The 54,484-nt window shown below is 33.9% G+C and overlaps 4 protein-coding genes across 4 annotated transcripts; all 4 read left to right on the top strand.

The window, feature by feature from the left end:
- Window positions 1–17,230: 17,230 nt before the first annotated feature.
- Window positions 17,231–18,095, top strand: LOC148768445 (uncharacterized). The gene is made up of 2 exons (XM_088821209.1): window positions 17,231–17,315; window positions 17,479–18,095. The coding sequence occupies exons 1-2, from the start codon at window positions 17,231–17,233 to the stop codon at window positions 18,093–18,095; spliced, it is 702 nt and encodes a 233-aa protein (XP_088677335.1).
- A 3,539-nt stretch (window positions 18,096–21,634) lies between these two features.
- On the top strand, window positions 21,635–23,619 carry LOC105973249 (U-box domain-containing protein 27). Its single transcript, XM_012998270.2, has one exon. It carries the CDS (start codon window positions 22,035–22,037, stop codon window positions 23,313–23,315), a length of 1,281 nt encoding a protein of 426 aa, XP_012853724.2. The 5' UTR covers window positions 21,635–22,034; the 3' UTR covers window positions 23,316–23,619.
- Window positions 23,620–33,788: 10,169 nt separating this feature from the next.
- LOC105973228 (DEAD-box ATP-dependent RNA helicase 51-like) lies at window positions 33,789–38,888 on the top strand. The gene is made up of 12 exons (XM_012998247.2): window positions 33,789–34,502; window positions 35,057–35,242; window positions 35,586–35,771; window positions 36,050–36,133; window positions 36,408–36,449; window positions 36,676–36,747; window positions 36,827–37,126; window positions 37,240–37,278; window positions 37,378–37,482; window positions 37,626–37,694; window positions 37,833–37,958; window positions 38,556–38,888. The coding sequence occupies exons 1-12, from the start codon at window positions 33,942–33,944 to the stop codon at window positions 38,682–38,684; spliced, it is 1,899 nt and encodes a 632-aa protein (XP_012853701.2). The 5' UTR covers window positions 33,789–33,941; the 3' UTR covers window positions 38,685–38,888.
- Window positions 38,889–42,229: 3,341 nt separating this feature from the next.
- On the top strand, window positions 42,230–43,372 carry LOC105973196 (F-box/kelch-repeat protein At3g23880). Its single transcript, XM_012998216.2, has one exon. It carries the CDS (start codon window positions 42,230–42,232, stop codon window positions 43,370–43,372), a length of 1,143 nt encoding a protein of 380 aa, XP_012853670.2.
- Window positions 43,373–54,484: the final 11,112 nt, after the last annotated feature.

Genomic DNA, 54,484 nt, shown 5'->3' with positions numbered 1-54,484 from the left:
GCTGCTACTTCTGGAAAGAAGAGTTCTTTCCAAAAGAAGAGAAAACAAAAAGAGTTCTTTTCCCTAACAGCAAGTTCGAAGTGGGTGAAGGTAGTGGGGGCCCCAAAGCAAAGGTTAGCAAACAAGTTGATGATGCTTGCCATCACTGTGGAAAGAAAGGACATTGGCGCCGCAACTGCAAGGCTTACCTAAAGCAGAAAGGTTCTGAAAAGGGTACGTATTTCATTGACGTAAATTTGTCTGTCAACTCTTCTTCTTGGGTATTGGATACGGGCTGTGGCTCACATTTGTGCAATGATTTGCAGCTAATGACAAGAAGTCGAAGACTTAGAGCGGGTGAGACCTACCTAAGGATGGGGAATGGAGCAAGAGTTGCTGCTGAAGCCATTGGCACTATTTACTTAAATGTTTTGGATTCTAGTTTTCCTATTGTTTTGAACGATTGTTTATTTGTTCCGTCGCTCATTAGAAACCTTATTTCTATTCCTGTATTAGATATTGAAGGTTTTACTTTTGTTTTTGGAAATTCGATTTGCATTATACAAAAGAATGAGAATTTAATTTGCAAAGGACGGCTATTAAACAACTTATATGAACTAAATCCAAGTGAAATACCTATTAACGTTATATCAGCAAAACGTAAGGAGATAGATCAAAACCCCCCACAACTTTGGCACGCTAGATTAGGTCATGTCTCTTTAAGAAGGATGAACGATTTTGTTAGTGAAGGATTGTTCTCTTTGGAGGACGTGAAATCACTACAAACTTGTGAATCTTGCCTTAAAGGGAAAATGACCAAGTCACCCTACAAAGGGGTAATGGAACGAGCCGAAGGTCTTTTGGATTTGATCCATACAGACGTATGTGGTCCACTAAGTGTTAGTGCGAAGGGTGGATATAACTACTTCGCTACCTTTACCGACGATTATTCTAGGTATGGGTATGTGTACTTGATGAAGTACAAGTCTGAAACATTTGAAAAGTTCAAAGATTTTAGACATGAAGTAGAAAAGCAACTCGGACGAAGTATTAAGAAGCTGTGATCCGATCGTGGTGGAGAATACTTGAGCATCGAGTTCATTGACTATCTAAATGAAAATGGGATACAGTCCCGATGGACTCCACCGGGAACTCCTCAACTTAATGGAGTATCCGAACGTCGGAATCGAACTCTATTAGATATGGTTCGATCAATGATGGGGTTCACAAACTTACCGGCATACTTATGGGGTCATGCACTCCGTACTGCCGCGTATTTGCTGAATAGAGTTAACACCAAGGCAGTTAAATCCACACCTTATGAACTTTGGCATTCCCGGAAACCCAATTACAAACATATTAGGATATGGGGTTGTCCCGCTTATGTGAAGCGATTAGTGGGAGATAAGTTGGATAGTAAATCCGACTTGTGCTATTTTGTGGGGTATCCCGAAGACTCAATGGGATACGAGTTTTATTATGTCAAAGAAGCAAAGACGTTTGTTTCAAGAAATGCCACCTTTTTGGAAAGGGAATTTCTATCCGATAGAAAGGGCAGCATGATAGAACTTGAAGTAGTTCAAGAACCACAAAGTGAAGTTCAAACGCAAGAACAAGTGATCGAACCAATACAACAAACCACTAATATACCTCCTGAACCTACGGTACGTAGATCCGAAAGAGTTCGGAAAATGCCGGATAGGTTATTCCTCCTCGAAAATGATGAAGATCATGTTGATCTTGGACGAGATCCAAGAACATACAATGAGGCCGTATCGGATGCGGACATGGGACATTGGCTAACTGCCATGAAATCCGAAATGGACTCCATGTACTCCAACAAGGTGTGGACCTTGGTAGATCCACCTAAGGGAATCGTTCCTATAGGCTGCAAGTGGATCTATAAGAAGAAAATTGGAGTGGATGGAAAGGTATCGACCTATAAAGCTAGATTGGTAGCGAAAGGTTACACTCAAAGGCAAGGCGTTGACTATGAGGAAACTTTATTCGCCAGTCGCGATGCTGAAGTCCATTAGGATTTTGCTAGCCATAGCTGCGTGGTACGACTACGAGATATGGCAAATGGATGTGAAGACCGCCTTCCTTAATGGAGACATTGAGGAAGAAATTTACATGGCGCAGCCGGAAGGCTTCATATCTTCTGGAAGTGAGCAAAAGGTTTGCAAGCTCCAGCGATCCATTTATGGATTGAAGCAAGCATCCCGTAGTTGGAACATTAGATTCGACTCAACTATCAAAGAGTTTGATTTTGAGAAGAATCCGGAGGAACCTTGTGTATACAAGAAGGTTAGTGGGAGGGCAGTGATATTTTTAGTGCTTTACGTTGATGACATTCTACTCATTGGGAATGACGTAGGAATGTTGCAACAAACGAAAGCATGGTTGTCCACACGTTTCTCAATGAAGGATTTGGGAGAAGCATCTTATGTATTAGGAATACGCATCTATAGAGATAGAGCAAGAAAGATGCTTGGCTTATCCCAAAGCCTGTACATAGACACCGTTATGAAACGGTTTAGCATGGAAGAATCCAAGAAGGGATTCTTGCCAATGTCCCATGGGGTTCGTCTCTCGAAATCTATGTGTCCCCAAACACCTAGTGAAATCGAGGAGATGAAAAGGACGCCCTATGCTTCTGCCATAGGAAGCATAATGTATGGCATGCTATGTACGAGACCCGATATTGCGTATGCTGTGAGTGTCACAAGCAGATATCAGTCTAACCCCGGCCCGGCTCACTGGAAAGCCGTGAAAGATATCCTCAAGTACTTGCGAAGGACTAAGGATATATTTTTGGTCTATGGGGGTGCCGAGTTGAAATTAGAGGGTTTCACTGACTCTAGTTTTCAATCGGACGTGGACGACTCAAAGTCGAATTCTGGATTTATATTCACGCTTAATGGTGGTGCCGTGTGTTGGAAGAGTTCCAAGCAAAGCACGACGGCCGATTCCACTACCAAAGCGGAATACATTGCAGCGTCCGAAGCTGCAAAGGAAGGGACTTGGATAAGGAAGTTCATCCAAGAGTTGGGTGTCATTCCTGATGCTAGTGATCCAGTACCGTTGTACTGTGATAACACCGGAGCCGTGGCACAAGCTAAGGAGCCGCGATCTCATCAGAAGTAAAAGCATATTCTGAGGAAGTATCACGTGATCCGAGAGATCATTGATAGAGGTGAAGTTAAGGTAGAACGAGTCACCTCGGAAGAGAACGTTGCAGACCCCTTCACGAAGCCTTTACCAAGATCGGTCCATGAGAAACATCGAGAGTCGATGGGATTGCGGTTTATGGGTAGTTGGCTTTAGGTCAAGTGGGAGATTGTTAGAGTAGGTGACCAACAAGCCAACTTGTGGCTGTGGTCTTTCGTATTTATTATTGTAATAAACGAACCTTTATTCGTATTAATGATAAAACACCTTGGCATTCTATATCTTTGTCCCTTTGTCACAAGCATAGATATAGTCCTTACAGTTATTACAAGTACTAGTAATTGATCGTTAGGATCGTGAGATATTTACTTAAGTATTATAACTGTTAAAAGTGTTCCTAGTCGAAGGGTTACGCCACTAATGAGGATATCGGCCTTTCCCATTAAGACTAGCACTTAGTGTATGTGTACTGCATCTCATCAGTAAACGGTATTGTGATATCGGCATGCATAAGTGGGTGCTCGTAAGTTGACGAGTTCACTGAACTCCCTCACCCTAGAAATCTCTAAGTGGTTCCCAATAATCGAGTAGAGATATCTATGGTATAGTTGTACACCATTAGTCCTTATGACCTAGACATCACCGTGACTTCACTAGAGGACCAGCTGTATCGTGACCTGTCCCTGAGTTCCACCGAGGACCATCCCAAGGGCCAGTGTTCGTGCAGTCCGAAATCTAGTGGGAGGTCTGTGCATTGTAGTCGGGGATTCGATCGCTAGAATAGTCTTGGATGTCCTGTGTGTTCTGAAAGTTTGTAATCATTCTAAGTCTCTGGCCAGAGCTGACTAAGTGATGATTAGAGAATTCGATTCTTTAAGTCATGCACGTAAGGATTACAACACTTAGAACGATCGCACCGTTATTGAACATATAAAGAGGTCTCGATGAACCAATGCCTCTAGTTCGATCGGGACATATGAATCGAAGGGACCGTACTGTACGTTAACTATATCTGAAGGTTCTTGCAGGCACTTCATTTGTATCTAGGGAATCATGACGCGTAGTTGCTAGACGCCAATCTTGATTCGTTGGGTGATTAAGGTGAAACGAGCTTCATCTTAATCGTAACTCGAAGGGGACGAGTTTTGACCACAAAGGGTTGTGGGCCCACGGCTAGCTTACACCTGAACCATCGAGGGTCACACTGCTCGTGCACATGAGATCTTTGAATAAACGGTCAGAGATAAAATAGTTTATCTTTGCATAATTGGAAGTCAATATGATTGAGTCCAACATTCGTAATTTGGAATTATGAATGAGAATAAGAAAAGGAAAGGAATAAGCGAACGTGTTAGTGAACTTTCTAAATCGGGAAGTTTCCAAATTTAGAAAGTCCACTGAACTAGGGTTTCCACTTTTGGAAAGTTGGAAAATAAGAGATGGCACTCGTAATGACGAGAAAATTATAATGACTCGGAAATTGTAATCGTTACAATTTTTCGATCATTGAATTGAGAGATACGAGCGATTAAAGAAACTAACGAGCTTAAGCTGTTGGGCCCAGTCCAACTTAAGCCCGCTAGGGTTTCATGCAAGGGACTATAAATACATGATTTATAACCCTAGCACAAACAACAAAAAACCCTAACCCTAAGCGGCCGATCTCTCTCTCTCTCGCCCCTCTCCCGCGCGGCCACCTCCGCCGTTGGCGTCGCTCCGTCGCCGGAAAACGGCCGTTCGTCGGCCGTTCTTGTTCGGTATCCTTTCTCCTTCATTATTCTTTCCGTTTTATTCTAACTATTTCGTGTCTAGTGCCACGATTTAGTAGATCGAAGTATACGAGGTGAAATCCGAGAGGAGGAAGACCGTAGATCGAAGAATCAAGGAGCAACGCACGAGCCGAAGCTGCACGCTGCCCCACGCGCCGCCCCGGAAGACCGCGCGTGCTCTACACGCGCCGCCGTGAGCTGCCACACCGCCGCTGCTGCTGCTCCATTGCTGCCCCGATTCTACGGATTGGTTTCCGTAGTAATCACGACGTATCGTTCGCTCCTACCTCACGCGTCAAGAGGTAAATACTCGAAACCCTAGTTTCGTTTTAGGGTTTAAATTTAAACTATGATTTCATGCTTATGTTTGTATGATTTTATGTGATTATGTGTAATCGATTAAATCGTTGCAAGCATGTTATTTAGTTTAAATGCGAGCATGTTAATTGATTTAAATTCGGTTAAATTTATTAGCATGTATGTTGTTTTTAATTTCGCTGGAAGCGCAAAGGTACGCAATTAATTGATTTAATTTATCGGGCATGTACTTGTGTGTTTTAAAGTCGTTTAAATCACGTAAAATTTTTGTTTTCCGCTGCGTATGCGTGCCCGAAACCCAACAAGCATTTCTCATCTTTTGCCTAATTTTGTTATCCAAAAAATTAGAGGTATTCATATACCCAAGTATATCGAAAAAGACTCCTTATGCTGGGCTTGGGATCCAAAAGGATACTTTTCATTCAAAAGTGCTTTCAACTGGCTTTACTCTAATCATTTGGGTTTGCTTGAACCAGCCCTCCCTTGGATGGCAATATGGAAATTAAAAGTTGGTCCTCGGCTTAAGTTCTTTATCTGGCAACTGTCTCATAATAGCATTCCTACAAAAGACTTTTTATTTAAACGTAAATGTGTGTCGTCTAATACCTGCCCTATGTGTAATTTGCAACCCGAAACATGCACACATGTATTTCATAAGTGTACTGCATTGTATAGTATTATAAAAAGGATTCCCTCACCTCAATCTAACTTGGAGGTGAACTTCTGTAGTTTTCTACACAGTCTCCGTAAGAATCCTTTGTTTCAAGCTCAAATTGCTAATGTGTATTGGCTCATATGGAAAGCCCGTAATAATTTTGTGTTTAAACAAAAAGATATTCAACCCTTACATCTGTGGACTCTAGCCAAACAGATGATATCCACACCATCCCGCAATATTTCGGTCCCTATACAAACCCCCCTTTCTTGGAAACCCCCTCCAAGGGAGTGGTTTAAACTTAATATTGATGGAGCATCCAAACATAATCCCGGTTCTGCCGGAATCGGGGGTATTATCAGAGATAGTAATGGCATATTTATTAATGTTTTTTCTAAGAATATAGGCATTGTCTCTAATAATAAAGCTGAATGTTGGGCGCTAGTGGAAGGCATTAACCTCGCCAGAATGCTGGATATTAAAAAACTCCGTGTCCAAACTGATTCCATGTTTTTAATCTCGACTCTTAGCAGGAAGGACCAGCTGCACAGGGATCTCCACTCACTTCTGCAGGAGTTGCGGAGGAGATTGACTGAATTTGACGCTGTCGAAGTGGAGTTCGGGTACAGAGAGACAAATGGTGCAGCTGACTTTTTGGCAAAACTTGGAACGACTATGAACAACGACGCTACGCTTACTTTTGAAATATGCCCGACCTTTTTGACTAATATTTTGTATAACGACTGTAATAGCATGTACCAACGGGCCTGTAAAACTACTCTCTGTACTGAAACTCTTGTTTTGAAATCTTAATATAATAGTTATCCTTCTGTTCAAAAAAAAAAACTAATGGGATTTACTCGAAAAATCAAAAAAGTGTATGGTACTACATAACCTCTATTTATGTAAAATAATTAAAGGTGTCACTCAAATTATTTCATAGGTTTTAATCTATGTAGGACGGAAACTTCAGTTTCTTAATGTTTCCGCATTATGGAAATGTTTCGTATCGGAAACTTGAAGACACCTGTCGGACACCTTATGGGCCATTTTACAATTTTTTGAAAGTTAAAAACATGTTTGAATAGCATTTTTTTAAATATTTTTGTTGTTTCCCAAATTATTTTCATGATTTAGTGATCAACTGCAAATTGATAGTTGATAGTAAAATCTATTTTGAATATGTTTGTATGAAAATATAGAAAAAGAATTTATATATAAACAAAAACTTATATATATTTATATAGCACATTATAAATATACCCCTATACTTTTAATATTTACACATTTCCCCAAGTTCCTATATCCCCATTTTCGGGACATGCCGTTTCGCCGTGTTCGTTTTTCTGTTTCCATGTATCGCCGTTTCCGTGTCCGTGCTACATAGATTTTAGTTTTATTATTATAAACTAGTGTTTCTCCACATGCATAGTATTTCGAAAGTGGAAAAATAATTATTTAAATATATGACAATAACAATTACAATAAGAAACTATATTACTCTATGCTAATAAAATTTATTAGTGATATTTAAAATACAGTAATAATGTCAACAGTTACACCTATCTAATAATACAAACTTTGCGACTCCACAAAATATTATATAAACTTAATTCTCATAAAGTGAATTTGATAGTTAAAAAACTGAAATTATTAATAAAACAAAAATTTAGAGGAAAAAAAAAGAGAGAAAGAAACGTTTAGATATAATTAGAGATGTGTGATTGAAAAATAAGAGATTGATGTTTAGGGATTCTACACGATTTGGTTTGAATTTAGAACTTTTTATAATTAAAAAATCAGTAAAGAAAAAAAATAATCTAAAAATATATGTAATTATAAAAATGCCATTAGGATTGCTTAGGGTTGTTCTAGCATTCCATATTATATATATATATATATATATATATATATATATATATATATATATATATATATATATATATATATATATATATATATATATATATATATATATATATATATATGGTAAATTACAAACACCCCCCTGAGGTATGATCAAATTACAAAAACCCCCCTCTTGTTTGGATAATTCCATCTACCCCCTCAACTATGATTTTTTTCTTAGACCTCCACCTTTATGGTGCCAAATTCAACATAGTCATCTAGATTCCGTGAAATGTGCTCTAGTTTGTACTCGTTTTGCGTAAAAAATATAGTTTCCGATGCACCACAAACTGATATATACAAGCTAAAAATCACATATTATGATCATCTTGCTTCATAATGTAGAGTTTGAATGGGATAAAACGGGTACAAAAGTGATAATATTACATATAATCTCGAAAATTCCACTAAATTTGGGGAGTTGAGGGGGGTGGTTGTAATTATCCAAACAAGAGGGGTGTTTTTGTAATTTGACTATACCTCAGGGGGGTGTTTGTAATTTACCCTATATATATATATATATATATATATATATATATATATATATATATATATATATATATATATATATATATATATATATATATATATTTGCCTTAGAATTTTATTTCGACCTTGAATTTTGAAATTTTAATAAAAATCCTTAAAGTGTTCTCATTTTTCTAATGGATTCCATAATTCGTTTATTCTATAAGATTAATTCATAGAAATTAATTTTTATCACGCTTCCTTTTTGCGTCAGTTGGCATCTAGAGCAATGTTTTTTTCCTAGTTCAATGTGTTCTAGCGTAAGAATGGGCAACAACTGCGTTGACGATGACCACGAGGTTGGTGACATTTTGCAGCGATCGAACTCCCTCCAAACGAGGCTTGCAGGCTACAAAAGAACTTCGAGTAGAGATTCGAGATGAATTGCGGCAACTTCGATTAATGCCAGAGGGACTTGCCCTCAACAGGAACTATAGAAGGGGCAAACCTAATATGATGTTTGTTGGAGGTGTAGCTCGAGATGCACATGTTATGAATTATAATTGTGTACCTCTTCGAGGTCAAAGCAATAGTGTTGACGAGGAAATAATAGAACTACATTTGAAAAGGTAAAATTAGTATAAGCATGATTAAGAAGGAAACTAACGAATTTGAAGTCCTAAACGACGTCGGATTGCCGAATTTTGATTTGCATCTCAAGCTATGCTTAGAGAGTGTTGACGTTGCACCGTTTCTCTTGAGATGAACTTTGTTTCGAACTCAAATACTAATATTATTCGAAATCCCCCTATTTTCCTCCGATATATTCCCATTAATAATCATTCTTCTAACTAAATAGCCATTTTGAAATTCTAATCTGGTGTAAGATGTACCGTACCGCACATGAATGATAAAAATAAAGAAATCCAATATGAAGAAGTTATATTCTAAATTTTTTTCTAAAAAGTAAAAAAGTATAGATATGAACTTGAAGTTTCTAATACAGTTAAACCTCTATAAATTAATACAGTTGGGACCATCAAAATTCTATTAATTTAACGAAATATTAACTTTCGATAAATTAATAGTTATCATTAATTAATAGTTTATTAATTTTTGAAATAATTTTTTTTATTATTTTCAATAAATACATTTATTTTTTTATTTTTTTACGTATATATTATTCATTGTACCATTAGTTCAATGTAGTATAAAACCCGTTTCTCGAACGAAACCTTAAATCAACAATGGTATTGAACAATTTTCTGTTGAGTTGTGAAAAAAACTATACCAAAAGTTCTAACTATGTTAAGAAAATGACAAATTAACGGTGATATGAACTACAACAAAAAACAAAGGACAATTAAATTATATTTTTTTAACCCTTCATAGATCGATAGAATACGTACTGTACTATGTAATTTAAGAATTATTTTTATGCATTTTTAATTTATATATTATATGGGGCTTTTTAAAATTTTCAAATGTGTATTATCTTATAAATTTAGCGAATTATTAATTTAGCACACCGTCACTAAGTTAGGACTACGAAAAAATATTATCTAAGTAAAATTATTAATTTATCGAGTATCAATTGATCGAGTAAGTTAAAAAAATTGAATTTGAAAATGACAAGAAAGGGGACTAATTTGAAGTATTGCGGTGCAGCATAATGAATTGAATGTTTTTTGTCAAAGAAAGCCATAATAACAGTGAATAATGACGAATAATTGGAAATCCACTAGTGGTTGCACACTCCAAAATTATTCCAAATGATGTCAATGGGCCGACCAGTTGAACCAAAGTGGGCCCACTTATAAAGGTGGGCCCCATTCCCCCCCACACGTTCTTTTCCTCATTATACGCAAATTACACCCACCCGTTTCTACAGGCGTGTGTACATCCACCTAAAATCATAGCCGCTCCCCCCTAATGTGGGCCCCACTATTGTTTGACTCTTAACCTCCACATTTCATAATAATAAACAATGCCCTACTTCACCAAAAGGATTTATCTCCTCAAAATAGTAAGCCACAAGAATATTTTGAAGGCAGCCGCTCAAATAAAATATTATTTTTGTCTGAGTTCAATACTATCTAACATAACAAAAATTAAAAAAACAAAATTATAAATAGGCAATGATATTATTAACCTTAATAAAAATCAATATCACACACAAAAATTGTTTGGCATTGATTTATTTAAGGGTATTAATGCCATTACCTATTTATTTTCTATTGTTTATGTAGGTGGTATTTAAGTGAGAAATAAATTGTATTTGTTTTAGTCGTCCCCTATTTTGAATTGGGTATTTGGGTTCTTATATTAATCGAAACTCGCCATTTTGGTAATAAGTTGTGTGTAGATTTTATTATAATCCATGAGTCTAAGACACATTTATATCCTTAAGTTATTGGATCGAGTTTTGACATTTTACGAGTTGAACCTATTTTCAAAATTTTTAGAGTTGAACCTATTTTCAAGGAAGAAGGGAACGTAATCGGGTGGCACATGAAACTATTTATTTACCAAAATAAAGACTCTTGTATGATCTTCATGTACCGATTCAAGATCTTATCTCTTCTGAGTTGTTCTAATTGAATGAAAGTTTTACTCATCAGAAAAATGAAAGGGAGATTTAAGGAAGGTTTGTCACTCGTTTGGCTTGGGAAATTATCCATTGCAACTGTATAATTGGATTTTGTTTGATATTTGATAAACTCAATAATTTCCCGAGTCGACTAGAATATATATTATGTTATCATAGCTTATCTTCTCTTTTAAGAAGGTTTTTTGTTGGACATGGTCCAACAAAACAATTGAGTTTTCATTATATTATTTAATTTTATATTAGTTAATCCTATCTTGACAACAAACGAGACCTAAGCATATTGATTTGGGTTGCCTAGATCCATGCTCGTGTGAGCTTATTGACCCGAACCTTTATTTGAAGGAATAATTTGGGCCTTTGCTTTGTGCACCTTATTTACTGGGCCTTAAGCCCATAAGCTCTCAGTATAAAATGGTTCTTCAATTAATATAGGGTAAATTACAAACACCCACAGGATCGAATTACAAAAACACCCCTCTTGTTTGGATAATTACATCCACCCCCTCAACTCCTCAAATTTAGTGGAATCTTCGAGATTATATGGAATATTATCACTTTTGTACCCCTTTTATCCCATTCAAACTCTACATTATGAAGCAAGATGATCATAATATGTGATTTTTAGCTTGTATGTATCAGTTTGTGGTGCATCGGAAACTGTATTTTTTACACAAAACGAGTACAAACTAGAGCACATTTCACGGAATCTAGATGACTATGTAGAATTTGGCACCATAAAGGTGGAGGTCTAAGAAAAAATCATAGTTGAGGGGGTAGATGTAATTATCCAAACAAGAGGGGGGTTTTTGTAATTTAACCATACCTCAGGGGGGTGTTTGTAATTTACCCATTAATCTATATTATATATAAAACTAAGATACACAATAAAATTTATCCACTTGAGGAGATTGAGTCCACATTTTATTATTAATTTCAAAATAACCCCACTTACCATAATCACCATATTATTATGTAATTGATTTCACATAATTAATTTTTAAATTTTATCTCTCTTACATGTCAAAATAGTGTCTTTTTATTGGTTATTTAGTTTCCTTTTTTAATCCATTTTTTTCATAATAAATACGTTAATTCTATTTTTTGGTTAATTAAATTTTATACACAATATTATATTAATTGCAAAAAAAACCCAATTATCATAATCATCTATCTTATTAATTAATTAATTTGACATTATTGATTTTAAAATTTTATCTCTCCTACATGCCAAAATAATGTCTTTTTATTGGTTCATGAGTTTTTTTTTATAAACAATATTTTGATTTAAAAAACGTAGGACTTAATTGCAATTTTTATAATTTCATAATTGAGTAAATTTCATGCACAATATTATATTAATTGCAAAAATAACCCACTTACAAGAATCACCCATATTATTAATGAAATAATTCCACATTTTTTGTTTCAAATTTTATCTCACCTACATGTCAAAATAGTGTATTTTTATTGGTTAATGAGTTTCTTTTTTTATAAACAATAAATATATCTATGTAATATATAAACGGAAACCCTCATAGCTTAAGAAATCGACATGTGGCATATCTATGTGGCATCCACCTCATATCTAATGTGGCATTTTTTGTTCCATTATAATCACAATATTAATATACACACATTACTTATTTATCTAATGCAATTATCGATAATAAATGCATATTAATTAAAACTTACCAACTTTATATAAGATATTATTATTTTGTCTATTAATTTGATTTATATCTTTTCCATATTTCATAATATCTTATACAAGAATGTCAATTAATATCAATTACAATATATATAATTTCTATAATTATAGAAACGATATTAATTTATTTCTAGATATATATCATTAGTTATATATATATATATATATATATATATATATATATATATATGTGTGTGTGTGATTTAGCAAAATTGAAGCATATCATTAATTATATTGGTTTCGCGTTTTCCTTATTTAAACATGTACTTTAATTTATTTTAAAATTCAAATTCAAAAATTCAATATTGAAAATCTTTGTTTTAATGTTAATTAATTATTTTCGTTTTTACATATTATTTACGTTTTTATCGCATAAATACAACTATAAAATCTCATACCACAAAATTCATCACCACAAAAAAAAATCCAGTTAGAGAGAGAGAGAGAGAGAGAGAGAGAGAGAGAGAGAGAGAGAGAGAGAGAGAGGGAGGGAGGGGGAGGGGAGGGAATATTGTTTTATTCTTGGTTTCTCTTTTTAGTTTTTCTGTTTTTTTCTTCTGATAATTATATTGAAATTCATATTTCGGTGTACATTTTTTTTTCTCGAAAAAATAGATCATTATGATTTATTTGTTTCGATGCACATGATAATTATTTGCTCCAAATTAACTTTGCATTATATTATTTGTTATTTTTACATAAGTATATATCTCTAACATTTTTTTAATGATCTGTAGATATGGAAGTTGTTAAGTCATGTATTTTACGGGACTGATATCGGATATGGAAAAGTTCTATGAATTTGCAAAAAGTGCGACTACATCTTGAAAGTTCAAAAATCAAAGGTTATATTCATATTCTGTTTTGCTATATTTTCTATAACTAATGTGTAATTAATAATATGTTGTTAATTGATCAATTTCCGTGTAGCACATATCCAAGCAATTTGGAGATGTTGCTGGATACATTGGCAAAAAAAAAAAACAAAAATTTCTTTGAGATTTATTCCTGGAAAAATCACGCAATTTTTGTTTATCCCAACAAAAACGTCATTGAAGTGCATTGTGCAAGTCAGCAAGAAGATTTACTCCTTAAATATTTTGTTTTTGTTTCATTGAAATTTTTGTTAGAATTTTCTTTTGATGAAATTTGTTTAATGTTGGGAGTTTAATAGCGTTAGGACATTCAAATTTATAATTTATTTTATGTTTTAATCTTGCTCTTGATTATTATAATTAAATTGATAATTTGTATCTATTGTTTTATGAAATATGTCGTGCTCAAATTTAAAGCTGAAGAAAATTATATATATATATATATATATATATATATATATATATATATATATATATATATATATATATATATATATATATATATATATATATATATATATATATATATATATATATATATATATATATATATATACGTACATTAAAAAATAGTAGTATATTTCTACGTTACAAAATTTTGTAAAATGAGATTCTTTTAAAATCAATATATACTATTTTTTACGAATTTATTTTTGACTCACACACACACTAAATTAAAAAAAAAACTTTATACATATTTATTGCTAAAAATTGTATTATAAAATTTAGGAAATATATTAGACAACATTCATAGAAACGAGATTGATTTAAAATCATTACATAATAAATTCTTTTCCGGTAGGTAAATATTATATTTTTCAATGCCATATTGCCATTTTTTTTGTTTTTCTTTATAATAATTTGAATTTTTGCTGTTATAATATAGATATTGACAAGATATAGTAATTAGTAATTTCCAATATTTTCGCTATTTTATAACTGTTTTTATATCGAATGTTTGCTATTATACAATAATGTGACTTATTTTTTATATAATACAATAATTATAATATTCACTATTTGCCATTGAATGTATAAAATGTGTATCACCATTTATAATAATGATGCAAACTAGAATAATGACATACTTCTTGGTCATGAGGTATTTCATGAAAGCTAATAAATTGGTATTAATGCAAATTATCGTTATACTAATATGTTACATAATTCATAGAAATTTTGTTAGCAATTGTCATAAAAAACAAAGATTTTGTTTACATTATTATGATAATATTTATATTTATTTTGAATCACAAATAAAAATATGCTTAGTAAAATATAAGTAGCTTTTTTAATCCTTATTTTTTTATCCATTTTTTTAATCCTTATAAAAGTTTGTCAAATTTTAATAGTATTTCGAACGTATACATTCTAATAGCATCACCGGTTTACATATATCTTACTTTGTTAAACAATGGAAATGAATTAAACAAATAAATGTAAGTAGCTTTTGTTTTAAATGATTTGTTATGGATTAAAATATTGGGTTTTTTGTTTCAATATAGTTGAATAAATTTTTATATTTGCAGTCATATATAACAATTTTTTTAATTGTATATGTTTTTGTAGATATGATCAAGACGGACAGTTTATATATTGGCAATCAAATGTTTACTACCCAGAAATATGTGTACTTTCGGCTATGTTTACAATTCCTTTTCAATTTTTTGTGTACCAATTCTATACCATGTGTCTTCTTTTTAATTTTTTTTCTTTCTCATATTTTAGTTTGTGTACAATCAGCGATACATGCGAAGCAATTTATTTATTATTTTCTTCGATATGAAAAAACCCCATTATTTATTTGTGGCAAATTTATCTATATGCCAAATTCCTTTGTTTTGAATATTTTTCGTTTCGTATTTCATGGTGTTGATTTGGTTAATCTAACAATAATTATTCAAAATATTGTTGTTGGTTTGATAATGATATTGGTATTGGTATTGGTACTGGGATGCAAAATAATACATAAATTATCATTTTCTTCAACCTCCAACCTAATTTCGAGCGCAAAAAGTGCGGGAAAAAAAACACCTGATTATTGGAAAAAAAATATATTTTCTTACAAAATAAACTAAAATAAAATTTTATCACTAAATTATTCGATTGATGGATTTTTTTATTGTAACTGGTGGAAATATGAAGTAAAAATATTTGGAAAAACAATATGATTTTCAGATAACTTGATAACGAAATAGATGAAGGATTCTTTTTTTCGTAAAATATTTTATTGGGATAAAAAATAAATTTTAAATAAGTTGATGAGATGTATTTTTATTTATGCACTTTATAGTTTCAAAATGATTGATGAATAAAAAAAATTATTTGACATTTGTCATCCTAAAAACTACCACTAAAAATATTAAATTACATTTATTAGCTTTAAACATTCATTTGGGATGCATTATGCATGATTTATTATGTTTCGAGGGTGCAAAGTGCCAAAATGGCATATTTCAAGGGTGCAAAGTGGGATTAAGCCGCATATTAGCATTAGCATATTAGAATTAGAATTAGAATTAGAATTAGCATTATCATATAAGTATTAATATTAGTATTAGTATTAGTGTTAGCATTAGGATTAACATTAGCATTAGGTACATTAGGATTTTACTATTAGTATGAATATTAGTATTATGATTAGCATTATGACTAGAATTAGTAGAATTAGTATTAATATTAGCATTATAATTAGAATTAGGATTCGGATTAGGATTAGCATTAACATTAGCATAATATAATTAGTATTAATACTAATTATATGTTGACTGCTCATCAGTACTTCATGAAGGAGAATCAGCACCCAGGAGAACGGAATGCACACGAAGTGACCAATGGTGTGTATACTATACGAATACTTACCAATATAGTTTGGTATATTGACTTATTGTTATTGTGCATTGTCAAATAATGTTTTATATATTATTATCCCACTTTAGACCAGATTGCTAACATAAAGGGGAAAAAAATCATGGACGAGTCCATAAAATCTCAAGAAGCTTCATTTTATGGAATGAGTGGTGTTCGTATGCCATCGGGTCGCGTTCTTACAGACATAACACGCAATACAGATGGCGGTGCTGAGATTTGTGATGAGATAAAGATGTAGTACGACTGCATATATCTTTCGGCATGTGAGGCAATGTGGAGGTTTGCGAACTTGGGTTAAAAGAGGATTCTCGAACTTGGGCGCCAAGGAAAAAATGATTTTCTATTGGTAGGCTTGCGAATGTTCCCCCTGGAAAGGGGAAAGACTACTTAATATTAATGAATGTTACCTTAGATTGCTACTTAACATTCAGAGGGGATATACGTGCTACGAGGACATCTGAAAAGTTTTTGACACCGTCTACCCTACGTTCAGGGATGCATGTTATGTGTTGGGTCTATTAGATAACGGCAAAGAATACATATATTCATTAATAGAAGTGAATACTTGGGCACTGTAGTTATGCTTCTTTCCAATAGCTTAAGTCGGCCCGAACATGTTTGACAAAGTTGTTGGTTGGATTTGGCTGAGGGTATTGCTTACAAACAACAAAGTCTTCATACTAATCCAGGTATGGCAATTTGTATAACACATTATTCAATTAGATTTTAAATATTACTCATCCTTTTAATATTGTCGTTTTGAACTAAATGCACATAATTTATCCATTTTTTTTTGAAAATTTACATATATCGGATGAAAGCTTGAAGAACTATACTCTCACCGAAATAGAAAAAATATTGCAAAGCAATGGTAAAAGCTTGCGAAATTACGCGCCCATGGCAGTTCATATCGAATTCTCAGCGGATGACACAGTAAACATATTGGTGTTAGATGAACTGGATTACGACCGCTTTGAAATGGGTAGGGAACTTCAACGGTGTCTTGCTTGAATTACAGACGTGCAAACAAAGATTTATGATGTAGTCATGGATGTTGTATCCAGTGACCGTGGTGTAATGTTCTTTCTATATGGCCATGGTGAAACAGGAAAGACGTTTCTATGGGTAAAATCTTTCGGCTACAGTTCGTTCCAAGGGAGAGATTGTAATTAACGTTGCATCGAGTGGTATAGCATCGTTATTGCTCCTCGGTGGAAGAACAACTCATTCTCGATTCGAACTACCCATAATTGTACACGAGAGTTCCACCTGTAGCATATCGCAACAAAGTCCACATGCGGAGTTGTTCATAAGGGCAAAGCTTATTATATGGGACGAGGCTCCTATGATGCATAGATACTGTTTTGAAGCACTTGACAAGACAATGAAGTCAATATTACAGGTTGACAACCTCTTTGGTGGAAAGGTGGTTGTTTTTAGAGGAGATTTTAGGCAGATTTTACCAGTTGTGCTCAAAGCATCAATGCAGGACATAGTACATGCTACGATAAAATCCTCTTCGCTGTGGAATTTCTGTCGTGTCATGAAGTTGACTAAGAACATGAGATTGCAGTCATGCTCTTCTCCATCTAACGTGGATGAGGTAAAAGAATTTGGAGACTGGATACTGAAGGTTGGTAGTGAGGATGTTGGGGAACAAAATCATGGTGAAGCGTCGATAGTGATTCCCGATGACATGTTGATTGGTGATTCAGAAGATCCATTCAGAGACCTACTGGAATTCGTTTACCCGGATTGTTGAGTAACATATATGGTCCAGATTATTTTCAAGGGAGAGCAATTCTTGCACCAACTAATGAATGCGTCGAGTTTTTGAACGATCACTTAATGTCTCTCCTTCCAGGAGAGGAGAATGTGTACCTGAGCTCAGATAGTATGTTGAGGGACGAGCAAACAATGGAGGATAATGCAGAAATTTATTCGACTGAATTCCTCAACACAATAAGATGCTCCGAACTTCGTTCTCATGCGTTGAAGTTCAAGATTGGTGCACCCGTTATGCTAATAAGAAACATCGATCAAGCTAAAGGATTGTGTAACGGGACCAAACTTCAAATTATTAGAACTAGCATTCACGTTCTGAGTTGCAAAACTCTTTCCGGAAAAAATATCGGTGACAGGTGGTCATTCCTCGGATGACTTTAATACCATCTACCGGACTGCCAATTAAATTTCAGATAAGACAATTTCCGTTGATTGTTTCTTTTGCAATGACGATCAATAAAAGCCAAGGTCAAACTCTTTCGCATGTTGGTTTGTATCTTCCTAAGCATGTCTTCAGCCATGATCAACTATATGTTGCACTGTCCAGAGTTACGAGCAGAGGTGGCATTAAGATATTCATCAAGTTGGATTCGAGTGAACTCACCAATGTTACTAGAAATGTCGTGTACAAGGAAGTATTTCATCGAATTTGAAGGTAGAGAATATTTTCATATTTACCAATTATTATCGAATTTGAAGGTAGAGAATATTTTCATATTTACCAATTATTCATGTAACATGTCTTTTTTTTAACAACTTATTTTTTGGCAGGTGTTTCTTCTCTATATAATTTCCCCCGTGCAATGTTATTTTCAATCATGTCCCTAGGATGCTCAGCGCAAATTTTATTATCTTTAAGATTTATTTTTGACGATATACTAATATTTTAATATTATTCTTATGATGTAACTATGAAGAACATGATGCTTCAATATTGTTGGTCTCTTTTTGTATTTAAATTCAATGAGCGTAATAATTTATATATGCGTAAATTTATTTTTCAGACATGTATTTCCAGTTGAAAATATGCCACCCCGTGCATCGCACGGGTGAATACTAGTATAATATAATTGATTGGAAATTGGATTAATATGAATTTAAATATTAATTTTCCAATCTATTTATTATAGGGCATATTACAAATAAGCCCATCAGTGGGAACTTATTCATAAAGAGATCCAGACAATATTCTCCTTTACCAATAAGTCCACACATGGTCCAGATTTATGTAAAGGACTAAAATAACCCCTCTTACTTTAATATGCTCCAATTTCATCCTTAACTTACTTTAACTTCAATTTGACCCCAACTTTCACAAATTATTCAATTTTGACCCAAAACTTTTTTTTTTTCACAAATTTTTTTTTTTTCAAAAACTTTTTTTCCCGCCGGATTCCGGCGTTGACCGGCGGTCAACGCCGGTCTCCGGCGTTGACTTTTTAATTTTTTTTTTTTTTTTTTTTTTTTCCTTCCGGATTTTTTTTCCGGATTCCGGCGTTGACCGGCGGTCAACGCCGGTCTCCGGCGTTGACTTTTAATTTTTTTTTTTTTTTTTTTTTTTTTTTCTTCCGGATTTTTTTTCCGGATTCCGGCGGTCAACGCCGGTCTCCGGCGTTGACTTTTTAATTTTTTTTTTTTTTTTTTTTTTTTTTTTTTCTGTTACTTTTTTTTCCGTTTAAACAGCAATATTGCTGTGAATGACAGTAATATTAACTATATTACTGTTAAACACAGTAAAATTAACTAAACTATAGTTTAACACATTGATATTGCTATATTAATCTCTAGCACATTAATATTAACACAACAAAATTCATTATTATTGTATAATAAAGTAATATTACTATGTTGTCCGTTCAACAAATGTAAACAAAATAAAAAAAACCAAAAGAATTAATATTACTGTGAGTGACAGTAATATTACTATAGCAACAGTAATATTACAATAGTAGACAGTAATATTATTACGTTACTTCGTGAATAACTCGAACAAAACAAACACCCCAAAAAAATAATAATATTGATGTTGTTGACAGTAATATTATTGTGTTTACAGTTATTTTACTGTCAACGACAGTAATATAATTACGTTGACTTGTCAACAAATCAAAAAAAATAAAAAAAAATAATAATAAATAAATAAATATAATATTGCATTAATTTACTGTCAACGGCAGCACAATTACATAAATGTAATGTCAACGGCAGTACAATTACGTTAATTAACTATCATTGACAGTATAATTACGCTAAATTACTGTCAGTGACAGCACAATTACGGTCAACGTGTAGCGGCGGGCGTGGAAAAACAAAACAAACCAAACAAAAAAAAAAACTTAAAAAAACACTAAAGAAAGAGACCGCCGGAAACCGGCGAAAAAATCCGGAAGAAAAGAAAAGAAAAAAAAAAAGAAAAAAGAAAAAAAAAAAAAAAAAAAAGTCAACGCCGGAGACCGGCGTTGACCGCCGGTCAACGCCGGAATCCGGAAAAAAAATCCGAAAGAAAAAAAAAAAAAAAAAAAAAAAAAAAAGTTTAAAAAGTCAACGCCGGAGACCGGCGTTGACCGCCGGTCAACGCCGGAATCCGGCGGCAAAAAAAAGTTTTTGAAAAAAAAATTTTTTTTGAAAAAAAAAAAAATTTTGGGTCAAAATTTAATAATTTGTGAAATTTGGGGTCAAATTGAGATTAAATTAAGTTAAGGATGAAATTGGAGCATATTAAATTATACTCCAAAAAAAAGTCAAAATTGAATTTTTGTGGTCAAAATTGAACTTTTATGGACAAAATTGATTAATTTGGATTACAATTAAGAATTGGGTATAAATGATTGAGGGTAATATTGGGATATACATGAATGTTTCCTTTAGTTATAATAAATATTAAAGGGATGGGCTTATTGGTGAAAGAGATATGTCCCCTATACCTAGAATAATAAACATGCTTGGTTGGGGACTTTTGCATAAAAATCCCTTTATTATATCCAAATATTTCAATCCCAAAACAACGAATCAGTGATGATTGATGTATTATACATTGTTATATATCAACGTACACCAATTAGGTAATTTGTTGATGTTGAAATAGATGTTAGAATAATGGACACATCATACGTTAGCTATCATATTCAAGAATTGTTTAATATACCTAAGGAATATCAATGAGATCACAAATACAAAGTTTGGAATATATAAAATTAGATATTTCAAAAAGATATTTTATAACTCCATTTTCTTTTTTAGAAAATTAAGAATTCCGTAGCAAATTATATAAATGCACTGCGTAAACATACGCAAACCACACTACGCTAACAATATAGCGACCGTTGGCAATATGATTCGAACATAGGTCAATTGACACACTTACTTACTACAACTGCTAGGTAATACCTTACCGGGTTTTTTTTTAATGTATTATAAATAAAAAAGATAATAACATAAGAATAAAATAAAGAAATTGAGGGAAAAATGGATTAATAAAGAAATTGAATGGTGGGGAGGAAAGGACAAATACAAGTGGAGAACCAAAACAGCACTACGAAAGCCATAAGAGAAAACGATTTGTGTATAAAATCACACACACACACGCACAAACAACACACACTTGTAGTAAACTTAACTCCCCTAAAATAAAGTAAACTTAACTAATAGTTGAAAAAGAAGAACCTTTCTTTGACCAAAGACCAAACTCCAAACAAACAACTATCAAATATATTAATAAACAATAGTAAAAAGAAAAAAAAGTATTAAAAAGAAGAAAAAAGCAAAATCCGTGACGTCACCTTTCATTTGACTATTCCCATTCTCTTTCTTAACACCTTTGTTTCCCCCACTTTCCCCCACTTTCATCAAACACCTCTCCTTCTCTCACTTCTTTCTCTCTCTCTCTAAAACTCGGATTAACTCGTTTCGAAAAACAATGGTGCTGGACGATTTCTCGGTGACAGTTCCGAGTTATTTCCGATGCCCGATCTCTCTGGACCTGATGAAATCCCCCGTCAGCCTCTGCACCGGCGTCACCTACGATCGGAGCAGCATCCAGCGGTGGCTCGACGGCGGCAACAACACCTGCCCCGCCACCATGCAGGTGCTCCAAACCAGAGACCTCATACCCAACCACACGCTCCAACGACTCATCAAAATCTGGTCCGACTCGGCTCTGACTCGCTCCTCCGACTCGCCTCCTCCGCCGCGCGACTCGCTCACCTGCACCCAGGCCGCCGAGCTCACCCGCCACCTCGAGGCCGATCTACAGAACGTTCAGAAGCATTCTCCGTTCCGCTCCTCCGTAATCACGCGGAACCTCGGCAGGCTCATTTCGTTCGCCGCGGAATCGGAGGAGAACGGTAGGTTTGCGGCGGCGGCCGGCGGCCGGATTCTGCCATTGCTTGTGTCTCTTATTGGGAGGGTGAGGGAGTTGAGTTTTTTGGAGAAAATTGTAGTGATGTGCAACGTTTTGCTGAAGAATCGGACGAAAATCGAATCGGAAGGATTGAAATCGAGGATCGAAATTGTGAATTGTGATTTGAAGGCGTCGATAATTAATGGATTGAAGCAAGGAAGGCTGGATCTAAGAATAGCATTGGTCAAATTTCTCGAGCTTATGGAGATTAATTATTCTTCTTCTTCGTCAATTTCAGAAGACGAAGAGATTTACAGCGAGCTGCTGAGATTAATTTCAACCTCAGGTTGGAATCCAGACGCAATCGACGCATCCTTGAGTTTTCTGACTCGCTTGGCGCTAATTAGGCGGAACAGGGCCAAAATTGTCGCCGCCGGAGGGGTTAAGGTGCTGGCGGCGGCGCTGGCGGAGGCGGAGATGAGTGCGCGAACGACGGAGAAGGTGCTGAAGCTACTGGAGATGGCTTCCGGATGCAAGGAAGGGAGGAGCGAGATCTGCGCGAGCGAAGTGTGCGTGCGGGCGATAGTGAAGAAGTTGATGAAGGTGTCGACGGCGGCGACGGAGCACGCGGTGACGGTGCTGTGGAGCCTGTGCTGCCTGTTCGGCGACAAGAGGGCGGCGGCGGCGGTGGTGGATGGGAACGGGGTGGCGAAGGTGCTGCTGCTTCTGCAGAGCAATTGCTCGCCGGCGGTCAGGCAAATGTGCGCCGATCTGCTTAGGGTTTTCAGATGTAGCGGCTCAAAAAATTCTTGTGTTTCTTGCTATGATTCTAAAACTAGTCACATTATGCCATTTTGATTCATACATCGATACCATTAGCTTTTTTTTTTTTTTTTTTTTTTTTTTGTTAAATGTAAATGTAAAAGCAATTTTGTCGAGAAAAAAATATAGTGAAGAAAAAAAGAATTTGAATTTGTTTGATTATTATTATTATATTTTTGAATAAGATTAAATGATGGTTGATTTGGATGGTGATATGATGTTTGGTCAATTTGATGTACATTTATTCCCTAAGTAACATCAAATGGTTTTTGATTGGATGGTGTTTGTTTCTCAATTGAGATTTCATGACAAGCAACAAATGATTTACAAGTTTGTTATTTGTTTTCCTCTCATAATTTCACATTTTCTAAGCAATTGAAATGGCATAAAATTATACATTAGTCCTTTTAGTTTCTATGGAAAAAATTTAGACAATGTTTGGAAACGTTTTAGAACTTATTTTGATTTCATTTTGAGGAAATGTGTTTTGAGGTAAGAATTTGAGAATGAAAGTAATGTTTGTTTATATTTTGGAAGGAGACAAAATACACTGTAGCAATCACATCATGTTTAAAAGTATTAGAAAAAAGTATTTTAGAAGAAAAAAATTAAAAGATGAAGTGATATTTTTTTGTTTCTTAGTGAAGACATTTTTTACTGTAGCAGTCATATCATGTCTGAAGGAGAGAGAAATTTTTGAGATTGTTTTGAGAAAATTATTTGAGAAGTGTAATAAATGTAATTCTGTTTTGGGGAATTAATGAAAACAAAATAAAAACACAACCAAACATTGCCTTACCAATTGCTGAGTACCTATACCAACCGAAGATTACCTAAACTACCAAAGTTACTATTTCACTCTGGTGCGGTATTGGTACCGTTACGCGACGTCATAAAACTAATGTATAATGTTTAGCTCAATAAATGTTTGGACACATTCAACTAATATAAATTTATATATTACGAAATTTATTGGTGGGTAAAACTGACAAGATTTTTTTATCAAACTTTAGTTTAATATAAGATAATGGTAAAATATCACCACGGTATCGTACCGAAGTAACCGGATAACAAATGTTTCGGTACGACAATGGTATGACATTTCTCAATATCTTAAAGTTACGGTTGATAAACTGTAATGGTCAAAAACTTCGATATCCCTATCAATACCACCGCTAACTTCAACACAGTCAAACCCTATATTGTATATATATACTGATATTTGACACTTGAACTAGCATAATTTTTTGGAAACTAGTCTTTTCTTTTTTCCTTTTTTAATATTTTGACTCTATGTATAATTTGTTGCTTTCAAGACTCAAGTAATGTATATGTGAAAGCTACATTAGTCTTTATTTTTCAATAAAAAATTAAATCATGTTACAAATAAGAAAAGATGGAAACGGCTTAATTTGAAATTTGAATCAAAATCAAGTTCAATGTTGAGTTATAAAAGAGGGTTGGTGTTCTTGAATTATATGTGTAATAGACCATAGGCATCTCTGTCAATCAATTCTTTAAGAAAAAATAATTTTTTTTAATCAGTCTGTTCACTAATTAATTATTAACTAATTAAAAGAGTGTTGACAAATGTATTTGAAATTAAATCATGTCTCACAAATAAAATAATAAATGAATGGGGCCAACAAGACAGTCAGAAATTCAGAGCCCAGAATAAAAAAGAAAGTAATAAAGAAATAGAAGAACAATAATAATAGTTTGACTGAAATGAAAATGGACAAGGTGCTGCAATAGTTGAAACACCAGACTTTAATTTGGTCAGTCACACTCCAACACCAGACCCCATTCTTCATTTTTCAATTCATTTTTGTTTCTTCACAATTTACAGGTAAGAAATACAGCCCCCACTAACTAAATATAGCCTTCATTTTATTATATTCGATTTAAAGCAAGCAATCAAATTTAAAGAAATTAAATAAGGGTAATTCCTATATACACCCCTCAATTTTTGTTTTCCTAATAAATAAGAGTACTTGTATTATTTTTTTAATTCTCTATTATATTATAGGACGAATTCCAGCAGTCGAGCACCGACCAGATAATCGGCATACAAGCGAACGCCGGTGATTGAAGAAACCTACATCAAAGAATTAGGGTTGCAGCTGGAGATGTTAGTTCAATGAGAGTGGGATGGAAGTTGTAGGGGATTCATTGTTTTTATTTTGTTTCTTGAGCTGTATGAAATGATGCATCGAAATGTCTCTAGCATTTTTGCAACTTTTTGATTCAATATTTCCCATCCCGATTTTCCACACTCGTACACGAATTTCAATAGTCCGTGTGTGGGATTAATCGTGAAGCCAATAGAATGAAGGAGTCTTAAGATATAGGTCCATTTGATAAAACTTATTAGAATTAAAGGACAATCCAAATTTAAACTTTTCGCTTCATATCTTTTATAAAATTTATTCCAAAATTGCTCCTCCACACACAAATTTGAAATCTAACCTAAGTAAAATTCAAATTGCATTCACATTTTTTACTTTGCATTTGATCTTGATTTTTGCATTTTTTCTACAGATTTTGTCATCTTTTTATTTTTTATTTTTTATTTTATCATTTTTTACACTATTATATAAAAATAATTCTTTATTTTCTATATAATATTACAAGTTATAAAAAAACATATTTTTTCGTTGTTTTAATTTAAATTACTTATTTTGTAATTATTTGTTTATATTTTATAATATGTGATAAATGTAAACATCTACTAGTCACCCGTGGTCACTGTAGGCATCCAAATTTTAAAATTCCACTGCACACCCCTATGTGTGTTCATATATGGTGCATCATATTGTAGCAATGGCATACATACTATGGTGTACTATGATGTACAATGGTTTAGTATGGTGTACTATTCGAAACTCTATCTCCCAACAATTCCAACTGCAGCCAAACCCTAACATCAAACAACTTCCAGTCACGGCCAAATCCTAGCAGTCAATAATTTCCAGCCGCCGCCTAACTCTAACAACCAATAATTCCCCGGCCGCCGTCAAACGCTATCTACCCACTAATCAAAACGTGCAAGTTATTTGCATCTAGATATATCGGTTGGTTTCTCTGCAATGCCGCTCATTTCTAAATCAATTATTATGCATAAAATTCATGTAGTTTTCATTTCTCATTTTTCTTGTCGCCGTTATTTTCACTGAAAATTTAATTGAGTTTCATATACTATAACTTTGGATCAAAAATTAAATATTATATTCACTTAATTTATTTTGATTTTGTTGAATCGAATGCAATATAAACTATAGTTGATTCGACTAATTTTTCTTTTCTCCCTTTTTGGAAGAGATCATCCATGCACCGCACAAATGATGTACTAGTTTGAACAAAATTAAATGTACAACGGGAAGAACGTAATAATTTGAATAATTAATCACCTCAAACACAAGGAACTTGAATATAATAAGGCGGCGGTTATATGCAAGCCCATTTTTTTATTAGTTCAAAACTACATAAATGAGTTTATTAGTTCAAGTCCGTAAATTAATCTAATTTTATTACATCAAAGACCAAAGATGACAAATATACCCTTATCCACAAATAATATTCAAATACAAATAAATCTTATTTTTAATTTGTTCAAGACCAAAAATCACGAAAAAATAAAAAAAATAAAAAGAAATATCACGACTGCCAACCAGCGAGACTTTCACCGCACCGGCGATGACCAGCGACCCACCCACCGCACCATTACCACCATCAACAAGTAAGTCCATTTTACTAAACTTTTGTTTGTAAATTCGAAAACATTAATCGAACATCGATGTCCTTTTTACTAAATTTTTATTTGTAAATTCGAAAACATTAATCGAACATCGATTCTTGATAAATATGTATGAATGAACATTAATCTATGCTTATTTCTTGTTGGGTTGCAATGATTTGGCCGATTTTGGAAAAAAAATTGATATTGAAATTGGTTTTTTTTATTTTTTTTCGTTGGTTTCCGAAATCGGTTTATCCAGACCGATTTTGTACACGAAAATCGGCGTCATAATACCGATTTTTGTTAACCAAATCGGCGACACAACGTCGACTTTACAAGTCAAAATCGGCGTTCTAATGTCGATTATTGAGTACAAAATCGATTTTCGAATACCGATATTTTTTGAATTTTTTTTTAAATAATACATTATATATTTGGTTAATTGATATTTTTTAAATATTTGAAACGAAAATGTTTATCACCATTCGGTGGCGTCTACCACGCCTTTAACCTAATCGAGTAGAGCTTTCCGTATCTCAAATATTTATTCGTTAGATAATTCATTTGAATAATCCTCAATCAATCCCCTAGGTTGATGCACGAAAGTATGAGAAAACGATCTTAAAAAAACACAGATAATAAAATCGGTATTTAAAAACCGATTTTTGTAGTACAAGTCGGCATGACAATACCGATAATACAAAAACAAAGCGGTGTTGTCATGCCGATTTTTACTACAAAAATTAGTAAAAATCGGTTTTTAAGTACCGATTTTTATTAAAATAATCGGAATGTGGTTACCGACTTTAGTAACAAAAATCGGTATTTGCTGACCGATTTTTTGTATCGTCGAATTTTTTTCCAAAAAAAAAAAAAAAACGACTCAAAAGCAAAAATAAAGGGTTAAAACATATTTCATTGTGTTCTCCACCCTCGTAAACCACCATATCATTGTTTTCTGGTTTCATCGTGAATGTTTGGTATGTATTTGATAATTTTGGTGTGTAGGATTTCTTTGTGGGTTTGTGAAGAAGAAGGAGAAGAATGAGAGTTTTAAGTCGTGAAATAAAGAAGAGGGGTTTCTAGATTTATGTATTTTATTTGGTCTTGCACAAAGGAAATGATTTTTATTTTTATTTTTTAATGTTTTGTGTTTTTTATTTGATTTTAAATTTCATTAAGGGTAAATTAGTATTTTTATGTTAAAGGTCTTGAACTAATAAAAAAATGGGCTTGTATATAACCGCCGCCATATAATAATCAACATAAAGACAATTCATAAAACAATAAATAATGACTTAACCATTCCAAACACCATACCATTTTAAGAAATTGAATGGATCCCAAAAGCTTATGCAACATTGCTTTCAAGGCTATTACAATTTTTTTTTTGCATCTCGGGCTTAAAATTTTCGTTGATAAACTTATCTCTCCAACTAAATTCGCTTTTGTTCCCGGTCGTAGCATCAACGACAACTCTATTCTCTCTCGTGAAATTCTTCATTGCATCAACAAGAGAAAAGAGTAAAAATGTTGTCATGGCAATTATCTCTCCAATGCTTTTAATTGATCGAGTTGAATGGCATCTTCTCCTCAAAATTCTTGAAAGCTTGGTTTTGACCCACTCAATTAGAGATGTTCTCTCATTCCAATTGATGTATCATAATGGTAGTTACTTTGACAATCCACCTCTTGGAGGTGCTAAAATACACCCCACAAGTGAAAAATCAAAATTTTAACCACCAAAATCAACCTATCATGAATTGACATATGTTATTTAAAAATATAATTATTCATATTTTTTAAAATTTTAATAATCTATTTGATGTTTATAGTTGAAGTAAATGACTTTTAAAAATGTATCAAAATAATAACAAGTATCAAATGACTTGACTGACTTGACAATTCATTTTGATACTTATTGATATGATCCAGCCATGTATCGAAGTTAATGCCGAGCTAACTAGATTGCAAACTCTTTCAATCCAAGCCGACGAAGATGGTGTGTTCTGCGATGTGGTGCGGAGATGTGTAAGTTTGCTACCGAATAGAGCGATTGATCATGAGATCGATTATGTTTATACTCCTTGTTATATTTGTCCGGATTCGAGGACGAATCCTTTTAAAGAGGGGGGGTATGATACGATCCTAGCAAGCTCAAAGACGAAGAATTGAAAGAAGAGAAAGCGAGTGAGATTAATGGAGCCGTTCGTGTTGGAAATGAATAATAAAGGCTCGAATCAGGCCTTTGAAGAGTCCTCTTTGAGAAATTGGAAGAAAAGAAAGAGAAGAATTCGTTGGACAAGTCAAATTTCATGCATCCGAGATTCTCGCCTATTTCTGGCAGTTTAACCATTCGGGTTATAACTCTCTCATATGACGTCTAACTAAGGTGATTCTAATTGCTATGGAAAGCCAACTCGAAGTTCTACAACTTTCATGTTTTGTCCGGAGAGAGATTCGAAGTGTAACAGTGTCCTAATGAAGCTTGAATTTCATGCACGTGCACAACCAATTATCTACGCGAGATTATAAGGGTGGTCGAGAGGTCGACTTGAAGATCAAGTTATCTAATTTATTTATGCACATTTTAATATTAGGATTTAATATATTTTTATTATTTTATAGTTCTTCATGGTTAGGAATATTCTTATTTATGAGTTTCTTTATTATAGATTAAGTAGTAGTCTTTTTCCTTGTGCAAAAGGAGTCTTTTTAGCACTTATAAATAGGTTGCCAATTTGTCTTATTTTGATGGACAATTTTTAATGAAAATTTGAGTATATTGAGAGTTAATTCTCCTTCATTGTTCTACAGCAAATATTGGGATTTTACAAGTGGATTCTTGTAACTTTCTTAGCGGCATAATATTGGTTTCTGGTTCTTCATAACCACGGGATCAATATTACACCTTGATAATAATGGTTTCTAGCTCTTTATAGCTATGGGGTCATTATTCCTTGCTTCCGCCAACTTGAATTCTTGTTTCTTTGGATGTTTTCGATCTTACTTCCGCATAAGATATTGGATCTCGTAATAAGTTCTACGGGGTTCGTATCACTTATCCATTGAAGATGCTAACATATGTGTATATGATTAATTTAAAAAGTTTCATTTATGAGACTATAGTTCTCTTAGCACTCAAAAGAAAAAATAAATCAGGTTGTATGTTAGAAAATTAGAATAAAAAAAGGTTTTTATGCATAAGTCTCTAACTAACTATCTATATTATTCTAAGTTTTGGGGCTACATTTGTTTCGTCAATAAGTCAATCATTTTATATGTATTATAAATAAAGGTAAAGTTAATGTATATGAAAAAATTACCTCAATCCTTTCAACTCAATTCTTATTTGTAACCCCAATTTAACTTCAATTTCATCAATTTTGACTACAAAATTTCAATTTTGACATTTTCCTTTTTAAAACTTTTTTTTTTCATTTTTTTTGCCGCCAGTTTCCGGCATTGATTTTTTCGTCTATCTGCTTTTTCCGCTATAGGTTTCCGGCGTCCACTAGTAATAGTTAATGTTACTGTGCTAAACAATAATATAGTTAATATGACTGTCAACCACATCAATAATACTGTTTAAACAGGCAAAAAATGTTGACGACAAAAAATCAAAAAAAAAAAAAAAGTCAACGCCGCCGGTCAACAGCGGCATAAAAAAGAAGAAAAAATAAAAAAACAATCAACGCCGGAGCAAATTAGGGGTCAAAATTGAATAATTGATGAAATTTAGGGTAAAATTGATGTTAAATTGAATTAAACGATGAAATTGGAGCAAATTAAAATGTGAGGACATTTTAGTTTTTTACACATTTCTGGACACTGTGTAATTTTTTTTGTAAAAGAGTTTTTTGTTTGGACTCTTTTATGAATAAGCCTATAATGGACTTATTTGTAATAGGCCCATAAACTATTGTAGTTTTCAAAATTTTCGAAATTCCGCTGATTCCGGGGGTTCTACAAAAAGGAATGTTTTTTTGTATTTCGATTTTTTGGAACGAAAATTGGAACTTATTTTTTACTTCCAAACAAAATTAGATTTTTTTCTGAAAAAAAACTCATTTTCGATCCACTCCGTCCGAATTATACCACTAGGCTTGGATTATTAAGAAGGGTTTGGGTTGCAAGATATATGACCCGAAAGTGTGCGAAAACAACTCGTCAGATAATGTGTGTGTGTGTGTGTGTTTTCATGGTTGATAGACTGTTAGATAATTAATAAAAATTAGACTGATAGACTGTTAGATAACTAATAAAAATTAGACTGTTAGATAATGTGTGTGTGTGTGTGTGTTTTTTCACGGTTGATAGACTGTTAGATAAATTTTTGGTTTTATTTATACTTTCTTCGAATGTTTAAAAAAAAATCGAAAAAAAAATTAATTTTTTTTCGATTTTTTTTTTGTTTTTTTTTTGACAAAAAATAAAATTATTTTTAATATTTTCGATTTTTTTTGTTTTTTTTAATTTTTTGGTAAAAAAATATTTTCATTATTCTTTCGTGTTATATATATATATATATATATATATATATATATATATATATATATATATATATATATATATATATATATATATATATATATATAATATATATTTACTAATTATTTTAAAAAATAATAATTGAATACGTCATTATGATAAAAAGATAAAAACTAGAAGGATAATTTTGTTACTAATGTATTTATTATTTAATCATAGCACAATAATTTTATTGGACCTTTCAAGGTCCTATTAGTTATGTCTCAATTAGTCAACCATGACAAAATTATTTTGGCGGGTCGACCCGAAAAATATTAGGACTAACCAAACATCAAACTAAACCTTATTATTTTGTTAATCTTGACTCACGGCGACAAGAGCAATGTTAAATATAATATCCGACATTTCAATTGCTCTTTGAAGTGCACGTGCAGGCGATGCGAGTGCTCTGCAAGTATACGATATGGTTGCATCATAAGATACGCTTCTTCTTGCTCCATAAAAGTCACCACTTTCAAATTGCGTTTTTCCTTCACTCATATGTCTCTTTGCCATATTATAATTGTCACGACAAGTCAAGTAAAAAAACTTCTCCTTATCGGAAAACTATTGTGTTTCAAGCGAATTGTTTACTAGGTCGAGTGCTAGTTTGGCTTGGTCAATTGCCATGGACAACACGCCTCTTCCGAGTACCTGCATCGAGCTAGCTTCGCTAGTCCTCATATCGAGTTGGAGAAGAGTGAGACATGTCTTAGGGTTCTTCGTTTTCCAGCATACTTTGGAAAACAACTCGTCGTTTTGTGCATTTATTTTGGTGCAGAGAAAAGAGAGTAGCAAAATAGTTAGTAGTTTTCGACTATTGGATGAAGCAAAGGGCAACTCCATTTTAGTTTGTTTTTGGTGCAATGGTTGAGAATGAAGACCCTCTTTTTTATAATAGATTTTGATTATTATTATCGTTTGTGATTTATGTTGATTTGATTAGGAATTTGAGACTAATCTCCATTATTTTAGGTTAATGATATATCCTTGCAGGTTTTGTTATTTGTCAGTGTTCATTTAATTATTTGTTTATGAATGCTAATTTTCTATATTTCCAAATTTGTGTAGATGGAAATTAATGCTGATACCCAACATCATCGTCTTGATTGATGTTGATTACCTCTTATATTTGTTGACCGATTGTTAATTAAGGTAGAACATCGATAAATTAATCTTCGATAAATTAATAATCTTGATTAAATAATAGTTTTTTTTTTCGGTCTTGACTCGGTGAAAGTGTTAAATTATTAACTCGATAATTTAATGATTCGCTAAATTAATAGAATTTCCCTAGTCCAGGCTGTATTAATTTATAAAGGTTTAACTATAAGTTTGATAAATATCACTTATTAATTTATTGGGCTTGATAGATGTATAAGACTTTTTGATAGAGTGCGCAGTAACTATAATTTTCAATATAATTCCAAAAACCCCAACAATTTAACAAATTCTCTCATTTTCAGTTTTGCAAATTGTTATGTTTATTTTGAATCTATCTATATATATTATATAGACATGAATACATGATACACAATTGAAGAATTTACATTCCCAATTGAAGGCTCAATGTTCTCATACATTCCCAATTGAAGACAATGTTCGCAATTAGAAAACTTTACTATGTATTTTAGTTTTATATATAATATAGATATATCATCTAATCAAATATATTTTATTGATTTATTCAAATTTTAAAATTATATTATTAAATTAATTCTTAAATAATATATTATTCAATTATTTTATATGGAAATAGTACTGAGTTAACCTGTTTTATTAATAATATTATTTATTTTATAGATATACGAATAAAATATTACGGGAAAAAAATATTAAATACAATAGAAACTCGATAAAATTAATAAGCTCGATTAAATAATAGTCTCTTTCGGTCCCGAATTGGTGAAAACATGTTAAATTATCAACACAATAATTTATCGCTAAATTAATAGAATTTCTCTAGCCCCGACTGGAATAATTTATATTGTTTGGATCTGGGCCGTCGTACACATTAAGTTATAGACCGGGCCGGGTCCAGATTTAAATTAAGGTGAGTCTAGCGGGTTTGGAATTTGGATGTCACAAATTTTAATGGGCCGATATTGGATTTAGGCAAACCCGTTTGAAAACGGACTCATTGCCATCTTCATCAAAATTGTGGGGCTAATTTGGCAAGGAAAATATAGTTTGGGTGTAAATCGTAATTAACCCTGTTTTATATTTATTTATTTATGCATCAAGTATTTCACTCATATGCATCAAACTCTCAAACGACTCTGCTGCAAAACCTAAAACTCCGCCGCTACCGAATCGCTCTCTCTATCTCCGCCGCTGCCGCTGCCGCTGCCGCTGCCGCTACCGAATCGCTGTGTATCTCCGCCGCTACCTGGATGGCGGTCACCGAAGAGAATTTAGCTGTTCAATCTGGAGGCAGTGATTCCACAAAGGAGAAACGGAAGAGAAACAGGAATAAATCGAAACCCCCCCCAAAACCCCAAAATGTGAAAATAGAAGAAGAGGTGAAAGAAGAAGAGATGAGAGAAGAAGAAGAAGAGGAGAAGGAAGACAAAGAGGTTAGCCCGAAGAAACGGAAGAGAAACAGAAAGAAATCGAAAACCCCACCACCGAAACCCAGTGAAGTAAAAGTAGAAGAAGAAACGGAAGAAGAGATGAAAGAAGAAGAAGAAGATGAAGAGGAAGAGAAAGAGGTTGATTTGAAGAAACGCAAGAGGGACAAAAAGAAATCGAAAACCCTGAAAGCAGAAGTGAAAACTGAAGAAGAAGAAGAGATAGATGAAGAGGAAGAAGAAGAGGAAGAGGGTTTGGGGTTGAAGAGAGAAGTGAAGGGGAGTGGGTCTGGGATTATGAGCAGTGAAGCCTTTTCGGTGTTGCCGATATCCGAACCCACTATGAATGCCATCAAAGACATGGGCTTTATCTACATGACTCAGGTATAAATATAATTCCCATCTTTGTAAATTACTACTTCATCCGATTGTTAATCATTGTTTAATGTGTGTTATTCGTTGGCTTTTGTTTTTCGAGATGGTACAAAAAACAAGTGTTTATGCTGTTGTTTCTCTGACTTTTGTAGGAATATGAAATTCTTGAAGTAGGAACATAAACTTAGTTATTGTTACATTGAATTGTAAATTGATTATTTGCTCATAGTGGCATACGAAAAGGTGTAACTAATAATCACCACTTAACCTCTAATCTCACACACCTTTTGTAGTGGTTAATTTCTATGTATCTGCATGTATAATGTATAAGCTATAAGTAATATGGTTTATATTTCGTACATTGAAATTGGGTCCTTTAGTTGAGATCCCGTTAAAATCTCTAATTCTTTTTCAAATTGTATGGAAGCATCTTTTATTTTTTTTTTTATTTTTTATTTTTTTTTCCAGCTACTCGAGATTTCCTCACAGCTCATGTTAGCGAGGAGCAAAACTTGTTCTTATCGATAAATTTACTTTTTTTTTTTTCTTTTTTGTTGATAAAGATCCAAGCAAGAGGAATTCCACCACTTTTGGAAGGCAAAGACATTCTTGGAGCTGCAAGGACAGGTTCCGGTAAAACCCTAGCCTTTTTGGTGCCAGCTGTCGAATTGTTGCATCACATTCGTTTTACGCCGCGAAATGGGACTGGTGTTGTTATCATTTGCCCAACAAGGGAGTTGGCTATACAGGTACACCACCAATTCACACATTCCTGGCTTTAATACCCTGCCATGTGCACTTTTTATTTTGTAAATATATTTACGTTTTTTGGTATAACCTCTAAGGAATATCTTTATTACATATGTTGCACTTGAATAACTTGGACATGAAAATCATGTTAGTATCTTTCTTCCCACATTTGCATAATATTATCCTAGTGCATTGCTCTGCAGCGGGTTTTGCTGTTCTAAAAAGTCTCGATTGTTATCACTTGAGAACTGTACATTTTGTGCTTTTCAGTTTGAGATAAAGGGATCCTTTAGTTTTCGATGTTTGCATATTTAAGGGTAAATATTTGTATGGTTGATACAGACACATGCTGTAGCAAAGGACCTTTTGAAGTATCACTCGCAAACACTGGGACTTGTAATTGGTGGTTCGGCAAGAAGAGGTGAAGCTGAGCGCATTGTCAAAGGAGTTAATATTTTAGTAGCAACACCTGGTCGACTTCTCGACCATCTTCAAAATACTAAAGGCTTTATTTACAAGAATCTCAAGGTACTTAACTCCCTTTCCTCTGCATCTTCTGATTCGATTACTTGTTGAAAATCCAATGAGATAACATCCTAGTTTTTCGAGCTGTCAGCTTTTGATATGTTCGAAAGGAGCGTAACATAATCCTCTACTCTTTTAATGGAGAATTTCTGATTTCTTCTTGTTATTGAGATTTTTATGGAGAATTTCAGGAAGACACCCTCGTGTTTTATCCTTTTGCTGAAATTTTCGGATTCTGAAATTTTTTATTGAGTTTCCGATATCATTTTTTCAATGTGCAGTGCCTTATAATTGATGAAGCTGATAGGATTTTGGAAGCTAATTTTGAAGAAGAAATGAAGCAAATCACCAAAATTTTGCCCAAGGTACTTATAATATCATTGAAATTGTTTTTTGGTGTCGGTTATTGTTTCAAGGATCCGAGATTTAAGTGGTCCCCTGCTTCATATTCATCTTTTATTCTAGAGAAATGTGCATTCTAATCTTTATGTTGCTTTCGGCAATTTTTTTCTAGCAAATAGTTAATAGTTTACTTAGTATGACAATAGTATTTATTTTATTTGAGCCCGTTTATAATACTGTAATGGTCTTAAATGTAATTGCGAAGTCCAATCATCTCATATGGCAACCTATGTGCAGGCGAGGCAAACAGCTCTTTTCTCTGCTACTCAAACCAAAAAGGTACGAAAACTCTAGCTGTTGTTTTCTTGAATAAAGAACTCTTTTGCAAGGAAATATAAAACAAGATTCGATAAGATCAAATCATAACCGTGTATATTGTTCTTACAACATGGAGTAACATATTTTCTACCCATTAGAATTCCACCCCATGCGTCAAAAGTGAGTTGGCTTATGAGTTGGAAAACTGGAATCAATTAAACAGAATAGCTTAATTTCTTAATTCCAGGTTGAGGATCTTGCACGACTATCATTTCAGACAACCCCTGTCTATGTCGATGTGGACGATGGAAGGAAGAGGGTAACAAACTCTATCTATTTTTACATTAGTTGATAGGTGGGCCCCACTTTTTATATTAATAAAACTGTCTCGTTTTTAGGTGACGAATGAAGGACTACAGCAAGGGTACTGTGTAGTCCCAAGTGCAAGGAGATTCATTCTTCTCTACTCATTCTTGAAGAGGAACTTGTCAAAGAAAGTGATGGTTTTCTTCTCGTCCTGCAATTCTGTCAAATTCCATTCCGAACTTCTCAAGTATATTCAGATCGATTGCTTCGATATCCATGGCAAGCAAAAGCAGCAGAAACGTACCTCTACTTTTTTCGACTTCTGCAAAGCAGAAAAGGGTATCCTTCTATGTACAGATGTCGCTGCACGTGGTCTTGATATTCCAGCTGTGGTATATATGCTATTTCACTTTAAAAAAATCCAAGATTCATTTTTTTTCCGTCTATTTTTGTATCTTATATTATTCCGTGTTTGTGTATTGATTTTTATCTTGTCTTTTTCTAGGATTGGATTGTGCAGTATGATCCCCCAGACGAGCCTAAGGTGATAACCAACTTTTTGAGATGAATTTGTTTGTTGTATTCATCCTATAATTTTTTTCTGAGTCTCCCCTCATTTATTTATTATTATTTTTTATATCAGGAATATATTCATAGAGTTGGTCGAACAGCCCGTGGAGAAGGTGCGAAAGGGAATGCTCTGCTCTTTTTAATTCCAGAGGAAGTACAGTTTCTTAAATATCTCAAGGTCCGAGTTACTTGCTTAAATATAGCAGCATATCACATAGTAGAAATTACTCGATATTTTCATCCGTTTTTTTTTCCCCTTTTTCGTCATTCAATTTTAGTTAATCTCAGCAACTCTGAATGTTTTTGCTCTCTCGATTTCAGGCTGCGAAAGTACCTGTCAAAGAATACGAATTCGATCAAAAGAAGCTAGCAAATGTTCAGTCTCACTTGGTAATTTTTTTTTCCCAGAATGATTTAGTTTCATTGTTTCTTAACAAAAGCTATTTATTACAGATAGCTCGATTGTGTCGACTATTATTTAATCGGGAGGAAATTAATTTAATAATTGTTAATATGCATGCGATGCAGGAAAAGTTGGTTTCAAACAACTATTATTTGAACAAGTCGGCTAAAGATGCGTACAGATCTTACATCCTAGCATACAACTCGCACTCGATGAAGGACATATTTAATGTTCACCGGCTTGACCTACAGGTACTTGTATTATTTTCAGTCCACCGTTTATTTTTTCTATTCAAATTAAGTGTATTTTTGTACTAATTGCTATTGAGGGACACAGTATAGTATTGTTGAATTTGTTCTATGTGTCGAGTAAAAGATTTTTCTTATGCATAAGGGCAAATTACGGCCGCCCCCTGAGGTATGCTAAAATTGTGAAAAAAACCCTTATGTTCGGGTAATTACAACCACCCCTAACTATGCATTGTCTTACACGTCCACCCTTACGGTGTCAAATGTACATACTGAGGGATTTTTTCGTTAGACAATACATAGTTGAGGGGGTGGTTGTAATTATCCAAACAAGAGGGGCTGTTTTGTAATTTGAGCTTACATTGGGGGCTGGCCGTAATTTGCCCGAAGAAGAAATTTTGATTAGCTTTATATATGGTTTGCAATAAGACTTCTCTACCAACTTGACGATGATGGCAATAAGATTGCAAGTATTTTACTACAAACATCTGATCTTGACTGATTTGGCCGTGGCAACAAAACTAGGCCGTTAGTTTCTTTGATTTCGAAACATTCATCAATTCTATCAACTTAATGAATGAGTGTTGTTGTTTTTGACAGGCTTTGGCTGCTTCATTTTGTTTTACTTCACCTCCGAAAGTTAACCTAAACATTGACAGTAACGCTTCAAAGTTCAGGCAAAAATCACGTAGAATTGAAGGCGACACTCGACAATTCGTTAGGTATTAGCAATTTCTTGTCTGGTAATGGGATAAACCATCCCAGATAGGGCCCCTTGGCTCATCAGTTTTGCAATCATGTTTTTTATTACTCGAAACCTTTTTCTTTCTTTTTTTTTTTCCTTTTTTTTTCCTAGTGTTGGAATCAAAGCACCCAAGAATTTTTGAACTATTTTCTAATTGTTTCATCTTTCAATTAATGCCATATTTTTTTTTATTTTTTTTGTTTGTTCGGGTGTGGTTTGGCTAAGAGTAGTCGAATGTTGGACAGTTGAATTTTTCGATAATTGAACATCTATGTATGTACACGTGCTTAAAATATAATGTTCTATTACAAGGAATTAAATGAGTTTAAACCCATTCTCTAACACATATAATTGTATATACTTAAAATATTTCCACTAAAATTCAAATTTGAAAAGTAATGAAATATGTCGTTAAAATATTTCCACTAAAACTCAATTGGAAAAATCTGGACAAGGAAAAAAAAGAGTATATTTATTGATTACTAGTATTTTGTCTCTTGGCAGGGCGGATCTTGAAAAAAAATATAAAATAAACAAAACTAGATATTAGTTAACTTTCAAAAAACTTTCAAAAAATATAAAATAAACAAAACTAGATATTAGTAAACATATATGACATGTACAATAGAAAAACAATGGTTTAAAAAATGTAAAAATTCCACTAATTGCAATCATAATCTATATATTTATTTTAACAATAAACTTTAATACACATATTTTCGGCGTTGGCTAATTTTCTGATTGTTAACAGTCGTACTTTTGTCCCTTCATCGACTTTTTCTTTGGGGTGCAAAGTGCTAATGTACCCCTGTTGACAATCAGAAAATTAGCCAACGCCGAAAATATGATCGGAACATAGAACGGGGTGCAGTTTGAACGATTAAATGTGTTTTGAGGGTGCAAAGTGCCATAAATTATCTCCGGGGGTGTAAGCCAAAACGGTGCATTTTGAGGGTGCAAAGTAGAATTAAGCCCCGAAGGTCCGATAATCATAAGTTAGTTAACTCAATGAATGAACTTTATCAAATAAATTCATTACAAAATGACAGGCATATTTCATTTGACTAATTAATGCTCGATTTGCAACTTGAGATAAAATTTATCCTCTCAAGAATTTTCATCTTAAATTATTTCATCAAATAATTGATTGTCTTTGTGAGCTCTTCATAATTCTCCACACGTTTAAATCCATCAACGTATATCGTGATCAGCCTCCACACGATTATACCACATTCTTTAAAACTATCTTAATATGTAAACATTTCAAGAGTTTTTATCAACAGCGGAAAGAAAGGCAGAAAACCCGAATCACAGACTAAACCCTAGCAGCCCTAACAAATAAATAAATATAAAAACTAATAATAGTCAAAGCATACGCTCAGATCTCCAAGCAATATCGAGAAGAAATATAAAATAGCAGGTTTAGAAATTAAATAAACGAAGAAAGGAAGAAGAAGAAAGAGAGAAGAAGTTTAAAATTATTTGTAAATGATTAAAAAAACCATGATTGGACTGACTGAATTGCATATAAGATTTCACTCAATTTTTTGATGAGTCAGAGTTTGTGTAGGGATATAGAATAGTTCTTTCATTCTGTTACGAAGGACGTATAATAATTGTTTGGCTTCACCTATATAGTTCTGATGATTATCAAAATTATTTAGGTGGTGTTTGCAAAAGCTTATTTAAAAGCACAAGTTTGTGATTGTGTGTTAAGTTGATATTAAGTGCTTAATGCTAAAAGTTGGGGGTGTTTGCAAAGATCTGGAAAATCAATTTAAATAGAAAAAGCAGGTATACATGTGCTATTAAAATTACAGCTTAAAACAACTTATTTTAAGAGAAGCAAAAGCAAAAGTCGGTTTTGCAAACACCTAAAAACAGATTATTAGAGAAAAAAAACTCATAATCTATCTTGAAAATCTTTTGCAAACACCACCTTAACCACATTATCTATCAATAAAAATATTCTTTTATTACTACAATTTTTAGTTTTAGTAATTATTTTCAATCTCAAGTTATTTACAAAAATAAAACATAAAATTTAGGGATTATTTTAGGGCCTCATATGGAAATTATTTAAAACTAACCACCAAGGGAATTACGACCTCATGCAAACCTCTTCATTTTTTATAATAATTTGACATACCCCTAGCCATTTTGAAATACCTAAAGTGTCCTTTTGAATCAGTTTTAAACCCTAGCCAACTCACACCCGTCTCTCTCTTGCTCTCTCAACTCCCAGCTCCAAATCCTGCCCCCCAAGGTCTCCAACCAGCGATGTTGCTTCTCGGATTCATAACCCTCTCTCCGGTGGTCGGAATTCGATGGATTAAGCAGGGCCGGCTCAAGCCCCATATGCCCCCCTAGGCAAATAATTTTTTTGGGGGTCCTTATATTAATTTTTTAATTTAAAATTAAATATTTTTTTGGTATCTTCTTATTATTTGAAGTGGAGATATTAAAATTATTAGATCTTATGTTATATTTTCTACAAATGTGGCTTTTATATAATGTTTTTGTTTAGTTTTATGAAAATATAAAAAAAATATTTCAAATTTGGGGGCCCTAATTTATAATACACATAATTTAGGGGACCTTATGAATATTACAGATAGTTTGGGGCCCTAGCCATAGGCCTAAGTTGCCTATGCACTAGAGCCGGCCTTGGGTTTAACTACCATTGGATTTCCTCGGCGAGCTCTTTCATTTGGTGGTGATTTCATTCAGTTTGGAGCGCTAGATCTGTTTCTGCAATCGTCTTACAATCGCACATATTTCAACGACGGTGGATCTTGCCAGAGGAATAATTTGTGTTCCGGCAGTCGGAATTTGACGGGGCAACCCTCCGTTAGATACCTTTCATCGAGATCTATTTTTTGAAAATAATTTCGTTCATTTTATTATTGTCAGATTTGTTTCTATAAGTTTGTTCATTGCAAGTGCGGAATCTTGGGTGGTTGGCGGTGGCTAGAAAAATATTAATAAAAAAATATATAAATAAATAAGAAAAATATTAATAAAAAAAATATAAATAAAAATAATAAATCAAACAAACAGGTTTTTAAAAAGAATTAAAAACATATAAATAAATAAATAAATCAATGAAAATGCTAAATGCAGAACCATAAATGTTCAATGTAGACTGAGAATTACATATAAGGGCAGTATAATTACTTTCGCCTCTACAGGGACATGCATAAGGATGATTTCCAATTAGGTTTATCCCTAGTATATTAGGTACCTAGGCTATATAAAATAAGCCTTAAAAGTTAAAATTTAATAAAATTAACAATTTATATCCAAGCACACGATTCAAAATACTCTAATAATAATAAGTTAATTTTAAAAATTAAAAAAAATAAATAATAATTAATAAGTTAATGGACTCCTCCTAGTGACTCATACCAGAATTCTCCTTAATTTTTAGGGTTTCTTTACGTACGGCGGAGAAGCAGAAAAAAAAGATATAGCTAGGTTACTTTTGCAGATGTACGGCCGCAAGGTAATTAAAAAAGAATTTCACAGAATGGGAAAAACAATCAACATTTCAGATGATATGATTCAGGAAGTTTTATGCAAACTGCCGTTGAAATCTGTGTTGAGATTCAAGTGCATCTCAAGAAGCTGGCTTTCTTTAATCTCCACCAAACACTTCATCAAACAACACCTCGAGATATCGAAATCGAGCACCGACGACGACGAAGACAACAAGCTCTTCTTCAGCTTCATATTGAATCAAAACGTTTATCGTTTCTCCGGTTTCGGATCGTGTTCTCTCGGTAACGAGCCCATCGTCATGACTCCTCATTTCGATGATCATCTAACGCGTAACCCTATTCTGATTGTGGGATCGTGTAATGGGCTAATACTCATCAACATTAATCAAAGTAGCAAGAAATTATTATTATGGAATCCTTTAACTAAAGAAGTTAATGACAATATTCCACCTCCATGTTTTGACTATAAAGATCAAGTTCCCTTGGTTTATGGGTTTGGGTACGATGAGGCGCGAGACGCGTACAAGGTTGTCTGCGTTGAACTCTCCTACAAGTGTCACTATGCGGCTCATATGTATAGTTTCAAGACTGGTTCTTGGAGGAAAATTGGGAATTTCGACAAGGGTTTTCTCGATGAGAATCATGCAAAGTTTGTGAATGGAAGGTTCCATTGGTTGGCTTGGACAGCTACACGTTTCGCTTATAGGGGTCTTTTCGAGATTGTTTCTCTTGATTTGGCCGAGGAGAAATATGAAAGCATCAGAGGTCCAAAATGCTTCTCAAATCATAATGTTAATAATCATGTTTTAAAGTTGGAAGAATTGGGAGGATTTCTTAGTTTGGTGGTTACGATGAGACGCGAGCATGATGTAAATGTTTGGGCTATGATGGAGTATGGTAATGCAGAATCTTGGACTAAGGTTTGGAAACTTTCCGATTTTTGTACCTATAAAGATCGGTTTCTTCATCGGTTTCTTCATGGTTCTCCTATGGAGGCGAAGCCATTATGTTTGAAGAAGAATGGAGATATTGCAGTGGCTTTTGGAACGAATATAATTGTTTATAACGGCAAGAATGAGATGCGTAAGTCTCCTATTAATACGCTTGGTGTTTGTATAGAGCAGTTCACTGTCTATCGTGAAAGTTTAGTTTCACCATTTGGTGACGAATAGGTACTTATAGTTTCGCATTTAATTTTTTCCTTTTCAAATTCATGATCTTTCATTTGGTCTGACTCTGATTGCTGCAATGTTCACTGATCACCTCAACCAAAAGGTTAAGCTGCTATTGAAAGGTATCATTTAATATTAATATATGCAACAAGTTTCATATTGATTTACGCTGCGCAATATAGTGAAGACGTATATTTATATCTGCAATAAGTTTCATATTGCTTTATGTTCCAAAATAGTGAGGACTTATATTTGATTAACTAGGTAGGGCGTACTATATTTATTAATTGTTTCCAAGAATAACAATGCATTCTTAATTTATAAAACAAGATATATATTATCAACAATATACTTATGGTTCTCTCATCAATTGGTTCTTCCTACTACAAGTTAGGCTTCGGTTCTTTTTTAGAGGCCTAAAATTATTAAAAAAAAATGTATTTTAATTAATTTTTTCACTATCAATTAAAAAAAAAAGAATGTGTTTTTTATTTTTCATAGAAATATTTTAATAACTACTTGAATGTTCAAGTGAGTTTTTAGTCGTGTATTTAAACTCATTTTTCTGATCTAAAAATTATGAGGATTGCTTGCTATTTATACCTTATTTACAATCGTGTATTCAATCGAATGCGTAGTTCTGCACATGAAGATTGTCTCTATGTACCACAAATCGAGCAGCGGCTAATGGCTTCTTAGTGAGAAGATCAGCTAGTTGATCTTTGGTGGACAAGAACATAACTTGAAGCTTTCTCTTAACAACGTGATCGATCACGGACATAATGAAAGTCGATTTCTGTATGTTTTGTGCGTGCATTGAAAGCTGGATTAGAGGAAATACTACGCCAATATTATCACACCAAAGTTTCGGAAATTGAAGATCATTCAATATTGATTGGAGCCATTGAATCTCAGTAGCCTGTGTTAGGAAATAAGATTGTTGCCATGGAAGACACAATACGCACCAACACTTGGCCGACTATCAGTATCGGCTGCTCAATCCGCATCACTATAACCAGTTAGGGAGTGGTACGGTCAGATTGACTGGTTATGAGAAGGCCAAAAGAAATTGTTTACTTTAAATACCGAAGAATTCGTTTTACGGTTTTGCCAATTATGAGATTGCTCGGGCTGATGCATAAACTTGCTCACCCGATGAACACTAAAGGCTATGTCTGGACGTGTTAAACCAAGATATTTATTGCAGACCAGATTGTGCTTCTATAAACTGTTGGGTCTTCAAAATCAGTGGCACAAGGCTTGATATTATCTGAGTTTCACTTTATGCAGAATATCAGCAATGTATTTTCTTTGCATCAAATAAAAGATCATCTCCATCTTTTAATGTTTCGACACCGAGAAAGTAGGACAGAGAACCCAAATCTTTGACAGGAAAATCAATTCATCAATCGCTTTCATATTAGAACCTGTGACGACAATAATGTCATCAACATAGATTAAAACGAAAAGATAAATCGAACCTTCTTGAAATGTGTAAAGTGAGGTATCTGCCTTGGATCCTCTAAACCCATAGTGTTGAAGTTTCTCAGTTAGGCGGTAAAATCAGGCTCGAGGAGCTTGGCGGAGGCCATATAGGATTTTCTTGAGTCGACACAGATGCGACGGATATTCTGGATGCATAAAGCCTTGTGGTTAGATCATGTACATTTCCTCTTGAATATCTAATTGTCGGATTGTCCACCGATTAGTAACTGCAATAGATAGCACCGAGCGAATGGTTCTTGGCTTCACCACAGGGCTAAATGTATATGTAAAATCGATGCCCTCTTTCAGATGAAAACCTTTAGCGACTAATCGGGCTTTGAACCTTTCTATATATTCTTCCATCTGTATTGCGTTTAATTCGAAATACTCGTTTATTGCCGACCAGATTGTATATGCTTTTCGGAAGCATGCACTAGATCCCAAGTGCCATTTCTTATCAAAGCTCATTGCTTCCTTCCAATGGTCAAACTTTGATGCCTCTGTAAAACACGGCGTCTCTGTATAAGAGTTGCATTCTGCAAGAAGTATGGAGCTCTTGGCTTCAAGCTATGAGTTTGGGATCGTGTAAGAATTGGAGATATCTGGTTGTGCAACATTTTGTTCAACTGAATTGTCATGTGATCTTGAGATAGCTTGTTGTGTTCTGGAGCAATAGAGACCATCTTTGCTAAGGCCTTTATGCAGTATGTTCCTCGAGTAGTCCTTAATCAAAAAATGGGTGTTACGAAACTCAAAATAAACAAAATTATCTATATCTATATCTATTTATATCTATATCTATACTTCTATACTTATACCTTTTTTTTAACTTTTTTATTACGTATAAAAGGAGGAATGTATAAGTGGTTTCTTCCATTTTTTTTTATTTCAAAAAGGACAAATGGCAAATAGGCCCATGACAAAGCACACTTTTTGTCTTTCAAATAAATCCAGTCCATTCAACCTTATTTGCAAATAAGGAAAATCCATTTATATATACCAAAATTACCTCCAATTCATTGAAACCCATTTCAATTCAAATTTCATGATTTACACCCCAATTTAGCCCAATTTCATCAATTAACCAATTTTAACCCTAATTTCAATTTTGACCCCAATTTTACACTCAATGTATACTTTCTTACGAGGATTTTTGTATACTTTTATTGATTTAATGATGCTTAATGAGTGGTTTATTGTATTTTAGGTACAACTTGACGATTTGGAAGTTCCAAGGACGAAACGAGCCAAAAAAGTTCAAATACGGGCAAAAACGGAAGAAAACAAAAAATGCTGAAAATTGGCTGAAAAGAGGCCCGCGCGGCCGTGCCAAATTTAGCCTATTTTTAGCACGGCCGTGCCAACTGCAGAAGTTGGGCAGAAGGTTTCGGCGATTCTCGCGTGGCCGTGTGAGAATTGCACTGATTCTCGCACGGCCGTGCCAAAACACGCTGGAGACAATTTTGGACTTTTAATCACACAAGGAAACCTAAATTTTTCAACCAAGTTGGGACATCTATTTAAGCCCAAACCAAGCACGAATTAGAGGGACTTTTGACACAATCTTTACACGTAATCTAGGAGCAAGAGAACGAAGAAACGAAGACGGAGAATTGACAAATCTTAATCACGATTCTTCGTTCATCTATCTTTTCTTGATTATGTCTTTTTATATTTTTATTATGTTTTTCGTAGAGAACATGCGTAGCTAAGTTTTTAATCTAGGATTTTGTTGGAACTCTATGTGGGGATGGTGACCCCGTTTTCTTGAGATTATGCAATTATGATTTTATGATTATTTCTTATACTTGTTATGATTGTTAGTGCATGAACTTGATCAATTTATGTGCTTTATCTGTGATTATTGGGATTGACTCGACAGAGTTATTTTGATAATTAGACGGTAAGTATAAGAACCTTCGAGTAGTTTTCACCGGATGAGTGTGTCAATTCCATGTGGTGTCGTAGACATACAGATATCACCTTAGGTAGCCGTTTAAGAGACTTGTTAGTTAATGCTTTATTCATAATTTGTTTGCATAGACATATAGTGAACCGTTTATGAATAATAGACTCATAATACACGCGACAGCTGGTTATGAGTAAATTAGTATCTCGGGTTAATAATCATGAATCATATATTTCATAATTGAGGGGTTTTGGGTTAGCAATTCTTGCATAGGGGGAAGATAAAATCCTAGGTCCGTTTTTATTGATATTTTCCCGTGTTTATTTTCTTTCATAATTAGTTTAATTAATTAGTTGATTAAATTTGACAACCTTGCGTAGGCTGAATAAAAATCATAATTGTTAGAATTTGGTACTTATGATAAGATAATTTGAGTATTCCCTGTGGGATCGACATCCGATTCTCACGAGTCCACTTTTACTACTTGTTTGCGATACGTGCACTTGCGTGTTAGGTATTTAACACCCAACAGATGTTCAATCATGTTCTGAAGATATGGCTCTTGAATCTAGTGAAGGCGGAGAACTCTTTGATAAAATAATTAACCAATGTAAGTCTAAAATTTAGAAACGTATTTCATTTGTTTTGTTGTCTAAATATGACCGCCGACTCAACCACCACAACCCCCGCCGCCGCCTCGACCATCACAATCCCTCGCCGCCATCTCAACCAGCACAACCCGCCGCCTCGACCACCACAGCCCGCCGCCGCCGCCTCCTCCACCATAAACCCTGGCTCGGCTACTACTGAATTAATTAGCAAGAGAGAGGTATAGAGATAGAGAGGTGAGAGAGAAAAAAAGAGAGAAAGAAAAAGAAATACAGAGAACGTGTGAGAGATGGAGGGAAAGAGAGAACGTGTGAGAGATGGAGGGAAAGAGAGAACGTGAGAGAAACCAAAATGAATTGGAGAAACATGAATACTTAAGTTATAATTTATGATATAAGGGTAAGATAGGGATAAAAAACAATTAGGGATGTGGCTCATAAATTATTTCAAACTAAGGATTTAATTTTATATAAAAAAAATGTAGCTTAAAATTATTCTCTGATTATCTTTTTGCAAATTTTTGCTAGGAAAATATTTATGCTGCCATTGTGTAAAAATTCCTTTTGTTTCTCAAGTTTAGGTATATTCCTAGGAATCTTTCTTTTGTTTCTCAAGTTTAGGTATATTCCTAGGAATCTTTTTGTTGCCTCTACTTAGTGGTGATGTGTAGTTGATTTTGTGAATGCAGAAAGGCCGTTTGAATGAGTACGACATTGGAATTATTTCAATAATTATGAGGATTCACATATGTAACATAAATGTGTATAGTTATCTAAAATAAAGTTTAAATTAATTGTGATCTAATAAAGATTAATCGGTTGGACTTATGGGTATTGAACTATAATTATGGGCCTAATGTGTAGCCAATTAGGGTTTAATTGTAATTTATTTATAGAGCTTGTTGATTTATATGTCTTTGAAAATCACTCGTTCTGTTGAGACAGATTACTTGTTACGACATTAGGTGTGGTAACAGAATTCTTGTGTGTATACATAATTAATCTACTAAAAGCAGAATAAAGGAACACAATAATTTAATGTGGTTCGGATACAAATGTACCCTACATCCACGGGGACCTGCAAACTAGTTCAGCTTTAAGTGTACAATATTGGACTTAATAAAAACACTAAAGACTCACTTTTTATGTTATATGCCATTCTTGCACACGACTCAAACTTGTTGATATTCAAAGCAATTCCTCCATCCGCATTCTTAGACTCCCTCCAATGTTGAACTCCCTTCAGACGGCAGATCAACCCCTCCCGGGATCTTTTAAGAACTTCTCCCGAAACGCCGATCTTCTTCATGGCCTGATAAAAGAAACATGTCCTATGCCCACAGTTGATGTGCAGACAAGGCTGCAGCACCAGCTGCACCCTTCAAAGACTTTATGCTGCGATTTTTCGATTAAAGCTCCATGGGACGCATATGAGGTTGAGGGATTTATATAGACACGAAATTCACCACCCTAAACCTAACTTGAGCCTAAAGAAACCAATTTAAGTAGGTAATAGAATCCTAGTCGATTCCTACTTCTATTCTAGATAAGCAAATGTCAGAATGAACCAACTCCAAATTCCATTCGCCCTCCATGACTTCCCTTTAGTAAATTGGGAATGATGTTGTTTGCCAACAATACATTCTTCATAAATTTGAGAAGGAGCTGAGATTTGGGGAAGACCGGTTACCATATTCTTTTGTTGAAGAGATTTTGGTCCCCCAAAACTCAAGTGGCCATATCGAAAGTGCCACAACTAAGAAGGATGTTTCACTTCGACCATCAAGCAGGTGTGAAGAATCTCAATCTTCAAAGGGAATAACATTTTTGAACTCATTTGAACAATAGCAATAGCTCCTCTTGTCGCATCGTAAATTTCGCAAGCACCATGCTGAATAGTAATACCATAACCTTTTTTTTGCAATTGACCACCACTTAACAAATTATTTTTCAAGACTGGAACATACAAGACATTGGAGATTGTTTCCACATAACCATTCTTAGTTTGTATATTCACATCACCTTTTCCTATCACATTCATAGTATAGAAATCTCCAGAACTGACAGTAGAATGAAAACCTTCATTTAAACGAGTAAAAGAAGACTTACTTCCACTCATGTGTTTGCTGCAGCTCGTATCCACATACCAAACACTCGGCTCCGGTTCTTTTTCACTTTGCACCGCCATTAGCAAAGTTTCTCCTTCTTTGTTTTCAACAAAATTTGACTTCTATTCCTTGTCAATAGGCAGCCTGGTGTAACATTCAGAGTGATAATGACCAAATTTATGACATCTAAAGCACTTGACTTTAGACTTGTCACCGTCTCGGCCGACTCCTTTACTGTGAAACAGGTTATTGTTAGCTCTAACATTCATATTACCTCTACTGCCTCGATCTCATCTTCCTCCATATCTTCCACCTCGATCTCCTCTTCCTCTACCTCTACCCTTCCTCTATAACTAGAGAAATGAGTGGTAGTAGAAGCCTTTAGGGCCTGCTCCTCTACTGTTGAACCTCAGTTCATCTTTTGCTCATGGACCAACAATGAACTTTGCAATTCATCGAGAGAAAGTGCATCTATGTCCTTTGATTCTTCAATGGAACATACAACATAATCATATTTTGGTGTTAGGGAACGCAATATCTTCTCCACGATAGTGACATCTCCCATCTTCTCGCCATGGAAACGCATTTTGTTGTTGATCTCCATAGTTCTAGGACAATAGCTAGTGACTGATTCTCCATCTTTCATCTGGAGTGTTTCAAAATCCCTTCTCAAGGCTTGAAGCTATGCACGCTTCACCCTTGTTAAGCCTTTATATTTCTTCTTCATGGAATCCCAAATATCTTTGGAAGTTTCTTTGCAAAGAATAGTTTCCAAGAAGGGACGATCAATCGCCTGAAAGAGATAATTTTTCGCCTTTAAATCTTTCAGCCTTCTCGCTTCCAAGTCTGTTTTTTGACCTTTCGTCAAAGTTTCGACACTTCCAGGTTCTCCAACACCAGGCTCTATGATTGGCCAATACTCTTTGGATCGCAGAAAATTCTCCATCTACATGCTCTAGTGGTCGTAATGACCATCAAAGTGTGGAATGGCTGCCTGCACAAAGTATTTTTATGAACCCATGGATGATTAAGCTACAACTTTTTCAAAGAAAGTATCTCACATATTTTTCTCTGTATTATGTTTCCCTCATCATATTTTTATCTCTTTTTGTTTCTCTCACCATTCTTTTCTCTCTTTCTGTTACAACACTCACTCGTTTTTTTTATTTTTTAGGACCTCATCCGATGATACCACTGATAGTAAATGAAAGATGATAATAATAATGAAAACACAAAGAGATGAAGGGAACTACTGGAATCGATATATTAAAATTCAAAGGAAATAGCATTTATATAGGCATACACAAAACATAAAATAAGGACCCACTAACCCACTTAATAATCCACTAAAACAGGCCATGAACTAAATAACTGACTCACTAACATAATATAAACTACCCACTAATACCTAATGAAATAAATACCCACTAATAAATTAGCTAATCAGGTTGGGATGCCCACGATGTATTCTCCTGCGCTTTCTATGTCCTTTGAGTGCATTTTATAGACCACCGACAGTGGTCGTTGGTATGTGGTGGCGGCAAATTTGATTAAAGAAGGAATATTTGGTTAAGGGGTCTTAAGATATAAGTCCCTGGTGACAAACCTTATTAGAACTAAATGACAAGTCTAATTAAAATTTGTTTCACATCATTTATTAAAATACATTCCAAAAATGCCCCTCCACTCAGAAATTCAAAATTACAGAAGATTGTAAATATATTATAATAAATTATGGTAATTTGACAATTGCATCTAACATTTTTTTTTTAATTTTTACATGGAACACGTTTTTTTTTTTCTTTTCATTTTTCGTATTTTTTAATTATATAAAATTATGTTTTTCCCCCTTCTTTTCTACATAAATTGCAAAATTGTGATTTTTTATTTATTTTTTGAAACCAAAGACATCTTGAAACCCACAAACATCTTGAAACCATAACTCCTCCTTTGAACCCTAGCCGCCAGACACCTATAGACACTTGCAGACATCTGTAGACATCAAAATCGAAAAATCTTAAATTTTCCCCACCAAACCCTAGATCCGCTGCACCACGAAAATCCGAACACCCTCTTTGAACCCTAGTCACCAACAAGCCATAGACAACTATAGACACCCACGAAAATCCATAGTCATCAAAAAATAAAACCCTAAATTTACAACCACCGCCGTCATAACCGCCGTCATTACCGCCAAATAAAAACCTAGATTTGCAAAACCGTCACCATAGCCGCCACCACCTCCATATTCCTTTGTGATCACCACCGCCCCTAACCGCCTCCATAACTATCTCCACCATACCCACGGCCTCCATGGCCGCCGCTATATCAACCCCCACCATATGCATAGCCTCTATAGCCACCCACATTCACCATGACCGCCTCCATAACAACCCCCACGTTAAGTTACTCGCCGCCTCCATGACCACCCCCACCGCCGCCATAGATGCCATAGCCACCCACCATATAACTAGGAGCAAGAGAGATCGGGAAGGAGAGAGAGAAAGAGAAACAGACATGTAGAAAACGAGAGAAAGGAACGAGAGAAAGAAATAGAGAGAATAAAAGAAAAAAACAGATTTGGTTTGGAGAGACGTAAATAGAGTTTATATTTAGGGTTAAAGGGCAAGTTAGGGATTAAAAAATATTAGGGATGTGAGACATATTATATTTTAAAATAGGGATGTATTTAAAAAAAATAGTTTGGGGTTGTCATTTAGTTCTAATTAAATTTGCTACGAGGGACCCATACATATTAACCCCTTTGGTTAATGAAGGTTTGGGAAATTTCAATTTAACTCGAGATTTAGGGTTTCTATATTTTCAAATTTGGTTCCCTAGTTTTTTTTATTGCTCAATCAGGCGGGGTTAATTTGAAAGAAGTTAAAATCAGATTTAGGTCCCCCAGTGATATCGAAAATGCATTTCAGTCCCCAATTTTAAAGTCTCTCTCAAAACTGTGATATACATTCAGGAAATACATTTTAACCCCCAAAATTATTTATTTCTGAATCTTAGGTCCATTTTCAATCAAAGACTTTTCTTTCAGAAATTACATTCCAGTCCTTCACGTTTTAAGATTTTTTGATTTGGGGCAATGGTCTATTTTTTCAAAGAAAGAAAAACTTGATATTTAAGTTTTTTTTAAAGACTTTGAGGTATTTAAAGTTTCAATTGTCTTGAGGGACCGAACTGATGGGTGAATTATTTTTTCAAGTTCACTTTAAGATTGGTTTGGTCAATAAAGTGAAATTCAACTTGAATTTTCGATTCGATATCTAAGGATTATTTAAGGAATTTTTCAAATTTAAAAGTTCATGCCTTCTTGGGCTTAAAGGTTTTAATTAAATTAAGGGTAAAAATCATTTTGCCCCCTGGGCTTTGGGGTATTTTGCACGGTACTCCGAGAGCTTACGGAATTTGCATGTTTCCACCTGAACTTAGTTAGTTGTTGAAGGACGCCCCTTATTAGACGTTCTTGGCCAAAAAATGATCGGATTGTCACACATGTGGTTCACACATGCGAATAGAAGGGTTAGTTCGTCTTTGTCAGTACACTTTAACCATGGTTCCACCTTATCCCTTTGTTACCGTTAGGATCCCCAATTTTCCTCCATTTATAACTGTTATAAGCCCTATTTTTGTCTCTTCTCTGTTATTGTCATTGTCGTTCTTGAATTGCCACTGCTTCTTCTTCTTCCAATTGCGCTCTTGCTTTGATTTTTATTTCGTATGGACGCAACGTGCTTTTGTCGAAGAAGACCAGTCATGAAAACTTCATAGATTGATCTGAATCTAGGAAGAAGATAAACCACTTGCGACAAAACATGAGTACCCCAGAATAATCAACATTAACCAAAAAAACATACAAATAAACAATAATATCCTTAATAATAAACAAATAAACTAGAAGAACCCAATTATTAATAGGGTAAATAGCACTTAACCCCCTTGTGGTTTGAACATTTTGCACATGACCCCCTTATGGTATGAATTTAGGCACATGACCCCCTTGTGGTTTTGACATTTTGCACATAACCCCCTTATGGTATGAAATTAGGCACATAACCCCCTTGTGGTTTTGAAATTTGCACATGACCCCCTTATGGTATGAAATTAGCACATAACCCCCTTGAATAGAAAACTGAAAAGACTAAATTACCCCTATCAAGTTAAAAAAAATTATTTTAATTTAAAAATAATTATTCTATAAAATGAAAAGCTTAATGTACTTTTTTGTAAATTGAGAAATATAAGGGGGTTAAGTGTACGATTGACAATTTATTCAATTTTAATTTTACTAGTTATTGTACGATTGACAATTTATTCGATTTTAAAAATCAATTTGAAAATCTTTAACATTGTCATTAATTATTATTATTATATTACTATTTGCTATATAATATATTATATTATAGCTATTATCAAACTTTAATATTTTTAAGAAACAAAGTCTTTATTCTTTTTATTCTTTTGGAAAAATCTAAAAAAAAATATTTCTCTAAAGTTGAAATGAAAGTTAAATTTAAAAAAAAATGTGCGGTAAAATAGAAAAAACACAATAATATATTATATTTCTCATTTTACAAAACAATACATTAAGCTTTTCATTTTATAGAATAATTATTTTTAAATTAAAACAAGAATTTTTGACTTGATAGGGGCAATTTAGTCTTTTCCAATTTTCTATCAAGGGGGTTATGTGCTAATTTCATCCATAAGGGGGTCATGTGCAAAATTTCAAAACCACAAGGGGGTTATGTGCCTAATTTCATACCATAAGGGGGTCATGTGCAAAATGTCAAAACCACAAGGGGTTATGTGCCTAAATTCATACCATAAGGGGGTCATGCGCAAAATGTCCAAACCACAAGAGGGTTAAGTGCCTTATTAATAAACACTAGTAATCTGACCCGTGCGATGCACGGGGTTTGAAAAAATTAATGCAGAATAAAAATTCAATTTTCAATGTTGTTTTCTACTTTCAAATTAAAACGTAAAA

This window comes from Erythranthe guttata, chromosome 8 (genome assembly GCF_056151865.1).
Source record: "Erythranthe guttata isolate IM_541 chromosome 8, IM_541, whole genome shotgun sequence".
NCBI classification, from domain to species: domain Eukaryota; kingdom Viridiplantae; phylum Streptophyta; class Magnoliopsida; order Lamiales; family Phrymaceae; genus Erythranthe; species Erythranthe guttata.
The sequence above is the reverse complement of the archived record's forward strand: the minus strand, read 5'-3'. Positions and strand labels throughout refer to the sequence as shown.

What these genes read in the sequence shown, in the direction of transcription:
- LOC105973196 (XM_012998216.2), top strand. Translation starts at nt 42,230, where the DNA reads ATGGGAAAAACAATCAACATTTCAGATGATATGATTCAGGAAGTTTTA.
- LOC105973228 (XM_012998247.2), top strand. Translation starts at nt 33,942, where the DNA reads ATGGCGGTCACCGAAGAGAATTTAGCTGTTCAATCTGGAGGCAGTGAT. An exon ending in CTGCTACTCAAACCAAAAAG is followed by an intron (nt 36,450 to 36,675) that starts GTACGAAAACTC and finishes TCTTAATTCCAG; the next exon opens with GTTGAGGATCTTGCACGACT. An exon ending in TGGACGATGGAAGGAAGAGG is followed by an intron (nt 36,748 to 36,826) that starts GTAACAAACTCT and finishes TCTCGTTTTTAG; the next exon opens with GTGACGAATGAAGGACTACA.
- LOC105973249 (XM_012998270.2), top strand. Translation starts at nt 22,035, where the DNA reads ATGGTGCTGGACGATTTCTCGGTGACAGTTCCGAGTTATTTCCGATGC.
- LOC148768445 (XM_088821209.1), top strand. Translation starts at nt 17,231, where the DNA reads ATGGCAGTTCATATCGAATTCTCAGCGGATGACACAGTAAACATATTG. An exon ending in TTACGACCGCTTTGAAATGG is followed by an intron (nt 17,316 to 17,478) that starts GTAGGGAACTTC and finishes TTTCGGCTACAG; the next exon opens with TTCGTTCCAAGGGAGAGATT.